The sequence below is a fragment of the Colossoma macropomum genome, unplaced genomic scaffold (genome assembly GCF_904425465.1).
Source record: "Colossoma macropomum unplaced genomic scaffold, Colossoma_macropomum, whole genome shotgun sequence".
Taxonomy (NCBI): Eukaryota; Metazoa; Chordata; class Actinopteri; order Characiformes; family Serrasalmidae; genus Colossoma; species Colossoma macropomum.
This window is the reverse complement of record NW_023494786.1, coordinates 3,925,788-3,985,787: the sequence shown is the minus strand read 5'-3', so window position 1 is coordinate 3,985,787 and position 60,000 is coordinate 3,925,788. Positions and strand designations below refer to the sequence as shown.

Sequence of the window (60,000 nt, the reverse complement as noted above, 5' to 3'; positions counted from 1 at the left end):
TTCTACAGAATTAACACAGCTAATACTACAGAGTAAATACAGCTAATACTACAGAGTAAACACAGCAAATACTATAGAATAAACACAGCAAATACTACAGAGTAAACATGGCTAATACTACAAAATGAACACAGCAAATACTATAGAATAAACACAGCAAATACTACAGAGCAAACACAGCTAATACTACAGAATAAACACAGCTAATACTACAGAATAAACACAGCTAATACTACAGAGTGAAAACAGCTAATACTACAGAGTAAACACAGCTAATACTACAGAATGAACACAGCTAGTACTACAGAAATAACACAGCAAATACTACAGAATGAACACAGCAAATACTATAGAATAAACACAGCAAATACTACAGAATGAACACAGCAAATACTATAGAATAAACACAGCCAATACTAAAGAATAAACACAGCAAATAATACAGAATGAACAGAGCTAATGCTACAGAATGAAACACAGCTAATACTACAGAATAAACACAGCTAGTACTACAGAATAAACACAGGAAATACTGCAGAGTAAACACAGCTAATACTACAGAGTAAACACAGCTAATACTACAGAATAAACACAGCAAATACTGCAGAATAAACACAGCCGATACTACAGAGTAAACACAGCAAATACTACAGAATAAACAGAGCTAATACTATAGAATAAACACAGCTAATACTACAGGATAAACACAGCTAATACTACAGAAAAAACACAGCTAGTACTACAGAATAAACACAGGAAATAATGCAGAGTAAACACAGGAAATACTACAGAGTAAACACAGCTAATACTACAGAATAAACACAGCAAATACTACAGAATAAACACAGCAAATACTACAGAATAAACACAGCCAATACTACAGAATAAACACAGCCAATACTACGGAATAAACACAGCAAATACTACAGAATAAACACAGCTAATACTAGAGAATAAACACAGCTAAAACTACAGAATAAACACATCTAATACTACAGAGCAAACACAGCAAATACTACAGAATGAACACAGCTAATACTACAGAGTAAACACAGCTAATACTACAGAATGAACACAGCAAATACTATAGAATAAACACAGCTAATACTACAGAGTAAATACAGCTAATACTACAGAGTAAACACAGCAAATACTATAGAATAAACACAGCAAATACTACAGAGTAAACACGGCTAATACTACAAAATGAACACAGCAAATACTATAGAATAAACACAGCAAATACTACAGAGCAAACACAGCTAATACTATAGAATAAACACAGCTAATACTACAGAATAAACACAGCTAATACTACAGAGTGAACACAGCTAATACTACAGAGTAAACACAGCTAATACTACAGAATGAACACAGCTAGTACTACAGAAATAACACAGCAAATACTACAGAATGAACACAGCAAATACTATAGAATAAACACAGCAAATACTACAGAATGAACACAGCAAATACTATAGAATAAACACAGCCAATACTAAAGAATAAACACAGCAAATAATACAGAATGAACAGAGCTAATGCTACAGAATAAACACAGCTAATACTACAGAATAAACACAGGTAGTACTACAGAATAAACACAGGAAATACTGCAGAGTAAACACAGCTAATACTACAGAGTAAACACAGCTAATACTACAGAATAAACACAGCAAATACTGCAGAATAAACACAGCCGATACTACAGAGTAAACACAGCAAATACTACAGAGTAAACACAGCTAATACTGCAGAGTAAACACAGCTAATACTACAGAATGAACACAGCAAATACTACAGAATGAACACAGCAAATACTACAGAGTAAACACAGCTAATACTACAGAATAAACACAGCAAATACTATAGAATAAACACAGCCAATACTACAGAATAAACACAGCCAATACTACGGAATAAACACAGCAAATACTACAGAATAAACACAGCTAATACTAGAGAATAAACACAGCTAAAACTACAGCATAAACACATCTAATACTACAGAGCAAACACAGCAAATACTACAGAATGAACACAGCTAATACTACAGAGTAAACACAGCTAATACTACAGAATGAACACAGCAAATACTATAGAATAAACACAGCAAATACTACAGAGTAAACACAGCTAATACTACAGAATAAACACAGCAAATACTATAGAATAAACACAGCAAATACTACAGAATAAACACAGCAAATTCTACAGAATTAACACAGCTAATACTACAGAGTAAACACAGCTAATACTACAGAGTAAACACAGCAAATACTATAGAATAAACACAGCAAATACTACAGAGTAAACACGGCTAATACTACAAAATAAACACAGCAAATACTATAGAATAAACACAGCAAATACTACAGAGCAAACACAGCTAATACTACAGAATAAACACAGCTAATACTACAGAATAAACACAGCTAATATTACAGGTGTGGGGCAGAGCTGAGTGTGTGTCCTGTGTAGTAGGTCAGGGCTGAGTGTGTGTGTGCTGTGTAGTGGGTCAGGGCTGAGTGTGTGCGTGTGTGTTGTGTAGTGGGTCAGGGCTGAGTGTGTGTGTGCTGTGTAGTGGGTCAGGGCTGAGTGTGTGTGTGTGTGATGTGTAGAGGGTCAGGACTGTGTGTGTGTTGTGTAGCGGGTCAGGACTGTGTGTGTGTGTGTGTGTGCTGTGTAGTGGGTCAGGGCTGAGTGTGTGTGTGTGATGTGTAGTGGGTCAGGACTGTGTGTGTGTGTGTGTGAGTTGTGTAGCGGGTCAGGGCTGAGTGTGTGTGTGTGTGGTGTGTAGTGAGTCAGGATTGTGTGTGTGTGTGTGTGTGTGTGTGTGTGTGTGTGTGTGTGTGTGTGTTTCTCAGTGACAGGCTGGTACGGATTTTACACAAAGAGAGGAAAAACAGAAATCCTGTGTGTGTGTGCGTGTGTGATTGTGTATGTGTGTATGTGTGTGCAGGAATGGAGAGAATGTGCGGGAGTATCCCACAGACTGACTACATGAATAAGTCATTTATATCAGCAAACTCTCCCCCAAACACATATACACACACACACACACACACACACACTCATAATGTATGGCCTCGTAAGACGCGGACATCCTGCCGGCAAAAATAAATCACGTGGACCCCTAACACCCCCCTAACTAGGGGAAAGTAGCAGCCAGCCTGTGTGTGTGTATGTGTGTGTGTGTACAGCAGTGCCCAGCGCAGTGTGCTTTTATTCCGATTTTTTTGTTCTTTTTTTTTGTCCACAACACACACATTTTAAAGGTGTAAAAAAAATTGAATATCATTATGATTAATTACCAATGTTTCTACCAACAATTTTTTTTCATCCTGTACATCTTGGTTTATTTTTCACGCATCAAAAACATTTGGTTTCTTGATTTCTTCTTAGTTTAAACTTTGTTTCTTTAAAAACTGAAGAGAATGTAGAGAACATTCTTAATTTCTGTAGAAAATTCAAGCTTGGAATGGTTTCTGCACGAACTGTGAAAGTAAATCTTTTACTTCTTAATGAACTGTAAATATAAACTTCTCCGTTCTTTATAAACTATAAAAGTAAAAATTCTACTTCTTTATAAACTGTTAATGTAAACAGCTTAGTTTCTTAATCAGCTGTGAAAGTAAAAAATGTATGTCTTATAATTGTAAAAGTAAACTTCTCACTTTCTTTATCAATTGTAAACATAAACTTCTCAGTTTCTTTACAACCAGTAAAATTGAATTTTAGTTCAAAAAGTTAGTTTCTTTATCAACTGTAAAAGTACATTTCTTAATTCCTTTGTGAACTGTGAAGGTAAACATCTAAGTTTCTTTATGAAAAAAGTATTTACGAACGCATTTGTAGACTTTTTATGAACTGTAAAAGTGTACAGTACACTTCTTAGGTTCGTTATAAACTGTTTTTCAGGTTCAGAAGTAAACAGATGTATGTGCTGACAACAAGCTCAGAAACTTTAGGCTTTCAAGGATCCTGACCTGGTTCCATAATACACACTAATCTGATACCGCACACCCACACACACACACACACACACACACACACACACACACACACACATGTCACTCCCTTCCTTTGGCCATGGAGAGACTTCCTGACTCCATTGTACTGCAGGCGAATGCTTGCTAGTCAACACATCCAATGAACAGCACAAACGCATACACACACACACACACATACACCAACACACACACACACACATACACAACACACACACACACACACACATACACCACACACACACACACACCACACACACACACACACATACACCAACACACACACACACACACACAACACACACAGACACATTATTTAGTCTATGATGGTTGATGATGTCTGTCGGTGTATCTCAGGGCTTTGACACTGACAGAAGACACAGAGTGACTGTGAGTGTGTGTGTGTGTTGTTTGTACGTTCAGACAAACACATTCTATTACATGGAGACAGTAACAACAAACACATCAAAATTTGTTGGTCTATGTAGCATTTTATCATACCAGAATGAAGAATTTGAAAAAAAAAAAGGTTAAAATTTATATCTTTATCGAACACACCTGACCTCAGTACTGCAAATATATAAAATAATTTTTTAGTAAATATCCACATTTTACAATTTTATTTAAATATTTGTGGCTCATGTGAGTCATTTAACTACATTGTTATGTACACTTATATATTTAATTGACACAAGTCAGCTATGTTACTTTTAGAAGTTAAAATGACACATTTGTTTCAGTGTATTAAACAATAATGGACAAAAATAAAGTGTTTTTATTTTTATAAAGTGTACTGAAAAAAGTTCTATATCAGCTCAGATACCTAATCTTTTTGATTTGAAGTCTAATATTTACTTTTTAAACTGTATTATTATTATTATATTATTATTATTATTATTGTTTGTTGTTGTTTTGTTGTTTTGTTGTTATCTGATAATTATTTTTTATTACTTTTGCTGTAGTTGTTCTTTTTATTTTTCTATTTGCTTTCATTTTATTTGGTTGTGCTGATGCAGGATCAGTTCATCGGTTTATTTTAACTGAGTTTATTGGTGATTAAAAGTTAAAATCTGACTTCAGGTCAGCGCTGATGAGGGTAAATGAAGCCTCTTGTATTTCTTGAGTTGTGGGGACATTACGTAGACTTTCATCCATTTCCTGAAGACTTAGCCAGACCGTAACCATAACTGCTACTAGCCTTACCCTAACTCTGACGTGAAAACGTGTCTTTGACTTAAAATGTGATGATTTATGCTATGGGTACCAGAAGCTGGTCCCCACAGTGTGACAGTATAATCAGGTTGTGGTCACAAGGAAGAATGGTCCCCAAAATGTAAATTCATAAACAGGTTGTGGTCCCCACAAGGAATAAAAGGTCCCATAATGTAAGTTCATAAACAGGTTGTGGTCCCCACAAGGAACAAGGTCCCCAAAATGTAAGTTTATAAATAGGTTTTGGTTCCCACAAGGAAGAAAGGGCCCCAAAATATATGTCTATTAACAGGTTGTGGTCTCTACAAGGAAGAAATGTCCCCAAAATGTAAGTTTGTAAACAGGTTATGGTCCCCACAAGGATAAAATGTCCCCAAAAATAAGTTTATTAACAGTTTTGTTCCCCACAAGGAAGAAATGTCCCCATAATGTAAGTTTATTAACAGGTTGTGTTCCACAAGGAAGAAAGGTCCCCAAAATGTCAGTTTATGGTCCCCACAAGGTGGCATGAACCTGGTACACACACACACTGTAGAATGAACTGTGTGTTTGTGGGAGAGGGTTCTGCGTGTATGAGAGTGTCTGAGGGAAGAATTTGCTCTCTTATGCAGTTCAGCTTTACTCTAAAGCCCCTTAAAGCCCAGCTTACAGTGTTAGCTGCATGAATACACACACAAATCCACACACACACGTACACACACACAGTACAGTGACTCTGAAAAGCTTTCAGACTCCTTTCAATTAATTCATTAATGTATTACCAAATCTGTTTGACACACGACCAGTCAGAAGTTTGGACACCTGCATTTTTCATAACTTGAAGGACGTGCTGATCTAACGGCTTATGATTTGGTGCAAATGATCTCCGTTTCTAAGAAGAGTGTAAAGAGTGAAACGTAAGCTTGTGTAAGGAATAATGTCCAAAACAAAAAGATTAAAAAACTCAAAATGCAGATGTAAAATTATACAAAAATTTGAACAGGCCCAGTCAAATGAAATGTTGATGATTTTCAAAGTTAAAGTAAGTTATCAACAGAGAACAACAGGGCATGTTTCTGCCAACTTTAATGAAAGTTTACTGTTTATTTGCATTCAACAGATTAGAAAAAAATGAAACATTTATTAAATGTTTACACTTTAAAAAAATTTAAACTTAATTTAAATTTAAAGAAAATGTGGCATGTGCAACAGTTCTATGCATTACTTGTTGCCATTATGTTAAACTTAGCAAATAAACAGAAATTGTACACACAAAAAATGTCATATTTAAGTGTTTTGAATAGTGAAACTGATAGCTATATGGAAAATGATTTTCAATTTTCAAAAAAAAATTCAATTATTTTTAAGTTCAGACAAACCTAAAACATAATTTGACCAAATGTGTATTTTTAATTTTTTTAATTTTTTGTTTCTGAAATATTTCCTATACAGCCAGCAGTTTCACTATATAATGTAATTTGTCAAACATAATTTGACTGAGGGAGTTTGAACTTTTGCATATGATTGTTTTTTTATTTTTTTTTTATTTTTGTTTCTGAAATATTTTTTACACAGCTATTAGTTTCACTATATAATGTAATTTGTCAAATGTAACTTGACTGAGGGTCTTTTGCTTTTTCGATTGTATATATGCCTGTATATAAATACTGTTGCCATTGGAAGAAACCATCTCCAAAAATTAAGGAGGAAAAAATGCAGAAGAAGGAAATATGATTGTAACTTAAAAAATTTATTTCAGGTCAGCTTGCATTTGTATTGGTCAATTTGTCAAAGTCTGCCACAGAGTAAATGGTAGCTAGAACTTTAAAATTATATATAAAAATTAACAGAAATATAAGATTTTGTTCTGACTGGCAACAATTTATTTGCAACAAAATTAGCTTTATATACTATGAAAGCAGTATATTATTCAGATTGCAATTGTGTGCTATATGTACAGTGCTATATGTACAGTGTGTGTGTGTGTGTGTGTGTGTGTGTGTTATACACACGCAGCTGCTGCCGAACACTCTGTTTGATGTAAATAAACTTTTCAGTGTGTCCCCATGGCAACATGCCGGTGCTCGGGCGCCGTGACTGCTGATGAAACAGTGCATATTTACACCCCCCCCCGCCATGCACCCACACTTGTCTTTCATCCCTCTCTTTCAGATATGCTCTGTTTTCATTCCGATTCAAACCACCAGCAGCTGCGCAAGTTTACTACAAACACACTGAGAGTTGTAACCGCCTGCAGAGTAGCATGTTCCACAAAGTTCTCGTAGGTCATGTAGCTCTCTTGCTCCTGCTGCTACACTCAGCCACTCGACTAGCCTAGCCGCTGATTTTATTATTGTTATTAAGTGCCATCAAGTCTGTTCCGACTACTGGTGACCATACAGATCGTCCGGAATGTCCTGTCCTCTGTTTGGGTCTTCAGGCTTCTGAATGGCCGGTTCATGATTCCTCTGATTGTCTCCATCCATCTTTTTGCTGGTCTTCTTCCTCTTTTCCCTCCATCTCCTCCAAATGTAATGCTACATGTTAGTGATGAAGAAGCTAGTGCAACACTGTGACTTTAAACTGTATGGAAAGATTGAGTTTCAGCTGCATTCAGATAGTTAAGGAAGTTAAAGTGCAGGCATGCAGTAATGATAAAGGGGTGTGTGATCAGACTATGGTGGATGTTTTAGAGGGTCTCGACAAGTTAGAAAGGGTCTAGACTAGTTCATGTGGATGTGTTAAAGGCTCTCGATTAGTGCAGGTGGAGAGGGTCTAGATTAGTCAAGGTATGTATTAGAAAGGGTCTATATTAGTCCAATTGGATGTGTTAAAGGGCCTAGATTAGTCCAGGTGGATGTTGGCGAGGGTCTAGATTAGTCCAGGTGGATGTTGGAGCGGGTCTAGATTAGTCAAGGTATGTGTTGGAAAAGGTCTATATTAGTCCAGTTGGATGTGTTAAAGGGCCTAGATTAGTCCAGGTAGATGTTGGAGAGAGTCTTGATTAGTCCAGGTAGATGTTTTAAAGGGTCTAGATTAGTCCAGGAGAATGTTGGAGAGGATCTAGATTAGTCAAGGTGAATGTTGGCGAGGGTCTAAATTAGTCCAGGTGTACGTTGGAGCGGGTCTAGAATGGTCAAGGTATGTGTTGGAAAGGGTCTATATTAGTCCAATTGGATGTGTTAAAGGGCCTAGATTAGTCCAGGTGGATGTTGGCGAGGGTCTAGATTAGTCCAGGTGGATGTTGGCGAGGGTCTAGATTGGTCCAGGTGGATGTTGGAGAGAGTCTTGATTAGACCAGGTGAATGTTGGAGCGGGTCTAGATTAGTCAAGGTATGTGTTGGAAAAGGTCTATATTAGTCCAGTTGGATGTGTTAAAGGGCCTAGATTAGTCCAGGTAGATGTTGGAGAGAGTCTTGATTAGTCCAGGTAGATGTTTTAAAGGGTCTAGATTAGTCCAGAAGAATGTTGGAGAGGATCTAGATTAGTCAAGGTGAATGTTGGAGAGGGTCTAGATTGGTCCAGGTGGATGTTGGGAGGCATCAGTGCGTTCAGTCATCTGAGCGCCTTCGGGGACGAAGCTGTTGCGGAGTCTGGAGGTGGTGGAACAGATCCTCCAGTACCTTCGGCCAGCTGATACCGGAGGATTGTGGTAGGAGGTGTTGATGGTGGGTAAAGAAACCCCAACAATCTTCTCAGTTATCCTTACGATCAGCTGTAGGGTCCTGCGGTCTGAGACAGTGCCGTTCCCAAACCAGACAGTGAGACAGCTGGTCAGGATGCTGGCCACTGCCCCCTGTAGAATGTAGTGAGGAGGGAAGGGGAGGTCTGCTTTCGTCATTTTTCACAGGAAGTGATGTCGCTGCTGGGTTTTCTTGGCAAGGCAGGTGGTGTTGAGGGTCCAAGGGAGGTTGTTGGTGATTTGTGCACCAAGAACCTCGGAGCTTTTGACTGCAAGGGTGTCCAAAATAAGAGCTTTAGTTTGTGATCTGGGCTTTGAGTGGGAAATTTGGTTGAGGATCCATTTGTTTGTTTTCTTTGCTGGGCCAGGTTCTCTCTAAAGTCTTCACCAGCACCAAAGTTCAAAGGCAAAATCATTCTTCACTTTTCATAGGTCGATACTCCGTATCACCTCGCTGCTCCGTGATTGGCCGAGGTGAAAACTTGATATCATTGATTAATATTATTTGTCCCCCTACTGGTGCACAGTGATCTCATCAAGAAATCAGAAGACGTTTTTGAAACAGCGCTTGTAGAACCCAATTTTGTAATCAATTCCCAATAATATAATAAACCAAATTTACCTGTAGGCATGATCACAGATGTACACTCTGAAAAAAGATGGTTCTTCAAAGGTTCTTTAGCAAAGACAATGGTTCTATATAGAACCCTGAACAATCTAAGAACCACATGCATGATTGATGGAGAATGTGTTCTATATGACACCAAAAAGGGCTCGTCTATTGTAATAACCTTGTAAGAACCCTTTTCACTGCTATACAGAACCATTTTCGAACGGTCCGATACAGAACCATATATAGCACATATCACCATGCAAAGAACCATTTCAGATTAATGGAGAATGTGCTATATATGGTTCAGTATAAACCTTTTTAAAAATGGTTCTGTATAGCATCAAAAAGGGTTCTTCAAGTTTGTTTCCCTTGATGGTTCTATATAGAACCATACACAACACATCCCCCATCAATCTGAAGAACAACTTCACCATGCAAAGAACCATTTAGGCATGCACATGGTTCTTTGAGTGTTGTTAGTTCTATGTAGAACCAATGTTTTTATTAAAGAACCCTTGAAGAACTGTCTTTTTAAGAGCGTAGCGATGTTTATAGTTTAGAGGCTGTTGATGCAGATTCTCTTGGCGGACTGTCCTCCCACGAAGGGAGTCAAAGGTCACTCTGGCTGCTATCTGCTCTCGGATCTGGGCGGCCCTCAGGCTCCCGGCACACACAGTAAACAAAAACAAAGGAGTTTGCATTCCACCCCCGCGCCCCCCCCCACAGACACACACCTCCCACTGACCTGAAGTGGACTGAGCTTTAAAAGGGAGTTAAATGATCATTCAGAGTCGTTCAGAGTCGGTTTGGTGTGAAACGCTCCGTTCTAGATAAACTTACCGAGTCAGAACTGTTCACAGTGGTGGTGATAGGAACCAGACGTCCACCTCTAAAAGCTCCCTCACAGAAAGTTACTACATGAAATGGTTATGAATTCACTGCCTGATGACTGAGACGCTGTTTTATGATAGTTTAGAGAACTTAAACTCCATTCATGGTGGAGGGATACATGCAGGGCGCTGTGAGGCAAAATAGTCCCCAAAGAAAACTTATTATTTCAGATTGTCCACTATTTTCATCATCAACACTCCATATAAACTCAGAAGACTCGTGTAGGTTCACTGGTGGTTCTGGATAGTAAATAAAATGTCTATATTTGTGTTGTAGTCATGGCGACCCCTGGTCTCTATCACCACCACTGTAAAGGATGGTGAGGATGGAGGATTTCTCCCCCCTTTAAAGGAATGAGTCTCTCTCTCTCTCTTTCTCTCTCTCTCTCTCTCTCTCTCTTTATTCTCTCTCTTCATTCTCTGCTCTCTCTCTCTCTCTCTCTCTCTCTCTCTCTTTATTCTCTCTCTCTCTCTCTTCATTCTCTGTCTCTCTCCTCATTCTCTGTCTTTCTCTCTCTCTTGCTCTCTCTATTCTCTTCCTGTCTACACTCTTTCTGTCTCTATTAATTCTCTCTCTTTTTCTCTCTCTTCATTCCCTCTCTCTCTACACTCTCTCTCTCTTTTTCCCTACATTCTCTCTCTGTCTCTGTCTTCATTCTTTCTCTCTCTCACTTTTTATTCTCTCTCTCTTCATTTTCTCTCTCTCTCTCTCTCTCTCTCTCTCTCTCTCTCTGATTGGCTAGCCCTTTCCCCTGGTCAGTAGCCCCGCCCCCTTCCCTTCTCTCAGCCCACCGCGAGCGCTCATTCTGGGAGTTCTTCGAGAGTAGCGCGCGGGGGGGAGGCTTTTGCACGCAGCGCGCGGGACCTGGACTCTTTAGGGTTTATTTTGCGTGTTGTTTGGTAGTTTTTCTTTGCTGTGTGTGGTGCTTGTGTTTCTGCCTCGTGCTGACCGGTCGTCCTCATGGCTCGCGCTGCCCCTGCGGGTCTCGCGCCGCAGCCGCTTCTGCTGCCCGCGCTGCTCGCGCTGTTGGCGCTGGCAGCGGGGCGTGCGCGCGCCTTTGGCGTGGAGGAGGACGCGCGCTGCGAGCCCATCCGCATGGCCATGTGTTTGGATTTGGGCTACAACCAAACGCGCATGCCCAACCTGGTGGGGAACGTGCTGCAGGCGGACGCGGAGCTCCAGCTACAGACCTTCACACCTTTAATACAGTACGGCTGCTCGAGCCAGCTGAAGGTAGGCGGGGGGACTGCACGCGCTAACACTCACACTTATACTTGTTTTTATAACATGTCAGGACGTGGGCTCATATTTACATCTCATATACATACATACATACATACATACATGTATATATAGTCCCATACGTAATAATACCAGGTCCCATATGTAATTATATAAGAATGTAAGTGCCTATACGTAATAGCAATGAGCCCCATAACTCTATATACATATAATTACCTATACGTAATAATAATGCCCCATATGTAATATAGATATGTAAGTACCTACATGTAATGATAAAGTGCCCCATGTTTGTTTTATATTTATATAGAAGTACCTATATGTAGTATATATAGTATATAGTATATAAGTACCTACAGTGATCAGGCATAACATTATGACCACCTCCTTGTTTCTACGCTCATTGTCTATTTAATCAGCTCCACTTACTATATAGGTGCACTTTGTAGTTCTACAATTATAATTAAGTGCACCTATATAGTAAGTGGAGCTGATTAAATGGACAATGAGCGTAGAAACAAGGAGGTGCTCATAATGTTATGCCTGATTGGTGTATATGTAATTATAACATGCCCCATATGTGTTTTATGTATATGTAAGCACCTATATGTAGTAAGAAGGTGCCCCTGTGTGGAGAGAGCAACAAGTTAACAGATCTGAATCCAGACAGTGACTTACAGTTGGCACTTTGCCAGGGGGCCAATACTTAAAAACACTGCGGGCTCTACAGTGATGACAAAAGCATGCATGTTTGGGTTACAGTTTCCCTCAGTGGTCAGGAATGACCGCAGTGAAAATCCGACATTTCCTCTGCCCAGCGCGCTCCCATAAACAGACACACTGAGTGAGTTCCATTCAGATGTGCTCCCTCATTTCCACATGAATAAAACATACCAGAGCCGCACGGCTGCAGCGCCAGAGATGATCTGCACTCTGTCCATGTGGAGATGATGAAGTACACATGAATCCAGTCGTTTTATTGCTGTACGTTTTTTTCGGCGCGTGTTAAACTCTGAATGTGAAGTGGTGGCTGTGTCGCTGTGCAGCTGTGCTCTCTGCGTCTCCTCAACTGGTATAATTTTTCCACTTTAATCACAGTTTCTCAGACTGTGAGACATCTGAACATCCTGCAGCTGTGATTTAGGGCTGCACAATATTTGATTTGTTGATTTATATCACAATACTGGACATTGCGAAAGGCTGCAATATGCAAATGAACACTTTAATAAATGAACACAACAGTGGTAAATAGCTTTGGTCAGTACAATGCGTGTTTTAACCTTGTTACCTCAGTGTGTCGTTTATCTCTTGCAAGGCATATTGCAATTGCAACATGTAGCAATACAATTGCAACTTCTAGCAGTATTGAAAAAAGTAGCAATATAATCATAATATGCGGCAATATAACTGCAATATGTAGCAATACAGTTGCAGCATTTAACATTTAACAATATAATTGCAATGTGTCAGCATAATAATCAGTATGTAGCAACATAATTACAAGATAATTATATTGCTATATGTTGCAATATTGCTATATATTATACTGACACATTGCAATTATATTGTTAAATGTTACATGTTGCAACTGTATTGCTACATATTGCAGTTATATTGCTGCATATTATGACAGAACTGCAATATGAAACATTGTAATCACAATACGCAGTTAAATTCCAGTATGCAGCAATATGATCATTGTCTGTTGTTCCGACAACAGTGATGTGTAGCATTAGAATTGCAATATGTAGCATGATAATTGCAGTATGGGGTCATTTAATCGCAGTAAGTTCCATTAGAATTGCAGTAGGTAGCATGATAATTGAAATGTGTAGAAATACAATGGCAAATTCAGTGATATAATTATTATTATCACATTATCAATCATATTTTTCATACAGTGACCACTCAGAGTAGCAGTGCAGGAGTATGATTAGCATTCTTAGCTCTGATAATCACACTGTAAATGTGATCCAGTAGTGCAATAAATAAAGTCACTAGAGAAATCAGCAGTGCTGAAAGCCTCTTGACTTTACCAGAAGTGATGCAGAGCTGCAGGGGATTTTACAGGTTGCGGAAGTTGCAGTGCTGTTGAAGTCAGAGCACAAATCCACTGAGATACACAGGATGCTTCATTCATGTTGTTTTTACACTTTCCCTTCACTTGTTTACTGTAGACTCACTATTAGTCACTCTGTGCTCCGTGTTTCGTCTTTCACTTCGGTTGTTGTTTACATGCAAACCAGTAAATGTAAACGTTTTTGGTTTGAGGTTATCGTCTCTGTGCTTCGTGTCGTGTTTTTGCACTGACGTCTTTTTCATTTTGCGTTTGCGTAAATATGGGTCTGTTTATTATGTGTACACAGTGACAGTGGTTTTTGCTACAGCACCCACACAGCTTGTATAATCTCCATAGAAAAGCATTGACTGAATGGAGCAGCGGCACATGAGCCTAAGGTCACCAGGCCCAATGCCAAGCGTGGGCTAGAGGGGCATCCGACATCAGTACCTGACCTCACTAATGCTCAATCAGATCCTCACAGCAATGTTCAACATCTAGTGTAAAGCCTTCCCAGAAGAGTACAAAAGGATTAGAGTAGTATTTTTTCTTCACATGCTGATGTTGAAGAGTAAACAATGCCGCCAATAGTGACCGAGACATGTACCACTGAGTGACCTCTGTATTCACTCTCTCTTCTAGCTTTTTCCTGTAACTAGTGACTCATATGCTTTCTCTTTCTCCTCTTTCTCCTCAGTTTTTCCTGTGCGCGGTGTATGCTCCCATGTGTACAGAGAAGGTTCCGGTTACCATCGGCCCGTGCGGCAGCATGTGCCTGGCAGTGAAGCGGAAATGTTTGCCCGTGCTGCAGGAGTTTGGCTTTGTGTGGCCGGAGCTGCTTAACTGCAGCCTTTTCCCTCCTACCAACGACCAGAACCACATGTGTATGGAGGGTCCGGCAGAGGACGATGGCCCATTCCATGCTGTAAGGACCCTGCACCCGCATGAGGAGGAGTGTGTAGCACTGGGCAGTGGCGGCCCAGAGCAGTTCGCTTGGGCCAAGCGGAGCAGCAGCTGCGTCCTGCAGTGTGGATACGATGCCGGGCTGTACCGCCGGCAAGCCAAGCTATTCACAGATGTGTGGATGGCCGTGTGGGCCGTGCTGTGCTTCGTCTCCACTTCTTTCACGGTGCTGACCTTCCTCCTGGACTCTGCTCGCTTTTCCTACCCGGAGCGGCCCATCATGTTTCTCAGCATGTGCTACAACGTCTACAGTGTGGCCTTCCTGGTGAGGCTGACTGCCGGCCGGGAGCGGATATCCTGCGATTTAGACGAGGCGGCCGTACCTGTTCTTGCACAAGAGGGTCTGAAGAACACGGGCTGTGCCGTGGTCTTCCTCTTGGCCTATTTTTTCGGCATGGCCAGCTCCATCTGGTGGGTCATCCTCACGCTAACCTGGTTCCTAGCAGCTGGACTCAAGTGGGGTCATGAAGCCATAGAGATGCACAGTTCCTACTTCCACATCGCAGCCTGGGCGATCCCGGCCATCAAGACCATAGTCATCCTGATCATGCGGCTGGTGGATGCGGATGACCTGACTGGGCTTTGCTATGTCGGGAACCAGAACCTGGACGCCTTAACAGGTTTTGTGGTAGCACCACTGTTCACCTACCTGGTGATTGGGACACTGTTTATTGCAGCGGGGCTGGTGGCGCTCTTCAAGATACGCTCCAACCTGCAGAAGGACGGGACAAAGACGGACAAGCTGGAACGGCTGATGGTGAAAATTGGCGTCTTCTCTGTCCTCTACACGGTGCCCGCCACCTGCGTCATTGCCTGCTATTTCTACCAAATCTCCAACTGGGCCGATTTCCACCAGACGGCACGGGACTCCTACATGGCAGCCGAAATGCTAAGGATTTTCATGTCCCTGCTGGTGGGCATCACCTGTGGCATGTGGGTGTGGTCTGCCAAAACCCTGCACACCTGGCAGCGCTGCTCGCTGCGCCTGCTGCACTCTCGCAGGAGTGCTCGCACCCACCAGAGCGGCGAGGGCTGGGCCAAAGCCGGCAAGGGCAATGAGACTGTGGTTTGAAAGACAGAAAGAGTGAGTGTGGGGGGAAAAGATGAAGGAGGGTAGGAAATTAGGGAAAGGATCCAGAAGACAGAACTCAGAGAAAGAGCAAGGAACAAAAAACACGAGTGAAGGAAGAGCAGAGCAGGACAGTGACATAAGAAGGACAGTGGCTCCATCTTGTGGACACTTATTGTAACTGCACCCACAGCCCAATTCCCCCCTTTCCCTCTCTCTCAGGACAGAAACTCATGTAGCAGCATCAGCTCCTCAGTCATTGCTATGCAGAGAAATTTGACCTGATCATTTTTTACACTGGACGGTGGAGCAGTAGAAACTCAGCAGTGGTTCTGTGGAGTGGCGTCGCAGCGGGTGGCAGCGGGGCGGGTTCTGCTTTAACCGACCCAACCCTTCTGTTGCTTTAACACTGTGGTAATGCAGCAAAGACACCTGGGAAATGTACTTGTTTTCAGTCCTCAGCGAACAGCACTGTTTACCTCGCACTGAGACACGGCTGTCTGGTCTTTTTTTTTGTCCTGTTTGTCTTTTTTTGTGAACTTCTGGACTGGCAGCTAGAACCCTGGTGGGTCAGGATACTAGAGCCTTGCCCCTATTAGTACTCTACCACCCTGCCTGGTTTAGTGTTACAGAACCATGTCTGTTTTAATATTCCAAAACCCTGCCTCATTTAATAATCTGGGTCACTGCTTCATTTAGTATTCCAGAATCCTGCCTGATTCAAGAATTCTGGAACCCAGTCCACTTTGGAATTCTAGAATCTTGGTTTAGGATTAACCTGGTTTAGGACTAACCTTCTTTCAGTATTCTCTCAGGACCCAGCCTAGAACCCTGGCTGTTTTAGAACTCTACAATACTGCATGATTTAGGATTCTAGAACCTTATGTGGTTCAGGGGTCTAGAATCTTATCTGATTTTGTATTCTAAAACACCAGCCTGGTTTAGGATCCATTTTAGGATTCTAGAATTCTACTTGATTTAGGATTCTAGAACCCAATCCCTCTTTTGATATTCTACACTCTTAAAAAGGATGGTTTTTCAAGGGTTCTTTAGTAAAGGTTCTATATAGATCACTGAACACTCAAAAAACCCTTTGCATGATGAAGGCTTGACATTGTATCAATACAAGAACCCCTTTTGGTGCTATATAGAACTCTTTTCAAAAACGGTTCCATAAAAGAACCATGTACAGCACTTTCTCCATCAATCTAAAGAACCTTTTCATGATGCAAAGAACCCTTTAATCATGCAAAGGGATCTATGAGTGTTCATGGTTCTATATAGAACAATTTTCTTTACTAAAGAACACTGGAAGAACCGTCTTTTTTTTGGACTCCCGAACCCTGCCCATTATCCAGTTCTAGAATCCTGCTTGATTTAGGTTCGTTGAACCATACCTGATTTGGGTGGTTTAGGAGTCTAGAATCCTGCCTAGTTTAGTGTTCCAGAGTCCAGCCCTGTTGTTTAGGCTCTGTCCAGATATCTAGAACTCTTTTAGTTATGGGGTCAGTTTCCCAGTCAGGAATTGAACTTTGATTACATTTTCCCTTCAATGGAGGGTCACCATTTGGAATGTTGTACAGTCCAGGACTAGGCCTGTCCGGAAAACTGACCCTTGTGTTCTAGACGTTTTAAATCCTGACAGCAATCAAGCTCAGCACAGATCCACTGTTCTCCTTTCACACATACATCTTAATTTTTAGTGCCGACTTTTGATGTGAAGCTTCACTGTTTTTATTTTTCATTACACACACACACACACACACACACACACACACACACCTACACACACACACACACACACACACACCTACACACACACACACACATGCACAGATACACACACTCAAACACACACACACACACAAACACACACACACACACACGCACAGATACACATGCAAACACATACAAACACACAGACAGAATGCACACACACACACCACACACACACACACTCACTAATACACACACACACAAATTCACAAAAACACACACACACAGTACATGCATGCATGTACACACCACACACATGATAAACATACACACCCACACACATACACACACTCAAACACACTCAAACACACACACACACACAGTTTTATGTTTCTGCGAGACAATCGTTGCTGTCGAAAAGTGAATGTATGCAGCGCTAAAGAATTCTATTTTTACATGATTATAAAGTGCCTCACACACACACACACTTCCTGAAGTGCTTCACACACACACACACACACTTCCTGAAGTGCTTCACACACACACACACTTCCTGAAGTGCTTCACACACACACACACACTTCCTGAAGATTTCTGGATGAATCTGTACAGTAAAAATGGTGTTTGTAGTTTTTATTGTTGTCATTAATGTATTATAAAATGCTAATTTATCTTTGTAAAAATTTCATCAAAATCTAAAAAAACAAGTTTGTTATTTAAGAATGTTTTTGTATCAGATGAAGAGAAATTAAACTTAGATTTTCAGCACGGTGAGTGTTTGTGTGTGTGTGTGTATATGTGCATAAGGGGTCATTTTTAGAGGTGAACTGTGACTTTAGCTCAATGCTTCATTAACAGCTTAGCAGTTTATAAACAGTGTTGTTAGCAAAACGATTCAAGCCAGGTGTTCACACATACACAGCTGGACACGTAAACATGCAGCCCAAAGCACTTAATACAAGAGGAGTACTTAGGGCTGTAGTCAAGACCACCTTTATTGAGTCCAAGACTATGTCTAGTCCAGACCAAGTCAAAACTGAATCTAAAGGGGGCCAAGACCAAGTCAAGCTCAAGACCCCAAAACAGTCAAGTCCTCTTAAGCCTTAGACTTAAGTATTCTAAGTATTCTAGACTTAGGCAGTCTCTAACTGCTTCCTTTCCACAATTGTCTGTCTCTCCAAATAGTTTGGTGATATATACCTCTACAGACTCGCCCGAGACAACAGAACACATTTCCTTCATTATGTTTTACTGTATAAATCAAATTATATAATTATACAATTAAGAAGATAATTTGTTGTGTAAGGAGTTACACTGAATTCAGTTATATTCTGCATCAGCAGGTTTGAGGCTGCACTTCTGAGTCTTTTCCATTTGTTTCGATGTCAGGGAACAGAAACATGACAATGTTCTGCTTATGTAATATTGCAAATGTAATATGAAAATGAAAGTTTTCAACATTGCTCCAACAGTCCATTTTTTTTGGAAATACTGGGAAGTTTTTGGTGATCAGTGCCCACTCTGAATTAACCTGACTAATACCAATGCTAAACAAAAGAAAGTACAGAAAAAAATTATTATTACATTGTTGACAATCTTGATTAGACCAGGGGCTGAATTTGGTAAGAGCAATGGCCAAGACCAAGACAAGTCTGACTAAAACTACTGTAGAGACTAAGACACGTCTGAGTACAACTACTATCAAGACCAAGACAAGTCTGACTAAAACTACTGTAGAGACTAAGACACGTCTGAGTACAACTACTATCAAGACCGAGACTAGTCTGAGTACAAATACTACCGAGACCAAGACAAGTCTGACTAAAACTACTGTAGAGACTAAGACATGTCTGAGTACAACTACTATCAAGACCAAGACAAGTCTGACTAAAACTACTGTAGAGTCTAAGACATGTCTGAGTACAACTACTATCAAGACCGAGACATGTCTGAGTACAACTACTATCAAGACCAAGACAAGTCTGACTAAAACTACTGTAGAGTCAAAGACACGTCTGAGTACAACTACTATCAAGACCAAGACTAGTCTGAGTACAAATACTACCGAGACCAAGACAAGTTTGAGTACAAATACTATTGAGTCCCGGAGAAGTCAGAGTACAAATGCTATCAAGACCAAGACAAGTCCAAGTACAAATTCTATCAAGACCAAGTACAAATATTTTTGAACCCAAGACAAGTCAGAGTACAAATACTATCAAGACCAAGATAATAATACAAAGAAATATGATAATGTACACTACAAAGAGAAAGAATAATTGAGATTTGAAATACAGAAATATCCCAAACTGCTGAAAGTGAATGTTTAGTAAACTGCATCTCAGTCTGAAGCGGGAATTTCCAATGGCAAATACATTCATTCAGTCCCTGTTTTGTGAGATCATTTCTCTATTGAACATTCAAGAATTTTACTGAGTGTCCATTTATTTAGGCACAGGGTAAACTCCATGGAGGGGGTGCTTTCATTTTCAGAAGAGTTCTCATCTTCTGAGTATAAATCTACAAATTTACAGAGCGGCGTAAAACTACAGATGCAGCCCTAACACGAAGTAAAACATGAGGGAAAAGCCAAAAGAAGTAAAAGGGGATTCCTTAAGCAAGATGCAGTATATAGATGTAGATGACCATGTCCTTACAGTGCAGTGCTGAGAATAGTCCACTTCCTGAGTAATAATTGATCAGCAGTGGTCATATGGTGGTCCCTTTACATTGGTGGACAGGGTAGAGGGGGGCTAATAAACTGTGAATTTACAAATGAGCTACAATCAGCTATAAAATTAATCTAGATGGCAGGTATTTCTGCTAAAATGGCCAGTGGGTTTAGCCAATGGACATTAACTGACAACTGCAGCTGGAGCTTATTAACAGTGGTGGGAAATTGAGAGTTTATCTAAATGTCAAGATTTGTCCAGAAGTTTGTAGACAGCAGCATTTGTTCGGAAATGAAGGCAGTTTTTCCTGCAGTGACAACCTCTACTCTTCTGGGAAGGCTTTACACCATAGAATGGTTCTACAAGAACTCATGGTTCATTCCCTTTACTAAAGAACCCTTGACCAACCTTCTAGGAACACTGCTGTGAGGATTTGATTGAGCATTAGTGAGGTCAGTTACTGATGTTGGATGGTCAGTTCTGGATCACTCCAACTTATCCCAAAGGTATTGGATGGAGCTCCATCACTCCAGAGAACACAGTTCCACTGCTCCACAGCCCAATGCTGGGGGCTTTATACCCCTCTAGCCCCCCAAAAGGAAAATAGATAATTACAGTACATTATCATTTAACATCTAGGTATTCTCATAGTACTTGAATTACTAAATCAACTAAAGTACCTAGGTTTATTAACAAAAGGAGCATCCAAAATCAAGGTCAACTAGTCTAAAGTCAAGAGCCAGATCACGACAACAGTAAACGTGAGGGGAGTCCAAAAACCGAAGTCCAAAATCCAGAAAAGAAGGTCAAACCAGAAATCACAACAATACTGAGAGGGCAAGGCAAAAAGGTAAAGTCAAATACAAACAAGGCGACGGTCACACTTGGAAAAACAGACGGGAAGGCTCGGGAAGGCTCGGGAAACAAGGGCAATACTTCACAAAGACCCTGTGCTAAAGCCCGGGCTTATATACTAAACTAACAAGCCACATGAAATAAGGAACAGGTGAGGTGAATCAGTAATCAGGTGAGGCTAAACGGTGGAGAGTCATGTGTGGGAGATCTGCTCTCATGTGATCAGGTGGGGTGTTATGGGAAATGGAGTCAGTAGGCTGGGAAGTGATGACGGAGGGACTGGAGGGCAGCGTGACAGTACTAATTAATTTGAGTGAAACCAAACTTTTAACGATTAAAAACTCCAGCGATGACTATGCAGAGTGATGTACTCAAGTGTAGTAAAAGAACAAGAGAAGCTGAAGGCAGTTTTTCACCTTTTATTGCACATGTAGATCATCATTTACACTATTATAAATATGAAGTGACAGATACACCTCAAACACACTGCATTCGAATACACAGAATTAAATATTTCCCTTAGAAAGAGAAAACGAGGAAGACCTGGAAACAAACCAGCCCTGAAAGGTGGGCCAAATATGCAAGAACTGAGCGTTCTTTTACAGGCTTGCTGGAGAACATATAAGACAAATAAAGCAGTGTGGTTGGGTGCAGAATGTTGTGGTCAGTGTGCTGTTTGTTTTACTCTCATTTACAGGAAACGTTCTCGAGAACTTTTCCAGATAGAACCAATGAATTATTCAACCAATTATGGACGGTCAGTATGACAATTCGTTATCACTATTGTGATAGATTCCATTATGAGACTCTTTTCTGATTATATGAAGGGTACAGTCAGCACACCTAGAACACTGAACAACTGCATGCATCATAAAAAGACCAGTTATATAGAACTTGTAAACAACAACGGCAACAACAACATCCAGTGTATAGTAACTGCTTAAACTGCATAGTGACAAGTATCTGACTGTAAGTCAGCTCATTGTGACATTTATTTATTTGTTTATTTATTTTTTTATCAATTGTTTAATTTCCCCCCTTCTTCCTTTTTAAATACTCTAAATGTAGCTCTGCTTTATTGCTGGTACATTTTGTCAGTTCCATGTTGTTCACAAATCTCAGAAATATTAAATATCGTTTATCGCGACTGTTGGATTTTTGCCATATCACTCACTTCACCATTAAAAAAAAAGGTGCAACAAAGGGTTCTTTGAGCGATGCCACAGAAGAACCACTTTTGGTTTTTTAAAGAACCATGTTTGAAAAGATTGTGAAGAACCTTTCAAGGATTGAATGGTTGCTTGCTATAGTATCCCAGGTGGTTGCTAAGGTGTTGCTTGGGTGATTGGTATGATATCTTGGGTGGCTGTTAGAGTTTTACTCTGTGGTTACTATTTTATCCTAAGTGGTTGCTAGGATGATGTTAGTTGGTTGGTAAGGTATCCCAGGTGGTTGCTAGGGTGTTCTGAGTGGAAGCTATGGTATCCCAGGTGCTGCTAAGATTTTGCTAGGTGGTTGCTATGATATTCCAAGTGGTTTTTAGGGTGATGCTAAGTGGTTGGTAGGGTATAACATGGGATTGCTAGGGTGATCCTAGGTGGATGCTATGCTATCCCAGGTGGTTGCTTGGGGGTTGCCAGGTGGTTGCTAGGTGGCAGCTAGGGTGTTGCTAAGCGCATGATATGGTATCCCAGATGGTTGCTATGATATTCCATGTGGTTTTAAGGGTGATGCTAAGTGATTGTTAGGGTATCCCATGGGGTTGCTAGGGCGATTCTAGGTGGAGGGGGTTGCTAGGTGGTTGCTATGGTATGCCGGATGGTTGCTAGGATGTTTCGTAATATTTAATCACTAATTAAGTATGTTTATTCCTTTTCCCTTTTTGGCAATTTAGCTAGCTATTTTCTTTTGCAAACATATTTCAAAACTGACCTAAAAATTATACTCTACTAATTTAAAAGTTCGTCCAAGAACCTTTACATTGTGTGGTGGTTCTCTAAAGAGCCATTGGCTACTTAACATTGACAGAAACATGCCTTAAACATGTCAAGACAGACATTATATGCCATCATGTGTTGTGATGTAACAGTCATGTTAGCATTAGCATAACATTTCTCATGTAATTGTAATGACATAGGCCATAATGCTTGATGTTTATGTTACACTATGTCATGACCATTGGTGGTAATGGTAACATGACACTGAACATAATCATAACAATTCATTACAGTACATGGCATCTTATGTCAACGATATGCAGCAGGGTTTCAAGTGTTACCTCACCATTCATTGAATGGATCTTCTATGGCATTGGGCAAAGATTTTTGGCACCTCTATTTTGAAGAGTGTAGAACTAACAGTCCATCTTTGCAGTACCTCTTTCACTGAGAACTGTTTCAGAAAAGAAAACTATCATCATCAGCCATAAAAACTGGCTAAAAGGAGAAAACATAGCGACAGGCACCCACTTTATAAAAGAGGTCTGTGAAAGTAAAAAAGTAAAAAAGTACGTTTCAGTAGAATTCAGCAGATTCAGCGCTGAGAAAGAAAGTGCGAGATCACTGCAGAGAGCCAAACAAACACTTCTGGGGTTTTTTTTTAACGACATACCGAACACTGACGGTTCCCCTGAGAAACGCAAAAATACGGAAGTCAGTTCTGAAGTGCATTGATCTCCATTTGGTCCCCGCTAACATGGAGTCTAATCTGGAAACCAGATTACTGGATCTTCTGCACACCTGAGGAGGCCTGAAACGGTGGGGAACCTTTAAACGTCAGTAAAGTACAAAGGTGGAAAATATTAAGTTATAACAACTATACAGTGTTTGCACGTATTTTTTTTTCACGTATAAATTAAATCAGGCAATTTATTTCCAGCTTAGCTAAGTTCATTTTTAATAGCCGTTACAGCTCAGCCCCCAAACTGAGGATGCAATTAGCTAAGCGAGCTAACTAGTTTTATTGTTTTACAATTTTTTTCATATTTTACCGTTGTAGAGAACCTCTAGATCTAAAGCTGTAGCTTATACGTTCTTTTGCCTGTTAGCAAGCTAATTTAGCTCATGTAAGCTAACGTTCAAGGTATGCTAATGGGTTAGCTTTGGTAGCCGATAAGCGAAACCTTGAGCTAAATATTAACTTTAAAGTAACTACTTGAGTAGTTTTTTTCGATAAACAACTTGTTGACTCTTAGTATTTTGATTAATACTTGTACTTGCATTCACTGTTCAAGTGAATTACCACTACAGCAGCAGTGCTCTGACTTAAGTAGGAATTTTCACTCTTTCAACCTCCGCTAAGGGCCCACATTCATTACAAGACACCTACTTTCAACATGTAGTCTCCTACTAAAATTAAAAAAAAATTCAATGATAAAAATGATTACAATTTTTACAAGGGAAATCTTGGCTGCACCAGTCCTTAAAGCGTTCCAGTCTTTCCAGTAGTCCATGCAATCCCTGTAAGTTCACTGCGTTGGTCCACTGTACGGTACAGACCGCTGACAAGTCCTCTGTATGTCCGCTCAGTGAGCCAACAGTTCACACAAACACATGGAACTGCAGAACCGTCCCAATCTCCAGAAGTACCGGATTCTTCAGGACCTTCAGGATGCTCACAGTTCAGGTTCGGTTTGGCTGGGGTCAGCCGGCCTGGTCCAAAGAAGAGGGGCTGGTTAGAGAAAAACACACTGCTGGTCAGCACTCTGCTCTCTGAGTATGTGATCACCCCTACAGATTTACATGTTAGACCCCTAGAGAGCTGATGATGCCACCTGACGTGAGGCCAGTTGGCCATAAAAAGTATTTTGTCACTGTCATATCAAAAACCTCCACTTGTTCCAATTTTTGTTTGAAAACACCAGCTGCCCTTTACATCGTATGATCGCATGAGCTCATGAAGATCGGATCAATAAAAGTGATACAAAATTACTTGGATGTTAGTTGGTTGGTAAGGTATCCCAGGTGGTTCCTAGGGTGTTCCAAGGTGGATGCTATGGTATCCTAAGTCAGTTGCTAGGTGGCTGCTACAGTACAGTTGCTAGGCTGTCAGGTGTTTGCTATGGTATGCCAATAAAATCATTATGTTAACATACATTTGAGCTAGAGAAGTGCATCTCCTGAATACAGAAAAACCTAAACAGTTTCCAGGTGGATGCTACAGTGTTGCCAAATGGTATTTTAGGTGGTAGCTAGGGTGTTGCTAAGTGCTTGATATGGTATCCCAGGTGGTTGGAATGATATTCCAAGTGGTTTCAAGGGTGATGCCAAGTGGTTGGTAGGGTATCCCATGGGCTTGCTAAGGTGATCGTAGGTAGGTGCTATGCTATCCCAAGTGGTTGCTTGGGGATTGCTAGGTGGTTGTTAGGGTGTTGCTAAATGCTTGCTACAGTATCCCAGGTGGTTGCTATGATTTTCCTTGTGGTTTTAAGGGTGATGTTAAGCAGTTGGTAGGGTATTCTATGGGGTTACTAGAGTGATCCTAGGTACACGCTAGGCTATCCCAAATGGTTGCTTGGGGGTTGCTAGGTGATTGCTAGGGTGTTGCTAAAGTGCTTGCTACCATATCCCAGGTGGTTGATATGATATTCCATGTGGTTTTAAGGGTGATGTTAAGTAGTTAGTAGAGTATCCTATGGAGAGTGATCCTAGGTAGATGCTATGCATCCTAAGTGGTTGCTCGGGGGTTGCTAGGAGGTTGCTAGGTGGTAGCTAGAGTATTGTTAATTGCTTGCTATAGTATCTCAGGTGTTGCTATGATTTTCCAAGTGGTTTTAATGGTGATTCTAAGTGTTGGTAGGGTATCCCATGGGGTTGTTAGGTGATCCTAGGAGGAGGGGGTTGCAAGGGGGTTGCTAGGTAGTTGCTAGGCTGTTTTGGTGTTTGGTGTTATTTTGTGTTTGCTATGGTATCCCAGGTAGTTGCTAGCGGATGTTGGGTGTTTGCTATGGTATCCCAGGTGGTCGCTAGGGGGTTGCTGCATGGTTACTATACTATAACATTTCAGGTGGTTGCTAGAGTGCAATGCATAATCACTAATTAAGTATGTTTATTCCTTTTTCCTCCTGTAAAAAGGTTTTATTATGACAGTGACAGTTTTTTCTGCAACACCACCCAATTTTAAGGTTGTGGCATTCATTTCATGTGCAGGTCTCCATGTAAAAGTTTAACTGCTTTAAAAGTTACCAGAGTACTGAGTATACTAGAGAACTAGTGGGTACACAGCAGTGTGTGTGTGTGTGTGTGAAAAGTGGTGATGCTTACTTTAACTCTTGACCCTCAGCAGTCCGCTCTTCGTCTGAGGGAGAGAGAGCGAGAGAAAGTTTAAGATTTTTGAACATATAAATTATAAAACTCAGAAATAATTAAAACCCGCAGATTACATAATATACGCTGCCTGATGTCTGAGACATTGTTTTCGTGATTGTTTTGAGAAGATTTTGCTGCTAAACTCCATTCATGGTGGAGGGATACATGCAGGGCGCTGTGAAGCAAAATAGTCCCCAAAGAAAACGTATTATTTCAGATTTTGCGCTATTTTCCATCATCAGCATTCCATATAAACTCAGAAGACTCGTGTAGGTTCACTGGTGGTTCTGGATAGTAAATAAAATATTATTTATTATTATCTATATTTGTGTTGTAGTCATGGCGACCCCTGGTTCCTATCACCACCACTGTAAAGACATCTGAGTTTCTACACTCAGCCATTTTACACCAAACCAAAAAAATGTCCTTAAAATAATAGATTTGTTTGAGTTTTTAAAGGGTGTATGAGTGTTTAAAAGTGTGTGTGTGTGTGTGTGTGTGTGTGTGTGTGTGTGTGTGTGTGTGTTTGTGTACCTGAGCGCTGTGGTCTTCGGCACGGTCTCCAGCTTATAAAAACACTCAGTAAGATGAAGATGAAAAGAAAGAGCACAACACTTGCTATGATCACCTTCAACGTGTGTTTAGGAGAAGACTGTGTACCTGCACAAACACACACAGAGACACACACACACACTTCTGTTAGCCTCCATCACTTACTTCCATACACTACTGTACAAAAGTCTTGAGAAAATGATACATAAATCATATCCATGCTGCATTCCGGGGTTCGATCCCCTGCTTGCACAAGTATCCTGAGCTATACCAATAAAAGTCCTCAGGAAAGACTCCTAACACTACCTTCAACTACCTCTGTAAAGTGGTTAGATTGTCAGTTGCTTTTGCATAAGAGTGTCTGACAAATGACATCAGTGAAATCATGACAGTCCAATATTTCTATAAACAATCTGAAAGGATGACTTGTTAGAACACAAACGTTTCCACTGAGCATCAGTCCATTTCAGATGAGCTTGAGCCCAGAGAAGTCGGCAGCGTTTCTGAACATATGACTTCCGCTGTACAGAGCACAGTCTTAACATGAATTTGTGGATGCAGCGATGGACAGTGTTTATTAATGGTGTTTTAAAGTATTGTCAAGCCCATGTGGTGAGATCCATCCCTGACAAATGCCTGTTTATAGTGCAGTGTTGTCAAAGACCAGTTGTGGTTTTCAGCCTTGGCCTTTTTTTTCGGTCCAGATTCTCAGTATCTTTTGATGATATTATTCGCTGTAGAGGGTGAAATACCTAAAATCCTGCAGTCACTCGCTGAGGAATGTTATTTTTAAACTGTTGGATTTTTTGGCTCATGCATTTTTCGGTAAAGTGGCCTCGACTCATCCGTGCTCATAAAGGACTCGGCCTTTCCTGGATGCTCCTTTTACATCCAAGCATGATTACATCACCTGGTTAAGACATGTTTTTAACATTTCACACCGTTTCTAGTCTTAACTTTTTGGGAACATGTTGAAGGAATGAGTTTATATTTGCCCTTTATTATTATTCTATTTTACTGTATGTGTATCTGGTCTGCTTATATAAGTTCCAGCTTTAAGTAATGGAGAAATGAATGGCAGTTGTAAACACAGCCAGCAGATGGCGTAGTTCCACACTTTCCCTCCTCTTACAGAGTGAGTGTGCTGTGCTCATACTTACATATGCTGATTGGAGGGGAGATGGCTCCCCCTACAGAGCAGCTGACGTTAGTAGGCTGTGTGCAGTTGAGCCTGACGGTTTGGGAGACGTTCCAGACGCCAGAGTGTTTGTCAGCCAAGCTCATGCTGCCCCCTTCCTGCAGGAGGACCTCATTACTGCCCTCCGACAGGGTCCAGCTCAGGTTGGCCAGCGGGTATCCCCCAAACGACGAGCAGCCCAGCTCACAGCTCTGCGCTCCTTCACCACGTTCACTACACTGCCGCACGGTTACCGTGGGAACACTGTAATCGGCTGGTTGTGGAAAGGGAAACAGCGTGAGGGACTGACGCACATGAAAAAATTTCCAGAGAGCTAGAACTGTTTCACTTCCTCAGAGACACATTAACCCACAGAGCTGCGTTATGGCTCTGTTAATGACATAAAGCCATTTCAGCTACAGATAAAAACATAAAACTATTATTAAAATATGAGCAGTAAACTCATCTTCACCCCCAAGTCACAGATTTAAAGGCCTTATCATGGGAAAACACATTTCCCTCACTTTTTTTGAGGTAAACAAGTTTCAAAACAGCTATAGGCTTCAATTCACTTTTGTGACATCACAAACACATTTACACACTGCTGCATGCAAAAGTCTTCACACCCCTGGTCAAATGAAAGTTTTAAGAGGATATTTTGTTTATTTGAGTTATGGAACTATATTTATGTCGCTGCTGTCGGAACAAAACCTCATATCTCCATTTTTGTTGTTTTTCAGTTTTTGGCAGAGTTTCAAAATGCTTGTTGTCCTTTACATTGTGTGTAAATTTCATGACGAATGGACCAAAATAAGTGGCCCAGAATGACTTGGAAAAACGTCTGGTTCCATTGACTTGCATTAAAAATATTGTATGTTTTTTCCTTCTCCTGTAAAGTTACCATTTTGGAGATACAAGGTTTTGCAGCGATATGTTGCGTTTTTACTTTTTTCTATATATTAAACTCAAATAAACAGAAACTGTCCACTAAAAATGTGATATTTACATGAATCCAAACATATGCATGCGACTGTATTCAGCCTACAGCAGTTTGGTCCCCCCCACTCATGGCTCGTAGCTCAAAGTTGGATGAACACAGCTTTGGAAAGATGTTCTCTCGGTCTGTATCATCCGAACACCTGTACCGTTAGAGTGGGACGGCAAATGTTTATTTATGGAATGACTTCTATTACAAGTGATTTATGGGCCAGTGGGTTTTCTGCTCTGAGCTCAGCGTAACAGACTGTAATCACTGCCTGTGCTAATCGTTCCTCACTTTTCTGAAAACAAGAGATCTGCTTGTAGTTTGCACTGCTAACGTTTTAAAAGCATACCACTGAATATACAAGCCTGCGACAGAATGTACTTTGAGTTTGTGATGTCACACACAGTGCTCATGTGCATGTATCCTCTTAAAGGCACAGTAATAAAAACAGCCTGTTTAATCCATAATTCAGACTTATGACTGTTTTTGTTCATAAATGTTATGAGTGGAGCTCTGGGAGCCTATTAAGAGTGACACCGCTGCATGCACACTCGTTCACACATATTATCACCAAAAAATCTAAAGAAATGAATAAACATGATAGAATATGTCGAGCGGAAGTCCGTATGTGTAATTGTACGTGTAGATGAGGGTTGTACCTGCAATTGTGAGGTGAAATACAGTGTCATAGCTTCTGAGGGTGTCTTGGGGCATGAGGAAACACTTGTAGTATCCTTCGTCAGATGCCTTTAGGTCCCAGAAGTCCAGGCTGCGTTCTGTCCTGTTGGCACTGGTTCTGTTTTTGTACTCAGGGTGTATGTATTCATCTATTGGATGGATGTAAAAGCCATTAACTAAGATGTCGTACACTCCGGAGAGATTCTTCTTCTGAAAGTAAACACCTTTGACCGGAAGCGAGGTGTTAATGTTGCACTTTAGCCGCACGGCCCCGCCCACTGTGCCTCTCACCTCCTGCGCTGCTGAGTCACCTGGACAAAAACACAGACCTCTTATTTGAATTTTTCTTAGAATTTAACAGATATATTATAATGCTGGTTGTATTTAAGCTCTGTAAATGCTGTAGTAATGCCTGGAGACACAAGAGTTCAAACCTCAACAGAAAATGATCCAATCAGGATTGTTTTTTCTGTGCTATCTAGATAAATGACGCCGAGTGAGCTCTCCCATCGGTTAGGATTTCAGGAGCTGGACTGAAGGCCTTACACATTAAATTATCTCTAATGTGTCACTCTAGTTCTTGCGGAAGTTCCAGATACATCACTGACTGTGCATATGAGCTGTAGTCTAAGCAGTGTTCCGGGTAGTTGTTAGGAATGTTAAACAGTGGCGGTAGCTCTATGCAGGACTCTTTATTGAAAGACTCACTGTAAAACTGATACATACAAGCTCAGATATGTGGTAGCGTGCTTGGAAAATGTTTTTCCTGTAAGTTTTGGGGGATTTATTTGCTTTTTTTTCAACTCATTGTAAGGCGGGGCTAGTCTGCTGGCTGTGTGTTTATGTGTGTAGACAGGAAGAACTAGGAGTGGAGAGTCAAGCACTGAGAGAGGCAGTTGGGCTAGAGCGAACTGTTAGAGCGAAGTTCTCTTGATGTGATGAGCCTGTTATTAAAGCATAACAACTTGTACATCAGCTGTGTGTTCTCTAATAGTGGTGACCACTACAATATAATGTCTGTTACAAGCTTCAAATGTCTGTATTTAATTTAGAACAACCAAAACATGTTAATGTGCATCAGTGTCAGCTTAGCACTAACATACTATTAGAAATCCCATATAGGTGCTAGCAGAAATTAACATTATTGGTGGACCAAGTTTTGATATTTATGGCTTTTATTGTTGTTTATCAGAGGCAATACAGGGCAGCTAATCAGAAAAGAGATCATTCAGAAGTTATGGAACAAGATAAAACCCAATAAGAAGAGCTTTTTAAAGACATTAGTCTTTTCCGAACACCTGTACTGTTGGAGTGGAACGTCTGGAGTTTCGCTTTATATAGTCAGTTATTTTAAATGTTTAATAATGGAATTCAGCATCGGCCCATTGACTTCTTATTATAAGTGACCTATGAGTCAGTGGGTTTCATGATCTTTTCAAAGGTTATGGAAACTTTAAATTATTAAGACACAGGTGCAGCGGATGTAGAGATTGGATCTTAAAAGGCTGGAGCAGTCTTTGAAAACTTTTTAAGGGGCCATATCATGAAAAACTGCACAAAAAAAACAAAACAAAACAAAAAAATGACCCTCCCTTTTACCACAAAATAGATGTGCACTGTAGTGATGTGATTAAATCCATACATAACCCCAAAACATGTTACAATTGCTCTAAATTTATGGCTTTAATAAGTCAACATTTAATGCTGTATATGTTGTATAGTGCATTTACACATTCACAAATATTGCGCTTGCAGGATTGTACAGTTTTCAGTAGCTAAGCAATTTCAATAAAATAAGGGAAGAGCTGTGAATTAAGCATGTGTTATTCAAAGCTTTTGCATTGTCCTGAAGTCTTTATGTTGGTGGCCTCCAAATAAAGTCATTAGCTTTTTGGCTCAGTTGCTGTGAGCTAATGTATATACTCAAACATATAAGCACAGGAATGATCAGAAAATTGGTAATTGTTACATCCAAGTGTTAATTTAGGGGTCACTTCAGCCCCCCAACCTCCCCAGGTGGTCCAGCCCCAGTTTGCTGAGACTCATACAGTTGATAGATATTAGATGAAGTTTTTTTTTGTTATTCTCATTACCCATTCCACCTTAAATCTTATAGCAGTTACATTCAGACACGTGTTTGGGTGCTAGCATGAAACTGGTGCACTATTTAAGGTGGAACCATGTGAAGATGTACAAGAACTGCAAAAATACATGGTGTCACAGAGAAGATATGAACAAAAAAGCTAGGTTAAGGAGTTAAGGAGGATGAGGACATATCCGAGCAGGTGGGCAGTGAGAAACGCCGATCTTACTTAGAAAGCATTAGCTTGTAGCATGTTGACTGCCATGATTATGTCACAGAATGTAGAAGTAGGCCTTACATAACCACAAAAACAGTTCAACTTGTCTTGTTTGCCTTGCCTGTAAAGCATGCACCTGCTACCCAATGAAGGCAACATAACTGAGTTCAAATCGAACAATAGAGGCATATAAAAGTCAGGAAAACTACACAGCAAATCTAAAAAACCTAAGCTTTCAAGCATCCTGGGATGAAGCACACTGCAGGAAAAGTTATGGACTAGGTTATATCTAACCTTCGATGACTTTATGGCCAGAACTAGACATGCTTTGATGTTTCGACGCAACCCATTTTAGATTTCAGTAAAAGGGCATTGTAAGTAAAATTTTCATGCCAAAGACAACTTTTAAACAAAAGTAAATGTTAGGTAAAATGTTTTTAAGCCTATGATATTGTTAGAAATACTTAATCATTAGACATACTCCACTCTCAGTCTCACTTCTACACATATGCCCTGTTAATAAAATGCACGTGAAGTGAAAACATGGTGAAAAATAGTTATTTGTTTGGATATAACATCATCTGTTATTTGATCAAAACAGTGTTTATTTTAGCTTATAAAATATGAATCACGTTTTATCATTCTTCATCAACAACAAATCATTGCTATCGAAAAAAAGCAAACAATTTTTTATTTTTATTTTTCTACATCATTTGAGCTCAGTAACTTCAAATTTTGTGAAGAATTTATGATGAACAGCCCAATAGAATTGCTCTGAAATTGCTTGGAATAAAATCTTTTTACATTCACTTCCATCCGAATTTAAGAGCGAATTTAGGCTAATATCTGTTACAAGCTTCAAAGGTCGTTAAGGTATTTAATGTGGAACGACTGAAAAGTGTTCACATGCAGCTTAGCCCTAACATACTATTAGAAATCCCATAGATGTGCTAGCAGATATTAGCATTATTGGGTCTTTTTTTTTAACATTTATGTCTTTTATTGATGTTGATGTTTATTAGAGGCAGTACAGGGCAGCCAATCAGAAAAGAGCTCTTTTACATATGACATACATTTTTTGCCCTCTCCTGGAAAGTTACCATTTTGAATGTATATGCTGTTTTTTGGACAGCGATGGAATGCTGATAAAAAAGAAAGGGGGTAAAAAAGTTAGTAGTAAAGTTTTTATTATCTATTTTTTAAAATCAATTTTAATTTTTTAAAATTGATATGCACCCCAATTTTCATTGTCATTTCGAGCTGCTAAAACGTGACTGGAGGGCTGAGAAAATAGGGCGGAGCTTAGGATTGTTCGATTACACTACACTGACTGAGCCTGGCAATGACTGTAATATCAGATTTCATTTTAATAAACGCAGCTTTATTAATGTTCTTTCCTGTTTCCTCATAGCTGCATGTCTGATTTACATACGCTGGCTCAGAGAGAGTGAGGGGCTCACTGAAGAGTGACGGAGAGCGAGAAACTGTGTGATAGTGAATGGGGGGGGGGCGGGGGGGGGGTTAGCGGAGCGTAGCATGCTCTCTGATCTAATAATCTAATTTCCAGAAACCTCAAAAGAAGCTATGAGGAAGTGAAAGCAAGAAACATGAACCCACATGTGCTTCATCATCTCTGAAACCGCACTAATCTCACTGCCAGCACGGGACGGACCCCTGCCCGCACGCAAGGGTGGGACAATTATCGGTTTTAATGATTAAAACCCCATGAAAATCTTAGCATTTCAAAAACTCCCATAACCATGCATGGTATCTTTTTAAAACAGTAAACACAAGTTTACAGTTGTAATCTGAGCACAGTTATAATCTGACCAGTAAACCAATGTTTACACAGTTATAAACTGAACAGTAAACATATGTTTACTCAATTATAATCTGAACACAGTTATAATCTGAAAAGTAAACCCATGTTTACACAGTTATAATCTGAAAAGTAAACCCATGTTTACACAGTTATGATCTGAACAGTAAACATATGTTTGCACAGTTTTAATCAGTAAACTCATGTTTACACAGTTATAGTCTGAAGAGTAAATAAATGTTTACATAGCTAGAATCTGAACACAGGTATAATCTGAAATGTAAACACATGTTTATACTGTTATAATCTGAAGAATAAACATATGTTTGCACATTTATAATCTGAAAACGAAACCTATGTTTACACAGTTATAATCTGAGCATAGTTATAATCTGATCACAGTTATAATCTGACCAATAAACCTATGTTTACACAGTTATGATCTGAACAGTGAACATATGTTTGCACGGTTTCAATCTGAAGAGTAAACTCATGTTTACACAGTTATAGTCTAAAGAGTAAATAAATGTTTACATAGTTAGAATCTGAACACAGGTATAATCTGAAATGTAAACACATGTTTACACTTATAATCTGAAGAATAAACATATGTTTGCACATTTATAATCTGAACATAGTTATAATCTGATCACAGTTATAATCTGACCAATAAACCTATGTTTACACAGTTATGATCTGAACAGTAAACAGTAAAACCATGTTTGCATGGTTTTAATCTGAAGAGTATACATATATTTACGCATTTATAATCTGAAGAATAAACACGTTTACACAGTTATAGTCTGAAGAGTAAATAAATGTTTACATAGAATCTGAACAGTTATAATCTGAAATGTAAACACATGTTTACACTGTTATAATCTGAAATGTAAACATGTTTACACAGTTAAAGTCTGAACGGTAAACACGTTTACACAGTTTTAATCTAAACGCCAAGCATGTTTACGCAGTTATAACCCAAACAGTGAACGCGTATTTACGCATTTATAATCTGAACAGTAATCAGTAGCAGTGCTGGGGTGATTTCATATTTATTATTTATTTTTTCAGTATATTTAAAGGTATGTGATAGGACATTTTTACTCCAGACCCAAAGCAAAAGGTTAGAGGTCAGATGAGGTCACTCTTACCGCAGGTGATTGGCCACAGCGCTGAGACGAGCAGCAGAAGTAACCTGATGTTCATGAAAACACACAAAGACAACAGTTTGCATAAGCAAATTTCATCTTGTATACTTTAACATTACATGACAAACATTAACAATGAGCTCTTACTGTACTTTACATCAAACATACAGCAGCAGTTCAACACTTTAATTCATAATCTTAGAAATATTTCGATGATTAAATGCTTGAAATTAGTTTAGAAGACAAACAGAAATAGTGAAGTTAATGTTTGAAATGATTTCTAACCAAATTTCTAAAATTTCATTTTTTTCAGTTTTAAAGAAGTTTTCATTTAGTGAAATTTAAGGAGTGAAAAAGGAGTCTAAATAGCCCTGACCTGTACACACGTTTACACAGCTATAATCTGAACACAGATATAATCTGACCAGTACACACGTTTACACAGCTATAATCTGAGCACAGATATAATCTGACCAGTACACACGTTTACACAGTTATAATCTGAACACAGATATAATCTGACCAGTACACACGTTTACACAGCTATAATCTGAGCACAGTTAGAATCTGACCAGTAAACACATTTACATAGTTATAATCTGATCAGTAAACATGTTTACACGGTTATTTTGAACACAGTTATAATCTGACCGGTAAACACATTTACACAGTTATAATCTGAACACAGTTATAATCTGACCAGTAAACACGTTTGCACAGTTATAATCTGACCAGTAAACATAATTGCAGTTACAATCTAAAGAGTAAACAAATGATAACACAGTTATAATCTGACTAGTAAACACATGTTTACACAGTTATAATCTGAACACAGTTATAATCTGACTAGTAAACACATGTTTACGCAGTTATAATCTGAAATGAGCTTCTAAACAGAAATAGTGAAGTTAATAAAACCAAATGCAGTTTTCTTTTAGTTGAATTTAGAGAGTGAAAATGTTAATTAATTACTATGCATGTTTGTTAGAAGTCTGAGCCAATCAGGAGTGCTGTTGATGGGGGGGGTCTAAACATTCGGTGTGTGTTATTTTAATAGTTTTGACGAACTGAAATGTGGAAAATAGCAAAGATAAAAATTGATGTGTCTAAACTCTTCACTGGTTAGAAAAGCAGATGTAAACACTTCCTCTTTCCTTTCTCCACTGACTCTCCTCCAGCAGCGTCATTTCACTCACTCTGCTCATTTCAGACTCAAAACCAGAGAGAGAACGTTCATGTAGTTGGTCAGAGTTTTGCCCCTTAAACTCTAAGGGAGCTTCACTCTCATATCAAAACTCACTCACTGGTTCACTCACAGTTAATAATCACCACCAACACACTTTCACTACAGGGTCCATCACTAAATTTAGCTGTTCTGAGCCTAAAACCAGTTTGACTCTTACTAAAGATGGTTCTTCAAGGGTTCTATGAACTATGAACACTCAAAGAACCATTCAGTTTCTGTGCATGGGGAAATGGTTCTTCAGATTCATGGCGAATGTGTAGAACCTTTTTGAAAATAGTTCTATAGCAAGGAAAGGGTTTCTGCTATTGTTACAATGTAAAGCTTGTAAGAACAGAGGAACCCTTTTTGGTGCTATGCGGAACCACATTCATCACATTCTCCACATTTGTGGTGGTGTGTTATTGTGTGTTGCGCTGGTCTGAGTGGATCAGACACAGCAGTGCTGCTGGAGTTTTGAACACCTCAGTGTCACTGCTGGACTGAGAACCAAAAACATCCAGCGTCCTGTGACCACTGATGAAGGACTAGAGGATGACCAGCACAAACTGTGCAGCAGCAGATGAGCTATCGTCTCTGACTTTACATCTACAAGGTGGACCGACAAGGTAGGAGTGTCTAATAGAGTGGACAGTGAGTGGACACAGTGTTTAAAAACTCCAGCAGCACTGCTGTGTCTGATCCACTCGTACCAGCACAACACACACTAACACACCACCACCACATCAGTGTTACTGCAGTGCTGAGAATGACCCACCACCCAAATAGAACCTGCTCTGTGGGGGTCCATGGGGGTCCATTACCACTGAAGAACAGGGTAAAAGAGGGCTAACAAAGTATGCAAAGAAACAGATGGACTACAGTCTGTAACTGTAGAACTACAAAGTGCACCTATATAGAGTGTATTTGGCCTATGGCTGTTTAGCTCCGCCCACTCACGCTGAAGTTATAAGGAGTATTTCAGCCCAGGCTGCTTTTTGAGTGAGGAACAGAGCTCATTTATATACATCAGTCTTAAAGGCACAGTAACAAAGCTCTATAGAGACGTCATGTAGAAATGAATTATGGTCCATAAAACCTCACAGGCGTTATGAGTGCAGCTCATAATATTTCGAGCTGACGGGATTAAAGCTCAGAGCAGAACTCGGCGTCAGAAGGATGAAGACGAACAGGGAAAGAGTGCAAACAGAAACCACACAAAGAAGCACGCAGTGTAGACACTGCTTCCCAAAAGTCCAGGGATCCCCCCTGTGAGTGAGCGGGCGAGCGAGCCCGTGAGATATTGTTTTGGAAGATCAACAGTTCCCATTTTTAGACTTTTAATCTTAAGTGTTCAATATTTCATAATTCTTTAATATCCCTGAACTCTGACACCTGAGAGAGACAGAGAACGAGAGAGAGACAGAGAGATACAGAGTGAGTGAAAGGAGAGAGAGAAAGAAAGAAAGAGGAAACAAGACAAAGAGAGCGAAACGGACAGGGGAGAGAGAGGCAGACAGCGAGTGAGAGGTAGAGACAGTACAGTAATATTTACACGCATTCCTTATCACCGCTGTGGTCATTTACAGGAAATTGCAACACACACACACACACACACACACACAGACCCAGCGAGGGGCGTGCAAGCTCCTACCTGATCATGTCTCTCTCAGTGCTGAGTGTGTGAGGTGTGTGCAGTGAGTCCTCTGTGGGGGTTACTCACAGACAGCAGCTCAGCTCCATCTGAACTGAACCGAAACGGGAAATCAGCTCCAGCACAAAACTCAGTACGTCACGCAGTCGCTTCCTCAGGGCGGGGCCGAGATGACCTCATAGGGAATCCCCCACATGCTGCTCACACGCTCACTGTACAAACACACACACAAATGAGGCTGTGAGTGAGAGTGTGTGTACTCTGTAAATCAGTGAGTTCTTCACTCGGCAGATTCAGCACACACAGTTTCACTGCAAACACTCCAACGCTGTTACTGTACCTCAGCGCTCACTCTCACGTTTCACCACACTCACCATACACTCACCAAACACTTGCCATACACTCACTATACACTTGCCATACACTCACCATATACTCACCATACACTCACTATACACTTGCCATACACTCACCATACACTCACTATACACTTGCCATACACTCACCATACACTCACTATAAGCTCACTATACACTCACCACACACTATCCACTCACCATACACTCACTATATGCTCACTATACACTCACCATACACTCACCATACACTCACTACACACTAACTAAACGCTCACCATACACTAACCATATGCTCACCATACACTCACTATACACTCACCACACACTATACATTCACCATACACTCACTATATGCTCACTATACACTCACCATATGCTCACCATACACTCACAGTTCACTCACTATACACTCGCCATGCACTCACCTTACACTCACTCTATGCTCACCATACACTCATTACACGCTCACTATACGCTCACCATACACTCACTACACACTTGCTATTCACTCACTATATGGTCACCATACACTCACCATATGCTAACTATATATTCACTATACACTCACCATACGCTCACCATACACTCACCATACACTCACAGTACACTCACTATACACTCGCCATGCACTCACCATACACTCACTATACATTCAGTAAACACTCACTATACATTCACACAGAACAGTTTTATTGCAGTTTCACTGTAAAAAAACCCAACACCATTATTACATCTCGTACCTCACCAACAACAAACTCACAATCGACTCACTATACACACACCATACACTCACTATGCACTCAAAATACACTCACACAACAGTTTCACTGCAGTTTCACTGCAGTTTCATTGTAAAAACCCAACACTAATATTACATCTCAAAGCTCACCAACAGCAAACTCACAATGAACTCACCAGACACTCACAAAACCCACAATGTATTCAAGAGCTAACAACATAATAATAAACTCACCATACATTTGCAGTACACTCATAATGTACGTACAAAAAAACTCACAATGAACTCACCATAAACTCTGTTTACTCCCAATACACTCTGCATTAACTCACTATATACACAATATACTCACTATATACTTATAATACATAGTGTGCTTACAAAAAACTTTAATACACTCACCATAAACCCACCTCACACTCACAATACACCCATAATAAACACAAAATACACTCACCAAAGACTCACAACACACTGCAGTAATGCACAGTACACAAGATAAATTCACCATACACTGACTTTACACTTACAATAAACATACAATAAACTCACTATATACTCATAATACACTCAAAAAACTCACCATAAACTCACTATTTACACAATCTGCTCACTAGATACTTATAATACAAACTCAGTGTACTTACAAAAAACTTAAATACACTCACCAAAGACTCACAACACACTGCAGCAATGTACAGTACAAAAGATAAGTTCACCATACACTCACTATACACTTACAGTAAATACACAATAAACTCACCATATACTCAAAATACACTCAATAAACTCAATAAATGCTCAATAAATGCAACATTTACTCAAAATACACAAGAAAATCACCACAAACTCAACATGTACTCAAAATACACCAAATAAACTCACCATAAACTCACCTTTTACTCATAATACACTCAACAAACTCACCATATACTCACCACATATTCATAACACACTCAAAAAGTTAAAAATAAACTCACAATATACTCACAAAACACTCAATAAACTCTCCATAAACCCACAATATACTCATAATACACTCATTAAACTCACCATAAACTCAAAATATACTCATTATACACTCAAGAAACTCACCATAAACTCAAAATATACTTATAATACACTCAATTAACTCATCATATACTCATAATACACTCAATAAACTCCCCATATACTCACAATATACTCATAATACACTCATTAAACTCACCATAAACTCATAATATACCCATAATACACACAATAAACTCACCATAAACTCAAAATATACTCATAATACACTCAATAACCTCACCATATACTCATAATACACTCAATAAATGCACAATAAATTCATAATACACTCAATAAATGCACAATAAATTCATAATACACTCAATAAATGCACAATAAACTCACCATATGCTCATAATACACTCAATAAATGCACAATAAACTCACCACCTACTCATAATACACTCAATAAACTAATCATGAACTCAAAATATTCTCATAATACTCTCAATAAACTCACCATGAACTCACAATATACTCATAATACACTCAATAAACTCACCATATATCATCTATAATTCCTAAATCCTTATCTCTGAACGTAATCCCTGTAACTCTGTACTTGTGACTGATCTTTACTACAGTCCAGACTCTCTACTGTTACCATTTACATCCTAAACCCTAATATTTAATCCCTAAACCCTAATCTCTAACCCTTAAACTCTAAACCTTCACCCTAAACCCTAATCTTTAACCCCTAAACCCTAAAACTTAACCCCTAAACCATAATCTCTAACCCCTAAACCTTAAACCATAACCCCTAATCCCTAATCTCTAAACCATAAACCCTAAATCTTCTACCTTAAACCCTGATGTCTAACCCCTTAACCCTAGTCTCTAACCCCTAACCCCTAAACCTTCACCCTTAAAGCCTAATCTCTAGCCCCTAAACGCTAAACCTTTACTTCTAAACCCTAAACCTTCCCCCCAAATCCTAATCTCTAACCTCTAAGCCCTAATCTCTAACCCCTGTTCATCAATCGTGTCCAGAGCCCCCTTCATTTTAGCTGTGAGTGTGTAATGTCGTGGTCCTACCGGTGACGGTGTGATGTTTCCTCAAACACGCAACACACGAAATGAAAACAAGGGGAAGCTGAAAAGCGTTAAAACTGTACGAGAGAGAGAGAGAGAGAGAGAGAGAGAGAGACTATGTAATGAGGAAATGGTCTGAGCTGCTCTTCATAGCTGACGTGATTCAATATTTGATACTTGTGTGATTTAAAACAACACATTTATCATAAACTCACCATACACTCACCATAAACTCTCAATAAACCCCTTATACATGCACCATAACTCACAATAAACTCACCATACACTCACCATAAACTCTCAATAAACCCCTTATACATGCACCATAACTCACAATAAACTCACCATACACTCACCATAAACTCTCAATAAACCCCTTATACATGCACCATAACTCACAATAAACTCACCATACACTCACCAGACTTACAATTAACTCAACATAAACTCTCAACAAACTCACCATAAACTCACAACAAACCCACCATAGATTCACCATAAACTCTCAATTAACTTATTCTACACTAACCATAAATTCACAATAAATTCCCAATGCACTCTATCAACTCTTAACAGACTCACAATACATGGCAATAGTAGCTGATAATGCATTCACAATGATCAGGACTATTGAATACTAAATAGTATTTAACATTTGTGTGATTTTAGTACTTCTTATTTGACACTGATTAACAACAATAACAACAGTGCACTTAGCCTTCATCAAACAAAACCCCAATAACACAGTCCGAGCTCATCTGCCCTTTTCATCTTACAGTCTATTTACTGAACGAACAATAGACACCAATGTTGAGTAGATTAACAGATGAGCCCTCCTGTTTTCCTCACCTTTGCAGTGTATAACTCGTCACAGAAAGAGGGCTACACTGCAGAGCTGTACAGTACTGATGTGCAGTATTGGTTGCCGCTGCTGTGGGTATTAAAATTACTGTACTTCATTTTTCTTCTGTAAAACTATTCAGCATAAACAGGCCGACAGGTTAGCGTCATTTGATACGGATGATACTCGGGCTGAAACCGTCAGATGAACAGGTGATCAAAGGTTTTGTTTGTCCTGATTGTTAGTAATCAGACTCCGAGGGGGATTTCACACAGTGATTTCACTTTTTTTTCACTGGAAGTCCAGACATAGCTTCTGTTTATTTCAGAAGGGAGAAAGGAAAGAGAAATAAAACCTGGAGCTCTCAGTCAGTTGGCCAGAACAGCAGCAATGAAGGGTCACTTCTGTTTCCAAGCAACTGTAGTTCAGTCAGGTTTTTGTTGTTCCAGTGTGGGAGATATGAGATGGGGTGAAGAAACACACATTCTTTCCAATCGTCTTCATATTTGTTTTCATTTTATGTGTTTATGTTATTCTGCAGTTATATGACTATTCAGTGGTCGTGTCAACACACACTCTGATTTGTCAGATCAGTTTAAGGTCTATAAATCTGATTAAGAAATCTGATGAAGAGGCTGGATTTGAGTCAGTAATGGGGTTTCTCAGTGCTGTAAACTCTCACTCTGATTTCTTTCGTTTCTCTCAGTATAAGCATGTGGAAAAAACAGAGCGCAGTCCCGGAAACAGTGAGCAGCGTTCAACACAGCACTTTTGGAGTGATGGTGAAACTGAATACATGCTCGACAAAATGCAGAATTTACATATTCTTCATCTTTTAGATGATGTGTGTTCATATTTTCTGACTCAATGTTTGAAAAAAAAGCAGCTGATGGCATTTGAGTTTTATGTTATGTTTACGTCTCGTCTTATTCTGTGAGTTTATTGGCTGGATGTAAAGCAGAAATCTGATTACTGTCTGATTCATGTAGACCTGGAGTTTCCCCATTATCTGAGTACTCAAGAGCATGAAAACACACTGAACCAGTTACTGACATAATCTGATTTTCTGCAGTTATCAGATTATTAAGTGTAAACACACTGAACCAGCTACTGACGCAATCTGATTTTCCGCAGTTATCGGATTATTAAGTGTAAACACGCTGAACCGGTTACTGACACAATCTGATTTTCCACAGTTATCGGATTAATAAGTGTAAACACGCTGAACCGGTTACTGACACAATCTGATTTTCCACAGTTATCGGATTAATAAGTGTAAACACGCTGAACCGGTTACTGACACAATCTGATTTTCTGCAGTTATCAGATTAATAAGTGTAAACACGCTGAACCAGTTACTGACGCAATCTGATTTTCCGCAGTTATCGGATTATTAAGTGTAAACACGCTGAACCGGTTACTGACACAATCTGATTTTCTGCAGTTATCAGATTAATAAGTGTAAACACGCTGAACCAGTTACTGACACAATCTGATTTTCTGCAGTTATCGGATTAATAAGCGTAAACAGGCTGAACCAGTTACTGATGCAATCTGATTTTCCGCAGTTATCGGATTAATAAGTGTAAACACGCTGAACCAGTTACTGACGCAATCTGATTTTCCGCAGTTATCGGATTAATAAGTGTAAACACGCTGAACCAGTTACTGACATAATCTGATTTTCCACAGTTATCGGATTAATAAGTGTAAACACGCTGAACCAGTTACTGACGCAATCTGATTTTCTGCAGTTATCGGATTAATAAGTGTAAACACGCTGAACCAGTTACTGACACAATCTGATTTTCCACAGTTATCGGATTAATAAGTGTAAACACGCTGAACCGGTTACTGACACAGTCTGATTTTCTGCAGTTATCGTCTTCTGAGGATGTGAGTGAATTATCTACTATTGTCATCACATCTTCATCAGTATGATGTTGATTCTGAGATAATTTGAGGCCTAAATATCGAGAAAGACCTTGTTTTTGAGTCTGTGTGTGACATTAATTTGTAAAGATGCACGACGTGGTGTGAAAAACTCAATGCCTCTGACTTTTAAATGATTATTTCAGGCTGTAAAGGGTGACTCTTAGCAGCGCAGTGCTCATTTTGTGATCAGATTTGACTGTGCGCTTCAAATATAGATAACTATACATTTGATTTTCTCAGTGGTTTACACTGATATGTCACAGGCCACAATAATCAAACAATCAAACGTGAGGGTCCACTTAAGCTCTTACTGTGCAAACAATAATCAATATGTCTCTCAGTCTTAATCTTAAAACACTGTCATTCCAGCCTTAAAAAAACCTGTTCTGTGAGGTTGTTTTGGGTTTCACCGTGGCGTGAAGTCCTCCTGAGTGAATCTCTACTCAGTGAGAACAGTTCTAGTGTAACTGTTTTTCCTGATAAACTCCTCTTCTGCAGGAACAATGCCCTTTGCTTGTACACAGCTATGAGGTCACTCAACTCCACCCTTCCAGCTAAAATATTCTGCAGCTAAAATTAACGTTTTAAAGGTCTCCTCTCTGCTCCGCTGAAACTGGCTAATGTAGAACTATATGAACCGTAACCTTATATAAACACTGCACACTCTTAAAAATGTCTCTTCAAGGGTTCTTCAGTAAAGACAGTGGTTCTGTGTAGAATCATGAACACTCAAAGAACCTGTGGCATGTTTAAATGGTGAAATGGTTCTTCAGATTGATGGAGAGTGTGTTGTATGTAGTTCTAGAACCTTTGTATTAGGAAAATGTTTCTCTATAGCATCAAAAAGGTTCTATAGTTACAATGTCAAGCTTGTAACAATAGAAGAATCCCTTTATGGTGCTGTGTAGAACAGATTCTCCACCAATCTGGAGAACTATTTCATCATGCAAAGGGTTCTTTGAGTGTTCATGGTTCTATATAAAACCATTGTCTTTACCAAAGAGCTCTTGAAGAACCATCCCTTTTAAGAGTGTATGGTACTCTTTGGGTACAAAGGCCCTGGCTAACATCAATATCTGCTAAATACTCACAAACCCCACTACATTTAGAGGAAATTATTATGGCTATAATGATTAAATGATAGTAGAGATGTCATGTTAGTCCTATCATCAACATGACTGAAGCAGTGTGGTGCTGAAACTGTGACAAAAGTGGACGCCCTGGGATTATTGATCCCTGGGATAATAGATCCCTCAGAATAGTGATTGCTGGGAACATAGATCCCTGATAAAATTTATCCCTGGGACCATAGATCCCTCAGAATATTGTTCCTTGGGAACATAGATCCCTGGAAATATTGATCTCTGGGACCATAGATCCCTCAGAATATTGTTCCTTGGGAACATAGATCCCTGGAAATATTGATCCCTGGGACCATAGATCACTCAGAATATTGGTCCCTGGGAATACAGACCCCTGGAAATATTGATCCCTGGGATAATAGATCCTTCAGAATAGTGATCCCTGGGAACATAGATCCCTGGGAACATACATCCCTGGAAATATTGAACCTTGGGAACATAGATACCTGAGAATATAGATCCCTGGGAAAACAGGTTTTTTGTAAGGCTGAAATGATGGTGTTGCAAGATTAAGACTGTTCCTCTGAGTCTGACTAATATACATAACTATGATCCCTGGGAACATAGATCCTTTGAATATTGATTCTTGGGAATATAGATCCTGGAAATACATGGCCCCAGGAACATAGAGCCTGGGGAATATAGGACTCTGGGAATATAGTATCTTGGAAAATAGGGCACTAGGGGATAGGGACCTGGTAACATAGGAATTTGGGATTATTGATCCCTGGGAAGATAGATTCCTGGGAATATAAGGCTCTGGGAACATAGAATCCCAAGTATGTGGCATTCTGGGAACACAGGACCCTAGGAATATAGGATCCTGGGAACATAGGACACTAGAGAATAAGGGCCTAGTAACATATAGGAATATGGGAAAACATAGACCCTTGGGAATATTGATTCCTGCTGAACATAGATCCTTGTGAATATTGATCCCTGGGAACTGAGATCCCTGGAAACATAGGACCCAGGAAAACCTGGGGAATATAAGACTCTGGGAGTATAGGGCATTGGGAACATAGGGACCTGGGTATATAGAACCCTGGGAACATAGGGCACTAGGGGATAAGGGCCTGGTAACATATAGGAATTTATAGAAAATGTATCCCTGGGAACATAGATCCTTGGGAATATTGATCCCTGGGAGCGTAGAACCCTGGGAATATAGGACCCTGGCAACATACGGCACTAGGGCATAAGGGCCTGGTAACATATAGGAGTATGGGAATATTGATCCCTGGGAACATAGATCCCTGGGAATACAGGACCCAGGAACATAGATCCCTGGGAATATAGGACCCAGGAACATAGACCTCAGGGAATATAGAGCATAGCTCTGAAGGACCATGGGAACATATGGCACTAGGGGATAAGGGCCTGGTAACATATAGGATTATGCAAAAAATATATCCCTGGGAACATAGATCCTTGGGAATATTGATCCCTGGGAGCATAGAGCCCTGGGAATATAGGACCCTGGCAACATAAGGCACTAGGGGATAAGGGCCTGGTAACATATAGGAGTATGGGAATATTGATCCCTGGGAACATAGATCCCTAGGAATAAAGGCCCCTGAGAATATAGGACCCCATTAAAACAGGACCATAATAATATAAGATACTGGGAATATAGGACCCTGGAAATACATTGCCGTTTCCAAAATTACACAGAGCACATGAACTGAGGAACAGGGCTGCTTCAATCACATGAAATTTGCTGTCTACAGTTGGAATTTTCATTAATATCCCAATCTGTGAGTTCATGAATTCAGAGAAAAGAGAGATCGGCATTGTCGCCCTCCTCTATCTTTAGATGATATTTGTTGTTTGACAGTGCCCTTGCCCGACTGGCTAAATGTGTTGTGGAGGCCGGACTAAGGTGCGTAAAGCAGAAATATGCTGACCTTTTTTACTCGTTCTGGCTAAGTCGCTTCTGCTGAGACGCACCAAAACAAAATGACGTGACCTTTGTGGCTCTTCTCAGTACAGACATCATGTCTGTGTTTCAGAAGGGGATGGAGAAACGCTAATGTGGTTTCAAATGTTTCCTTATCAGTGTGGACGTGGCCTCTGACCAATGACCTGCAGACGCTCAGGGCTGGTTTTCAGTGTAAAGCAGAAGTTACGCTGGCAGAGCTGATCTGAGTGTTTCCCCCACCTACACAAACCCAGTCACTCCTCAATCATATCATGAAGACACAGTTCAGTCATTAATCTCATGCTTGAACAGCGTTAACCCACTGACTCACTGAGCTCTCGCTGTCCAGCAGCTCTCTGCACCAGTCTTCTGTGACGAGGCCGCAGGGTCACACCTCCTCTTCACTCCTGCGCTGAAGGGAGATAGAGAAAGATAATCAACAAATAACTTTATTTTTGCCATCCAGATTTTTTTCCTTCCGATTAAGCATAATCAGGCTAGTATCGGTTCCGCTCTGAACAACACAGCTGCTCTGAAATCAAAACATCATTTTACTCTCAAACACTAAGCAGCTAATTTAAGCAGCTAGTCAAATTGATCTTCGGACAAAACTAGAAAGAGGATTTTAATTTAAACAACACTTACTGTCCTTCTGCGACTCACAATTAGCAACAAAAGAGGGTTCTTCAAGGGTTCATTAGTCAGAAACACTCAAAGATCCCTTTGCATAATTATAGGATTCTTTTATGATTACAAGCTTGACATCGTGAACAATAGAGGCGGCCTTTTTGGTGCTATAAAGAACCATCTACAGCACATGTGGTTCTATACAAAACAAATTTTCTTTACTAAAGAACCCTTGAACAGCCATGTGTAATGCAGTGTAGGTGATGTTAGCTAACATTCATGTTATCTGCACTCTTAAAAAGATGGTTCTTCAAGGGTTTATTAGTAAAGAAAAGGGTTCTATGTAGAACCAGAAACACTCAAAGAAACCTTGACATCGTAACAGTAGAACCCTTTTCGGTGCTATATACAACCTTTTCCATAAAGGTTCTATATAGAACCATCTACAGCACATTCTCCATCAATCTGAGGAACAGGTTCATGATGCAAAGAACCTTACAACCATGCAAAGTTTTCTTTGAGTGTTCATGGTTCTATACAGAACCATTTTCTTTCCTAAAGAACCCATTAGCAGTCATCTTTTTAAGAGTGTAGGTAATATTAGCTAACATTAACGTTTATTTATGCTCTTAAAAAAGATGGTTCTTCAGGAAAGGGAATGGTTCTATTTATAACCGTGAGTTCTATATAGAAGCATTTCATGCTTAAATGGTTCTCTGCGTGGTGAAAGAGTTCTTTAGATTGATGGAGAATGTGTTGAAAAGGCTTCTATATAGCACCAAATAGAGCTCTTCTGTTGTTTCAAGCTTGACATCATAACAATAGCAGAACCCTTTTCGGTGCTATATAGAACCCTTTTTGAAAAAGTGTTATACAGAGCCATCTACAGCACATTCTCTATCAGAGAATCTCTATGAAGAATGTTTTAATGATGCGAAGAACCTTTTAATCATGCAAAGGACTCCTTGATTGTTCATGGTTCTATATAGAACCATTTTCTTTACTACAGAACCCTTGAAGAACCATAATTTTTAAGAATGTATCATGTGATTAGCTGGTTAGCCTAGCTGATGTTTTTATCACCAGAGTTGTTATGAATGAGGGGACGGTCACTGGTTGAAATATGAATGGGAATGCTCATAATGTGCAACATGGTATCTGTTTATGAGGAAAGTCCTACCCCTTTAATGAAAAGAGCCAATCAGCTTGAGATCTGCAGTTAGAACAAGATAAAAAACGTTGTTTTTGTGTGCTATTTAGCCACACGCTACAAACTATCTATGAGATTTTTGTCAGATTTCGTCAGTGATTTCAAATCTGTTTATAAACAGCGATTTGGCAGCAATCAGTGTGGAGTATTTTGGTCTCTGCCCATTCAGAGAGATGGAATCTGGTCTGGAAATAACTGTCTGGCGGTGTTTCCGAGAAGGCCGCCATGTGAACAAACTTTCCTATAAGGACTTTGTTTATTATGGATTAATCATGCGTATGGCTAACGACACTGGTCAGTAACAGTAAATGTCACTAGAAAAACATTAAAAAATAGAACACAAAGAATAAACCTTTAAAGTCATGAATCATTCTGTAGTTGCGGTCATGCGTGTTAGGAACTCGTATTATTAGGAACTCATGGTTTCATTTCAAAACATGTGTTTTCTGCCACACATGTTGTTTCTCCAAAATATCGCAGGATCGTCTGAGTCACTAAGAAGATGTAATGCTAACAATGCTAAAATAAGCTAACCCTGCTGCACATTGAATTGGAAGCAATGGCACTTTTCCACTGCATGGTCCTTGACTCGACTCGACTTGCTTTTGGTACCAGCTACTTTGTTTTACACTGCAGATATAGAGCCCCCTCAGTGTAGCTGGTCATCATGGTGACACCACATGAAACTGCCATGAAGTGAAAGAGGCAGTGAGACAAAAAACAGGAGAGTTTGGGAAAAACTGCATCAGTTCAGACGAGGCGATTCTGGCTGCTCCAAGGCGACGCAAGAGGCTACACTAACCTGGTAGCTAACATTAGCATATGTGTTTAGGGTGTCAGTGATGATTCTCTCTGACCAGTCAGTGCTCTGCAGTTTTTTCACTTCATCTTTTGGTGTCAACTCAACTCACCAGGAACCAGGAGAAGACACCAAAAATAGTACTAGGTTTGATTAATGGAGAACCAAAAAAGGCGACACAAAAGGCTATGCTAACCTGGTAGCTAAAGTTAGCACATGTGTTTAACAATTCTCTCCAATTAATCAGCAGTCGGCAGTTTTTCCATGTCACTCTTTAGTACTGGCTCAGCTCACTCAGAACATCGATGGAGGTGATACATAAAATAGTACCAGGTTCCAGGTTTGCCTGATGGAGAACCAAAAAAAAGGCGAGTGGAGCCAAGTTGAGTCGAGTCAGTACCATGCTGTGGAAAAACGGCTTAAGTTGTATGAAATGTTGAATGAAAGATAGTTAAAAAAGTTCTTCAAGAGTTCTTTAGTAGAGGGAATGGTTCTATTTAGAACCAGGAGTTCTACATAGAACAATTTGCATGCTTAAATGGTTCTTCAGAATTTTGTTGAATATAGTATTTTTGAACTTTTTGGAAATGAACAATACACAACACAATCTCCATCAATCTGAAGAACCATTTCACCATGCAAAGAACAACACAAATTGTTCTATATAGATCTCATGGTTCCAAATAGAACCATTCCCTTTACTAAAGAACCCTTGAAGAAATCTTTTGAAAGAGTGTACTATTAAACCTCAATACAGCAGTTTCTAAAACTGCCCAAGCCTCTAAACTACCACACTGCACAGAGTGTGCTGGTTTCCACAGGGTATTTTGGTGAGGTCAGTCTTATGATGTCAGCACAAACCAAAGTTAGCTTCCTTATACATTTCAACATGCATATTTGGACTTATTGACAACCTCATAGTTCAGAAATTCCAGCAACATTTGGAGAAAAAATTTTAATTTGCGAATACCGTTTTTTTTTTTCCTATAAACAGCTCACACCAAGATTTCTTTATCTGGCTTTGATGCCAATTACAGCATGATGACTTCAGAGGGCTATATTTACCACAAAGGAACATTTACAAATGTCTCAGCTCTTTAATCACATGAGCCTACCTACAAAAATATCTAAACCAGGGACCATAAATCAGAGCTTTACAGAACACTCTAAACTTTAGAACACAACTCTATATCACAGTATCTACAACTCCATTTCCAAGAAATTTGGGATGCTGTGCAAAATGGAAGTAAAAACAGAATGCAATGATGTGTAAATCATTTTATACCTATATTTATTTGAAATTGGTGCAAATACAATATATCAAATGCTGAAACTGTTATGGTTTTTTGAAAAATATATATATTGATGGCAGCAACAAGCTAAATTTCCTGTTCTTGCTTAATACAGGATTTCAGCTGCTCAACAGTTCAGGGTGTAATTTGTTGCATTTTTCATTTCTTAATGTGCCAAATGTTTTCAGTGGTGGTGGGTCTGGACTGCAGGCAGGCCAGTTTAGTACCCAGACTCTTTTAATTTGGAGCAATACTGCTGTAATACATGCAGAATGTGGTTTGACATTGTCTTGCTGAAATAATCAAGGCCCTCCCTGAAAAAGACGTCGTCTGGATGGCAGCATATGTCACCCATGCCATGTGCACTAATGCTCCCCCATTCCATCTTGGATTCTGGTTTCCGAACTGTGTGCTGATAACAAGCCAGATGGTTCCCCCTCCTCTTTTGCCTGATTTCCAAATTTCCAAAAAGAATTTAAATTGTGATTCATCGGACCATAGGACACTTTTCCACTCCACCTCAGTCCATTTTAAATGAGCTTGGGCCCAGAGAAGGTGGCAGCATTTCTGGATCCTGTTTATGTTTGGTTTCTTCTTTGCGTTTTAGAGTTTTAACTTGTATTAGTGGATGCAGTGATGAACTGTTTTCACAGACAATGTTTTTCAGAAGTGTTTCTGAGCCCATGCAGTGATTTCCACTACAGAATCAAGTCTGTTTTTAATGCAGTGCCACCTAACACTTGCGTGTTAGCATTACACTTTACCAGTCTTTTGTTGCCCCTGTCCAAACTTTTTTGAAATGTGTTGCTGGCAAAAAATTCAAAATGGGCATATATTAAAAAAAAAATACAATTTTTCACAATCAATATTTGACATTTGAATTATATGTACTGTTAATTATAGTATATAAATTCAATTAAATATAGGGCTTAAATGATTGTACATCACTGCATTCTGCTTTTATTTACATTTTGCACAGCATCCAAACTTTTTTGGAATTGGGTTACAATGTTGGCAGATAATTTTGCTTATTTTAAGAAATATGCTTGAAACAAGCAAAACTGTCTGCCAATATAGTGAGATCATAAAAAATTATTTAAATTACCTTATATTTACAGCAATCTCAACATTTAAAATATATATATATATTTCAAAAAGAAATATTAGATATATCAACTACATTTAAGATGATTCACTTGCCAAGGTACCATTTTCTCCAGTGTAAAGAGAAATAGGCTTTATTGCAGACTTGTAGACTTAATTGTAGACTTTTAATATAACGGTAAAGCATGTTTTTCTTATCTGTGTAAATAAAAAGTGAGGCTTTGAAGGGTTAATCGACAACACGTTCAGCACACAGAACAGGCCACCGTTAAAAGAGGAAAAAGTCCCCGATGAGTCTCTTTAAATTTTTCAAACTCTTTCAGTAGAACCAAAAGCAGCGGATTTTTGGAGGTGCTTTTGAACGCTGCCCTGCTAAATTCAGACCCCGTCCAGTAAAAAAGAGAGAAATGACTCTGTTGGCTATTTAATTTGCTAAAAGAAAACACTCGAAGCGCGTCTAGAAGGCACTCTCTCTTCCCCAAACTGGACGGCTGATTCCAGTCAGACGTCCAGGCCGCAGCTCTAGTGGAGCAGGAGCGGGTGCGTGTGTTCATTGTGAAACCACCGTGGCCTTTATCTCACCGTACACTCTAAAAGGTCAAAGGGGTGTGTGTGTTTGTGTGTTGGTGAGTGTGTGTGTGTGTGTGTGTGTGTGAGAAAGCGTCAGAGGGGTTTTCTGAGGAGGGACACACTCAGACGGCGGCAGCGTTTTCCCCTCAATTACCTGATTTTCTCAAAGCTCTTCTTCCTCCTCTACTTACCAGCAGCAAGCCCAAAGACTACATTTCCCATGATGCCACATTACAGAAGGAAAATTCCATAAGTGCCAATCATAGGACCCAACCGATGACTCAGAAACAGAGACACACATCCAGCGTTATCACACCACCATCTGATAACACACACACACACACACACACACACACACACACACACACACACACACACTTATTTAAAGGAACTAAGAGGAATTTCAGGGCTTTTCCAAAAACTCTCTCCTTCCCGTTCTTTCAACTCTCTTTTTCTTGGGCTCCTGCTCTCTTACTTCACTCTCTCCTTTTGCTTCTTTTCCTCCTCCCTCCTTCTCTCTCCCTCTCTCTCTATCTCTCTCTCTCATTAGCCTGAGGGTGGCTAAAATGCTAAACATACAGTGGCTAAAATGCTAAAGACACAGCGGCTATAATGCTAAACACTTAGTAGCTATAATGCTAATCAAACAGTAGATAAATGTTAAGGAAACAATGACTAAATTACTAAACATAAAGTGGCTAAATTACTAAACATACAGTGGCTAAAATGCTAAAGACACAGTGGCTATAATGCTAAATGCTCAGTAGCTATAATGCTAATCAAACAGTAGATAAATGTTAAGGAAACTATGACTAAATTACTAAACATAAAGTGGCTAAATTACTAAACATACAGTGGCTAAAATGCTAAAGACACAGTGGCTATAATGCTAAACGCTCAGTAGCTATAATGCTAATCAAACAGTAGATAAATGTTAAGGAAACTATGACTAAATTACTAAACATAAAGTGGCTAAATTACTAAACATACAGTGGCTAAATTACTAAACATACAGTGGCTAAAACGCTAATCAAACAGTGGCTAGGTGTCAATCAAACAGGGGCTAAATGCTAAACATTCAGTGGCTGAAATGTTAAACATACAGGCTAAAATGCAAAATGTACACTGGGTAAAATCTTAACATGCAGATTCTTTAATGTAAATCAAACAGTGTTTAATACACAAAAATACAGTTGCTAAATCAAACAGTGGCTAAAATAATGCTGAACATATAGCAAAGAATGATACAGTGACGAAAATCACACTAAACAAAGGATTAAATACCAAATAAACAGCAACTAAAACGCTACAAAAAAGACACATTTTCAAGTCTTTATTTGTGGCGAGTAAATTTTTAAATAAAACAAACTTTATTCAAAAAATGTCGTCCCAGTTTTCATGTCACTACCGAAACACAGAGAGTTTTAGTATGTGGGTGGAGCCTTATTTTAGCCACACCCCTGCATTTTAGAGCAGGAAGTGAGGCTGCATCCCTGTGCCTCATGGCCACATGGCGAGCAGTTAGATCCCTTTGTTTTGAAGTAAATGTGTCCCAGAGTCTGAAAGTCAGTGTGGAACATCTAGAATCGTCATATTTTCTGCAGTTCAGTAACTTTTTAGTGTTTTAATGTAAATTATGATGATTTTCTGTGTGAACAACTGTTCAAAGCTGTGTTTGCTGGTCATGTTCCGGCTGCGTTTTTGAGCTTAAAAGGCCGAGACCTTTTTGAGCGAGGGGCGGCGTAGGCGGCACACACGGAAAGCCAGGTAGTCTCCATGCTAGGCTAGAGGCTAACAGCCAACCCCAAGAGACTGGCTTTTCCTTCCGCTCTCATTTCCCTGTTAACTCATTAACTCATTACCGCCTGATGTCGCTCCTGTGACCATAAACTGGACTAGCTGACCTCAGGCTGCAGCGACTACACGTGAGGTGAGGGAGTCAATGTGTTCTGACCTGTTTAAACGTCACGTTATCTGCATTTATTTGCATGCCACTATAACGGTAATGACTAAACCAATACCATAAGAAGAATTTTAACCAGTATATCGCCCACTACTAATATACATACATATATACAAAACTGACTGTGTCTGTACTGCAGTTGTGTGTGCAGAGGGTCTTCCCCAACCACACACACTCAGAGAGGGCGTGACTCAGTGAACCTTCAGGACTTCTCTGAATCTCTCTCTCTCCCTCTGTCTCTCTCTCTCTCTCTCTCTCTCTCTCTCTCTCTCCGTATTCCTCCCTCCTTCAGGGTTTTAAGGGGAGTTCTTTGGGAGTTTTTGGACACTCCTTCGAGGATCCTGTTGAAAGTCACTGCTGCTCCACCTGCAGAGCATTAGAGAAGCGTTAAAGGGGAAATCACCTGGCAGATGATTGTTCATTGTCAGGATGTATTGGAGGATTTAGTTTATGATGCTGGCTGATATCCAGCTCCAGTGCGCTTATCAGTGAGACACAAAAACTACTTCCTGTATTGCACTTTGACACATTTACCTTGGCAATAAGTTTGTTTTTGCCAGTAAAAAAGCACAATTTATCATTAGAATAAAAGCAAACAAACACAAACACAGTAAAAAAGTAACACAAATATCTTGTATTCTGAAAGGTAATTGGGATTGTGTGACCTGGTTACATGGATGCTAGGATGTTGCTAGAGTACTTGTTTTATCGTAACAATTCCATCAAAAAATCACTTTGAAATGCGTACTGATACCGGGGGTCCTCGAGGAGGGCTTTGGAAATCACTTTGACATGCGTTAAAACACCACTTATTATATTAATTTTATGTATGTTTACTGTAATTTTAGTGTTTTTTTGTGAGTAAATAAACACTTACTGCCCAAAGAAACAGCTGTTTAAATGTCAGGTGCCCAGAACCTTTGAACAGTACTGCATGTAGTACATGTAATATATAGGTGTATGTACTGCATATGATTAGCAGGTCAATAAGTAGTCATAACTGAGGAAATCGAAAGGATTCTTTTCCTGCTAACAGAGAACAGTTATAAAGACAGCCACCTCCCGAAACACAAACACAGCTGGAGCGGAGGAGGATCATTAGTTTGGAATCTTATAACGGAAAAAAAATCAAGACTACATGCCAAACTTGGCTGAATGACTTGTGCTACATGTTTTGTTATACGGGGATTTCCTTCAGTGAGCTACTCAGTCGTGTGAAACCGACTCTAAATGTAGGTATTGTGATATAAACTGAGTCTGTTCTACAGTTTCTCATTAGGTTGAATGAATAACCGACTCTAAATGTAGGTATTGTGATATAAACTGAGTCTGTTCTACAGTTTCTCATTAGGTTGAATGAATAACCGACTCTAAATGTAGGTATTGTGATATAAACTGAGTCTGTTCTACAGTTTCTCATTAGGTTGAATGAATAACCGACTCTAAATGTAGGTATTGTGATATAAACCGAGTCTGTTCTACAGTTTCTCATTAGGCTGAATGAATAACTGACTCTAAATGTAAGTATTGTGATATAAACAGAGTCTGTTCTACAGTTTCTAACTAGGATGAATGAATAATCGACTCTAAATGTAGGTATTGTGATATAAACTGAGTCTGTTCTACAGTTTCTCGTTAGGTTGAATGAATAACTGACTCTAAATGTAGGTATTGTGATATAAACTGAGTCTGTTCTACAGTTTCTCATTAGGTTGAATGAATAACCGACTCTAAATGTAGGTATTGTGATATAAACTGAGTCTGTTCTACAGTTTCTCGTTAGGCTGAATGAATAACCGACTCTAAATGTAGGTATTGTGATATAAACTGAGTCTGTTCTACAGTTTCTCGTTAGGCTGAATGAATAACCGACTCTAAATGTAGGTATTGTGATATAAACTGAGTCTGTTCTACAGTTTCTCATTAGGCTGAATCAATAATCGACTCTAAATGTAGGTATTGTGATATAAACTGAGTCTGTTTTACTTCTCCTGGTTCTTTTTCTTCTTTTGTTACCTAACAGATCATATCCTGCCTCCACTTCCTGTAATCAGTCTGGAAGTCTGAACCGTCCAACAAAGTGTTTTCACACTGCAGACGATCTGAACCATGGTTCACTTTGATCCAGACCAAGGCCAGCCCTTTTGGTCAAACCAAATTTTGGTCCTTTGGTCCAAGGCACCTTTCACGCCTGCTATTTCAGTTTGGACCAACTGCAAAGGCCGAAGGTCCAGACTAAACAAGGCAGGTGTGAAAGCACCCTAAATGGTAGGCATTGTGATATAAGCATGTTGGATTAGCTTAGACTCGGACTTCCTTATGTGTGCATGAATAATGAAGGACTCCAGAGGTCAGTGGGCTAACTGGCCAATACTAAAGACAAGTTAAATTCAGAAACATGAAGAATTACCTGTTATTGGTCACTGGAACTTCTTTCCTTCGCTCTGTGAAGATACAGATTGTCTACAGGCATCTTCAGGACACTTTAAATGTAATTTAAGTGTCCATTGGTCAGTTTCACACAGAATGTGGACGGACACACGAATCCACCAGTTCCACGCGGTGAGAGGCAGATGACGTGTATCTCAGCCCCTCTTCATAGGCTCATAACTCCGGATGTGAGTCTCGTAGGATCTCGTGATGAGATGGAATGGAAAGGGCGACTCTACAAATTCAGAAAGTGTTTGAACTGGATTTTTGCACTGGATTAGCACAAAGATATGAACAGAAACATTGAATTTGATGCGTCAGCACGTTCGTCAACCTGTTATGCGAGCCGTTGAGCTGTTATGTTACTCTAACACCCTTCAGCAACAACAAACCTGATTCCAAAATTCTTGAACCAAAATTGCACATTCCAATTTGAAGGAAAGTTTGTGGGCAGCTTTTCAGGAACTCATACTGTGACTCTGAGAGGCAGTGTGGAAAGTGGTAATAAGATCTACCTGTACCGCTGACTGGACAGGGCTGATGTTTCTAGATGTTTCTAGTGCAGAGCGTGTTCCCTCGCTGGAGCCTGAATCCAAGAATGCGGCTCAGTTCCTCTCCGTTGTCCGTACTGATAAATGCTGGATGACTGGAGGTGTTTGTAGGTCACAGCGGCTGGTGTTCCCCAGAGACGTTCGTCCGTGCTGTGGTGCTGTGTCGGCTTCATGTGATTGACCCTCAGATCCTCAGGCTGGCAATAAGGGACGGCCAGACAGCAGCTAAACAGCTAACACTGGGAAAAACTGCTCTTTTATGTTAGCATAGTAAAACACTCAAGGTATTTCCCAGAGGAGATGACCAGCGGCCACTTCCGCTACAGGAAAGACAACCAGTAAACATTAACATTCCACAGCTCTCTAACAAAGTGACCAGTGAGTGGAAGCACAAGGTGGGTGTTTCTAATAAAGTGACCAGTTAGTGGAAGGACAAGGTGGGTGTTTCTGATAAAGTGGCCAGTTAGTGGAAGCACAAGGTGGGTGTTTCTAATAAAGTGACCAGTGAGTGGAAGCACAAGGTGGGTGTTTCTAATAAAGTGGCCAGTTAGTGGAAGTAGAACGTAAGTGTTTCTAATAAAGTGACCAGTGAGTGGAAGCACAAGGTGGGTGTTTCTAATAAAGTGACCAGTGAGTGGAAGCACAAGGTGGGTGTTTCTAATAAAGTGGCCAGTTAGTGGAAGTAGAACGTAAGTGTTTCTAATAAAGTGGCCAGTTAGTGGAAGCACAAGGTGGGTGTTTCTAATAAAGTGACCAGTGAGTGGAATTAGAAGGTGGGTGTTTCTAATAAAGTGGCCAGTTAGTGGAAGTAGAAGGTGGGTGTGTCTAATAAAATGGCCAGTTAGTGAAAGTAGAAGGTGGGTGTTTCTAATAAAGTAGCCAGTTAGTGGAAGTAGAAGGTGGGTGTTTCTAATAAAATGGCCAGTTAGTGGAAGTAGAAGGTAAGTGTTTCTAATAAAGTGGCCAGTGAGTGGAATTAGAAGGTGGGTGTTTCTAATAAAGTGGCCAGTTAGTGGAAGTAGAAGGTAAGTGTTTCTAATAAAATGGCCAGTTAGTGAGCTGTATCGCCAAGTGTGCAGCCATTGATTATAGACATTTATTATTTTCATTAGTTTGCGGAGTTAAAATGTGTCGTTTTAAGCCCTCAGTGAAGAAACCAAACAAAGAAGCTGAACAATGGACTGACCACCCCAGAGTCCAGCATCAGTGAATGTGTTTGATTACTTCAGAAAATTATCAACCAGCTTCTAAGACTGAACTTTGGAGGTGTGTCTGCAGATTCTTTGAGGAACTGAAAGTGAGTCTACCTGAAAAGAATGGAAGCTGGAGTAAAGGTGAAGAGTGACTCACTGACTGAACACAGCTGAGAGTAGAGAGTGATTCAGAGTGGTTTGGTGTGAAATGGTTCAGATGTCTTTACAGTGGTGGTGATAGGAACCAGGGGTCGCCATGACTACAACACAAATATAGACATTTTATTTACTATCAAAGCCACCAGTGAACCTACACGAGTCTTCTGAGTTTATATGGAATGTTGATGATGGAAAATAGTGGAAAATCTGAAATAATAAGTTTTCTTTGGGGACTATTTTGCCTCACAGCGCCCTGCATGTATCCCTCCACCATTAACAGAGACGTTCGGCCATGCGGTGGTGCTGTGTCGGCTTTATGTGATTGACCCTCAGATCCTCAGGCTGGCAATAAGGGACGGCCAGACAGCAGCTAAACAGCTAACACTGGGAAAAACTGCTCTTTTATGTTAGCATAGTAAAACACTCAAGGTATTTCCCAGAGGAGATGACCAGCGGCCACTTCCGCTACAGGAAAGACAACCAGTAAACATTAACATTCCACAGCTCTCTAACAAAGTGACCAGTGAGTGGAAGCACAAGGTGGGTGTTTCTAATAAAGTGACCAGTGAGTGGAAGCACAAGGTGGGTGTTTCTAATAAAGTGACCAGTGAGTGGAAGCACAAGGTGGGTGTTTCTAATAAAGTGACCAGTGAGTGGAAGCACAAGGTGGGTGTTTCTAATAAAGTGGCCAGTGAGTGGAAGTACAAGGTGGGTGTTTCTAATAAAGTGATCATTTAGTGGAAGCACAAGGTGGGTGTTTCTAATAAAGTGATCAGTTAGTGGAAGCACAAGGTGGGTGTTTCTAATAAAGTGACCAGTAAGTGGAAGCACAAGGTGGGTGTTTCTAATAAAGTGATCAGTTAGTGGAAGCACAAGGTGGGTGTTTCTAATAAAGTGACCAGTAAGTGGAAGCACAAGGTGGGTGTTTCTAATAAAGTGATCAGTTAGTGGAAGCACAAGGTGGGTGTTTCTAATAAAGTGACCAGTGAGTGGAAGCACAAGGTGGGTGTTTCTAATAAAGTGACCAGTAAGTGGAAGCACAAGGTGGGTGTTTCTAATAAAGTGACCAGTGAGTGGAAGCACAAGGTGGGTGTTTCTAATAAAGTGACCAGTGAGTGGAAGCACAAGGTGGGTGTTTCTAATAAAGTGACCAGTGAGTGGAAGCACAAGGTGGGTGTTTCTAATAAAGTGATCATTTAGTGGAAGTACAAGGTGGGTGTTTCTAATAAAGTGATCATTTAGTGGAAGTAGAAGGTGGGTGTTTCTAATAAAGTGA

At 39.9% G+C, this 60,000-nt stretch overlaps 2 protein-coding genes across 5 annotated transcripts; one reads left to right on the top strand and one right to left on the bottom strand.

The window, feature by feature from the left end:
• Positions 1 to 11,206: 11,206 nt before the first annotated feature.
• Positions 11,207 to 17,497, top strand: fzd4 (frizzled class receptor 4). The gene is made up of 2 exons (XM_036557930.1): positions 11,207 to 11,620; positions 14,386 to 17,497. Exons 1-2 carry the CDS (start codon positions 11,348 to 11,350, stop codon positions 15,721 to 15,723), a joined length of 1,611 nt encoding a protein of 536 aa, XP_036413823.1. The 5' UTR covers positions 11,207 to 11,347; the 3' UTR covers positions 15,724 to 17,497.
• Positions 17,498 to 22,891: 5,394 nt separating this feature from the next.
• Positions 22,892 to 41,011, bottom strand: LOC118798633 (butyrophilin subfamily 1 member A1-like). Of its 4 annotated transcripts, none has more exons than XM_036558097.1 (8): positions 40,991 to 41,011; positions 37,874 to 38,016; positions 34,932 to 34,975; positions 29,643 to 29,972; positions 27,982 to 28,272; positions 26,804 to 26,929; positions 26,225 to 26,258; positions 22,892 to 24,632 (listed from the first exon to the last, which is right to left on the bottom strand). In XM_036558097.1, exons 2-8 carry the CDS (start codon positions 37,891 to 37,893, stop codon positions 24,605 to 24,607), a joined length of 873 nt encoding a protein of 290 aa, XP_036413990.1. In that variant the 5' UTR covers positions 37,894 to 38,016; positions 40,991 to 41,011; the 3' UTR covers positions 22,892 to 24,604. The 4 variants fall into 4 exon arrangements, with proteins under 4 accessions (XP_036413990.1, XP_036413972.1, XP_036413981.1 ...); XM_036558079.1 differs by having other exon boundaries at positions 22,892 to 24,613; XM_036558088.1 differs by lacking the exon at positions 40,991 to 41,011 and having other exon boundaries at positions 22,892 to 24,613; positions 37,874 to 38,069.
• Between the last annotated feature and the right edge of the window lie 18,989 nt (positions 41,012 to 60,000).

Excerpts from the sequence above, each read along its gene's own strand:
- fzd4 (XM_036557930.1), top strand. The coding sequence starts at position 11,348 with ATGGCTCGCGCTGCCCCTGCGGGTCTCGCGCCGCAGCCGCTTCTGCTG. Across the intron at positions 11,621-14,385 it reads GCTGCTCGAGCCAGCTGAAG|TTTTTCCTGTGCGCGGTGTA; the intron begins GTAGGCGGGGGG and ends CTTTCTCCTCAG.
- LOC118798633 (XM_036558079.1), bottom strand. The coding sequence starts at position 37,893 with ATGGAGCTGAGCTGCTGTCT. Across the intron at positions 29,973-34,931 it reads GCTGTGGCCAATCACCTGCG|GTGACTCAGCAGCGCAGGAG; the intron begins GTAAGAGTGACC and ends GTTTTTGTCCAG. Across the intron at positions 24,614-26,224 it reads GCTGAGGGTCAAGAGTTAAA|GCCGGCTGACCCCAGCCAAA; the intron begins GTAAGCATCACC and ends TCTTTGGACCAG.